A 69,885-nucleotide genomic window follows, 5' to 3' on the forward strand; every position below is an offset into this window, starting at 1 on the left:
CTTGGTGCTCCATTGGGCGGGGGGCAGGGAAGGCACCTCCCAGGGAGTCCAGGACAGTGTGTGTGGGGAGTCTCTTTGCTATGGACTCCTGAAGGAGTTGGGGGCTGACGACACTGAGGCTACTTGGAATCAAATACATTTGAGATACAAATACATAGCCCATATTCATAACTTCAAATACAAAAATGGTAGACACATACAGCTAGTATAATTATAACCAGCAAATCATAACCTTGTCATAGACACCTCACACGACAACCTTTGTACAATATATAACAACCTTTGCTGCAAATATATAACAGTGGTGGCAACAGTGATCTCTACGGTCCCAGTTCATATTAATAACGTCACAGACGGCTATAGAGAAGTGGGAGGGAGGCATCTTCCAGCCAGCGTGTCTCGTCCGTTTCCCCCTTGCCACTTGGGCCGAGGTGGGAAGGGAATGAAACGTGCCCGGCTGAAGGTTTTGCGCTCGGCCTTGAAGATTAAGCCCGAACTCTGGGCATGGCTAGGTTGGGGTTGTCCTGGGCTCTGGGGGCGGAGGGCTCAGCGGGGAGAAGGGGCAGACGTGGGGATTTTGTCTCTGATAGATAAGGGCTTTGTCAGCAGGAAGCTGTAGGTCACATGCTGGGGGTGACAGTGGGGTTTGAGCTGGGGTAGCAGTAGCAGGGGAGCAATGTGTGTGGGGTGGGGGAGGGAGGATTCACTTGCTAAAAATGAAACTGCCAAGCCGCTCCCTCTGCTGGAGCAAAAGCCTCTAATTTATCTCCTCAACTTCCCTCCATGAAAATCTCCACCCCTCCCCTGGTGCTGAGACCCCCTCACTCCCATGGAGATTTGTAATTGTTCTAACTCTTCCTTGGCCTTGTCCAAATAGTTTTTCCAGAAAAATTATCCAGAACATTTCAAATGAGAAAAACAAATCAAACTAAAGAAACCCCCCCACACACAGTTTGGGTCTGAATTTTTCTACTGAAATTTGGAGATAATAAAACTCATCCCTCTGTTGGCCAGAGACCAAAGCTAGACCTCCCTCGCTGTAGCTGTGACTTCTGCAACTGAACCACCAATGCGCTGACTCCTCTTGTGAGACATTTTGCTGCACAATACTGCTGCTATTCCACCTATTGACTCCAGGAAACAGTTTCCTTAGTCTGGTTCCGTGTATCACTGGTTTCTATAGCAAAGATCAGTCCCAGGCCCTGTGGTCCAGACATCCTCATTCACATCAGGCTTCAAGTTCAGAAACATTTCCCATTCCAGCTCTGTGGGAGGGGAGACTTCTAAAAGCGCTCTCTGTGCAACTGCACATGGCTAAGCAAAGAGAATGAACCCCAAATCCCCCCTGTGCTTTGGGAGCCAGGTTTGCTGTGAGAATTCTGTAGTTCAGATGGCTTCATGCCTGGGCATTGTGATTCTTTACCAGTTTCTCTGGCATTGGGGCAGTATTGTGGTCATGGCTGAGTGGTTAAGGCATTGGAGTTGAAATCCAATAGAGTTCTTCTGTGCAGGTTTGAATCCTGCTCACAACAAAGCCTGTGTTTTAGCCAGTCTCTCACCCGGGTAATACCTCTGTACAACCCCCTGAGATACTGTCAATTCTCTCCCCACCCCAAGTAAATCCTGGTCTGCTCCTTTCATAGAGATCCCGGGGGCACCACCTCATACTGTGTCCCTGAGGTGTCAGGCAAACTCTCAGCGCCTGAAGCCTCTGCCACTCACCTGGTGCCCCATAGATCAGTCATAGCCCTGGTTCTGCTCCTCTCTCTAGAGTGTGAAAGGAGCCAAGTCAACGACTCCATGGGTGCTCCAGGGCTGCAACACCAACAGAAAAAAAAGGTGCTCAGCTGTTCAGTGGGGTGCTGGAGGGGCGATGGGGAGAGGAATGGGGCAGGAACGTGCAAGGTGGGAAGAGACGGGACGGGGTGGGGGCTTGGGGGTGCAGTGGGGGAAGGACCTGGGGAGGAAAGGGGGGGATTTGTCCTGGATCCCGGACCCCTCTAGGGCCGGCCCTGAAGGGAAGTACTTACTATCACAGTGACAATAAAACTGACCAGCATTGCGGGGGAGACTGAGGGAGATCCACACTCATCAGGTCTCTTCTCTCCCCAAAAGTGAGCCAGACACTGCTCTCTCCTGGCTGTCACTCTAGCAGCTGGATGCCAAGGAGCCATTTCCCCACAGGAAGTGCATTGAGTGCCCTTGTGGTGCTGGGGGGGCTGGCGCTGCTGCTGCCTGCGGGGCTGGCAGAGGGGTTGACGTCTGCACAGACTCTCAACTGCCAAGTCAGAGGGGGCACCTACCAGCCTGGCTCAGTGAAGACAGGGGGTTGACAGAGCAATACAGACGCTCTCCAGAGCACGGAGCAGCATCCATCCTTGCAGCCAGGCAATGAGCATTTCCCACAGCCTGGAGCCAAGGGGGAGGCAGCAGCTGCTGTTCCAGCTCCTCCGGGACAGGCCCTGTCAGCCAACAGACATTTCTCACTCATCACAACTAAGGGTGCCGGGTTCCTCTGGTGGGAATGTGGCGCAGCCTTTCGTTTTCCTGTTCGCACGCCTCTTCGGTGTGAAAATCGGGGAGGGGAGGCAGAAGCCCCACTTCCCTCCCAAAATGACGTCCAGTGGAGGAAGCCAGGACAACAGGGTGGGGCGGCAAATGGTGGCCAGACTCTCGCTGCCAGGGTCTAGTCTAGCTCAGGGTCCAGCTCAACCTCCTCCCTGTGCTACTGGCCTCCAGTCGCCTTCAGCCACCAGGTCAACCCAGGCACTAAGGCAGGAACAAGGTGAGGCAGCAAGTCAAGCTGAGCAAGACATGCAAAAGTGAATCTTCTCTTCATGGACCGCTCACAATGATGTCCCTTTTGTGTGCAATTGCTGCAAAAACATCACAGGCAGAGAAGCAGTAGGCCAAAGTACTTCCAAGTAGCTCAGTTGGGAGAGTGTTAGACTGAAGATCTAAAGGTCCCTCGTTCAATCCCAGGCTTTGGCAGGCCCTGTCATCCCTCTTTGTATTGTGGTGGTTTGTTTTCTGGGAGCACAGCCATGTCTGCACCCAAGGTGAGTCCCTGAGCTTGGGCTCTGTGGTAGAAAAAGTTACTGTGGGCTTCTGCCCCTAGTTGGCTGGCCTGACCTTTAACAATGAAGGATGGGAGCTGTCTCTCCTACATGAGTTATTAGTGGTCCCAATATGGCAGGAAGAGGGTGAGACAGGGTGGCCCTCAGGAATGGTGTCAGAGGGGTTGCTGGGCAGTGACAGACTGGTATAGAGGATGAAAACTCCTCTGTGCAGCTGAGGGAGGGCAGTACCCTGGAAGGGGCAACTATGAAAATGGCTGTGTGGAAGCTGGAAGGGATTTGGGGGCCCAGGAGGAGAGGCTTGATGTTCAGTCCCTTGGAGCAGCTGGACTTGAATATGGTGGGTGTTCAGGAAATGCACATTAACAAGTCTAGGGTAGCCTGATGGGCAGAGGGTGATTGGTGGAAGGGCACATCTCTCTGGTCCTCCAGGCCAGGGAAGAATGATGGGGTTGGAGTCTTGTTCTTCACATTCATGATGTGAGTACAGAAGGGGCTGGAACTCCAACCAGGGAGGGCATTACTGGTGGGCTTTGTGCTCTGTGGCACCGGTTACAGCTATATTAGTGTGTATGGTCCCCAGTTAAGGCGTGAAAGGAAAGTTCTATGAAGGGAACTGGCTTCCTTCCTCTAGACAGTGTTTGGTGTTGAGGCGGGATTTCCATTGTTGCAGCTGACCTGAGGACTGCTGGTCCTGTTTCCCTGACCGTCAGAGGAAAGTCTTCTATGATGAGCATTACCTGGTGCAGGTCTGTAGCGAGGTTGGCTTAGAGGACGTGTTTCTCTGTAGTGGAACCAGTGGCAGGCAGGTGGTAGCCTCCTATTTCTCTGACCCAAGCTAACATCAGCCACAGAGGGGATACACATTTCTGCAGGGACAGGCCAGGAGTCGCATTGACCGGATTTATGTGAAGGAGAGCACATTGACAGCCCAGTGCAGGGTGGTGCCAATGGACTGTTCGGATCATGCAGCTCTCACCGTGTGCTCAATGTGGGCAATTCCCTGACCAACAGCAGAGGATATTGGAAGCTGAACATCCAGAGCTTGCAAGATAAAGGAGCAGGATGGCGAGGCCTGGCAGTGTTGGCAGAACGGGAAAGCACCAGAGGGTTCTATGGCAACCAGGGGTATTGGTGGGAGTCGGTGAGGGAAGAGCTGGCGGCTTTGTTCTGGTGGTCGGGAAAACAGCGCAACATTAAAGAAACCAATGGTGCCAAGTCCTGCAGCATCACCTGTGGGATTTCCACAAGGCCATCCAGGCTGGGGAGCCAATCAGCATGTGACTGTACGACTGGATCAAATGACAGCTGGCCGAGTTCCAGGAGATGAGGCTGCAGCTGGCCGATTTGAGTGGGAGCACCGAGTGAAGGGAGGGGCGGCCTCCCCTGACATTTTTGCAGCCCGCAGGGAATAGAGACAAAGCAGGGGGTTGCGGGGACTCAGGGCAGGACCTGCGGATCTGATAGTTCAGGACCACAGTCGCTGGAGGAGGAGAAAGAGTCCTGTGAGAGGAAGCCACTAGTGGGAAGCAATAAGTTCAGAGTGCAAACCAGCCAGCTGAGAGTCACAGGGGGTCTAGAAAATGAAATTGTAGCAGGTCCCATGGTGTAATAGGCAGGACTCAGGACTTTGAATCCTGGAGTCTGAGTTCAAATCTCAGTGAGACTTCCTAGAGGTACGTTGCTTTGCTACAAAGCCCTGGAGCAAAATGTGCTTGACTAGCCCTGCTCAAGGTGAACTAAAAGCAAGGCTTTTTCCCTCCTGCTTGGTGACTGATGCCCACTGGAGATAGGTCTTTGGTCCGGCTGGTTCAATGGGCTGGCTGCTATAGGTTGGGGCTGTAGAACTTAACAGTCTGGCTAGAGATTCCTGTTGGTTGATCATATGGTTGTTTCTCGCTGCTTCACCTGATGTCCACAACTTTGGTCCCTGCAGCTGCCACACTCTTTCTCTTGCCCACATGGCATTTAAAGGAAGGAGGGCCAGGGCCAGGCTTCATAGTCAGGGCTAGGCAGGAGGGAGGAAGAGTCCCAGGCTGGAGCCCAACACACCTTTCCTGCTCTGGGCACCTAGAGCAGAGGCAGCTGGTGCTGACAGCTCCAAGGGAAGGCTTAAAAGCCACAGAGCAACCAAGGGCAGGGCAAGAGGAGGGGAGAACCATGTCTTTGCATGGCCAGCAGACAGCCACAAAGACACCCGGACAGCCTGCTTCCTGCCATGCCAAACCCCCACTGAAGGCCACCCACAGACCAGCATTCGTTCTGTGGCCAGCATCCCAAGGTGGTTGGAAAGCAGGGCCAGCCCCCTGGTGGAGCCTCTGACCGTTCCCACTCAAGGGGCTCCTTTTGGTGGTGGGGCAGGAGATATTTCCCCAAGAGGCTTTTTCCCAGCTGCTGAGAAGCACAGAAGTACCCGGTGTTTGCTCTTGCAGTGAAAGGGGTTAATACGTTTAGGCGGCCTGGCTAGCTCAGCTGGCAGCACCTCTGGCTCTTACTCTGAAGGTTGAAGTTAAAATTCCCTGTTTGGGTGCTTGGGGCTCCTCTTCAACAATACAACACACAATCTGCTTACGCCCGCACCCAGTAACCTGGAGAAACTAACCCTGGCCACTGGGTGCCTCTAAGATGTGATACTTTCGGCACTCACACGCACTGAGTGTAGAAAAAAAACTTTAATAAAAAGGAGGAAAATCACTTGTATTAACTTGGGAAAACACCACAATCAGGATTCATAACACAACACTATGAGCAAAACACCCACCCATAGCGTGCTGTGCAGTGGCCTTCTGCCTCGGGCTCTTAAATCCAGACACCAAAAGCTCTTTGGATGTGCCCCTCCCTTCACTGCACCTCACTAACAGCTGCTGTCCTGGGTCAATGAAAACCCAGAGTTCACCTCTCACCTCCCAGGGGGAAAGCCCCTTTCTCCCTCTGCTGTCTGGCCACATTGCTGGTCACTTGCCGTTCCATCCTGTCACCGCTCTGCTGGCCACCCTCTCTCCTCTGGGACATCTTGTGGTCCCACCAGGAGCTGAGCAGGCTCCCTAAAAGCAGTGGCTACCAGAGCCCAAACAGTAGCCCCATCCCTTCCACTCCAGGCCACGCCCCTGCACCACCCTTTCTCCCCAAGGCCCCACTCCTACTCTGCCTCCTCCCCCAAGACCCCGCCTCCCGCTTACTGCTCTCTGCCCCCTCCCCACCCTCACTTGCCCTTACAGTCATCACAAAGTGGTAAGGCAGAGCCCTCCCATTTTTAAAAGTCCTGGGGTGTTGTTCCCCCCTGTTCAAGCACCCCTGGGGCCCTGCACTTCACACTGCTCTCCCTGATTTCAGCTGTTAGTGAGGGGGCCTCACTGCTAGTGCAGACTGGGCAGTTTCTTGTATGGGAGACACTGTCCCAAAGCAGGACTAATGCTTAGACCTGGTTATCAGTGATTGCAGATCTGTTGGTCTGCAGCAAGAGTCTACATTGAGTCTTAATCAGCTGTGTTATTACACAGAGAAGAACAAAAGGGTCAAATGGTGCCTGGAATCCTTAAGAAGAATCCACCCCACCAAGTACCAACACTTGTTGCTACTCGCGTTCAACTCCACTGAGAATGGTTTGGGGTCACTCCTTGCCTTTATCAACCTAGGGGTCTGGGAGAACAGCAATTAATAGGTGCTCCAGTGGTGCAATTGGTTAGCGCACAGTACTTATAGGACAGTGCTGAGAGGAGCTATGCTGAGGTTGTGACTTCAAACCTCACCTAGAGCCCTGGTTTCCATTAACCTAGTGGTCTCACCCCCTCATTTGGCCCTGTGGAATGTAGAATTCTAGCCCTGGGGACCCTGAGGAGGAGGAGAAGAGTCAAAAATGCCCCCTTCACTTATTCTCTCCTCTCCAGAGTGCAGGTCAGAATCTACAATCCTTTCTGCCCCACCAGCCTCAGGTCACTCCACTTCCTGCCACCTGGTAATTGCAGGGCAGGCCTGACCCCACACTCACAGCGTGGCGGGAAGTGGAGTGATCTGATCCCTGCACTCTGCTCCCAGCCTTGAAACTTGTGGGATGGGTGGGAAATGCCCCTCAACACTCACCAGCAGTGCAGCTGGGAGCTGGTGGAGCAGAGCAGGCTGGGTCCAGGTCATTCCACTTCTCACTGCCCGGTGCGTGCAGGGTGCGCCTAGATCCTCCTGCAGTCCATCAGGATGTAGCTCAGGGGAAGGAGTGGGGTGGAGCAGGGGTCAGGGCTTTGAGGAAGAGGCGGAGCAGGGGCACATTTCCTGGCCAGCTCAGCCAGACAGGAGATTGGGCTGGCTGCTGGAGCAGTAGGCAGCTGCGTAGGGCACCAGGAAAAATGGGCAATTTGGTGCCTCCACATCCCTTAATCAGGCAGTGTCCCTGTAGTGTGTGCTGTCTTCATAGGTCCTTTCTCAATCTTTCTCACCCTCTTGTCTTGAGTCTCCTGTGTCTTTCTTTTCAAGCGCAGACTAACTCGGGCTGTTCAGAGGAGGGAAGGACCATGCCTATGCGTGGCCAGCAGACAGCGACAAAGACCCCTAGCCAGCCTGCTCCCTGCCATGCCAAACACTCACTGAAGGCCACCCGCAGATCAGCATGCAGGGCGGCTGCTGATGCTCTGTGGCCAACATCAGAGGGTGGTAGGAAAGCAGGATCAGCCCCCCTGGTGGGGCTTCTAACTGTTCCCACTCAAGGTGCTCACTTTGGCAGTGGGGCAGACTTTACCCCATGAGGCTTTTCCCCAGCTGGCGAGAAGCAGAGAAACACCCAGGCTCCCAAGGCGCTATGTAGCAAACCCCCTCAAGCACAGGGACAGAGGGAAAATGCTCCACACTCTAGCCTGGGCAACCGCCCATTTTCTTTGGCAAGTCAGGAATGGCAAAGGCTAGACTGGGAGCACTTGGGGCTCATGCCCTGGCCTTTGTGACCCCCCCAACCCTCAACTCCTCCCTGGGGCTCTAGCTGAAGCCAGAGCATTGGCCAGAGTGGCCAAGAAGAGGGTCCAGCCCTGAAGGGAGCAGGACTTTCAGCACAATGGTAAAACTGCACAAGACCAACCATGAAGGGATTCAAACCCTCCATCACCTGATCCAAAGTCAGATGCCTTATCCATGAGGCCATGTAAGAAAAATCTCTCCAAGTACTTCTTTGGAGAAGACGAACACTGTGTTTCTCAGACTCAGGTCATCTACTGAGGGGGGCTGAGACTCTCTGGGCACAAGAAGTCGAGTTCCCAGTGACATGTGAGACAATTCTATGGGGCCAGATGCAGGACTTTGGCAGGGAGGCTTAGGCATGGGGGATTGAGGTGCAGCGGATGGACCGGCTGTCTAGCTGCAGAGATTTAGTCACACTGAGGCACAGGAGGGAGGAAGAGGAGGAATTCTGCTGATGGTTAGTGGCTGTGCAGAAAAAAGGGTGTTGATTCCCCCATCCTAAATGGGCTGGTTGGCTTGACCCTTCTCCCCTCTGCAGAACGTGGTGGGGACTGCAGCTCGCCCCTTGTGGGGCAGGAGGGCACAGGTGCAGGGCGCTGGGCTCCGATGCACCTGGAAAGCAGCTCTGGTGGGGTGGTGCAGGGCAGGGCCTGTGGTTTACATTCTGCATTGTCTGGTGCTAGGCCATTGCACAATCCCCAGTCACGCCGCACAGCACACCCCAAGAGGCTGTGGGGGGCCAAGCAGATGATCCAGCACAAGGGGGGAGAGGAAATGTGGTTGGGGGGAGGAAAGGTCTTCGGCTGCACTGGGGGAGTGCAGAGCAGGGGTGACACCCCAGAAACCTGCAGCAAAGGGATGGACAGGTGGGCTGGGTGGATAGATGAGGCAGTGAGCCTAAAAGAGAAGGGGGTCTAATGATCAGAGCAGGGTGGAGGTTGGGTTCTATCCCTGGCTCTGGGAGCAGAGGGGGGTCTAGAGGTGAGAGCAGGGGGACGGGGAGCCAGGACTCCTGGGTTCCATAGTGGCAACTGTTTTTTCCTGTCTCTGCCTCCCTAGAGATCCCAGCCCAGCCGCCTAGCAGAACCTGACTGGGGGAGGGAGTTGCCCAGCCACTCCAGACTTGTGATTAGAACCCCTCCTCCCACAGGCTCTGACATCAAGGAATCTCCCCCCCCCCACAAGTCAAAAAGTAGGAGCTGCTTCCCACATGTGGAGGAAGCTAGTGAGTTTCTTGGGGGTCTCTGGTGGAGGTGACAGCACCCACCAGACATCCACTTCATGTTTGCAAGAAAACCCCCCTACGCAGCCCCCTGCTACAAGGGGCTGGGGGTTCCCAGCCAGGGTCAGGAGGTGAGATGGTGTTGCAGTGCCAGGAAAGAGGCAGAGCTGGGGGTGGTGCCAGGTCAGTGTTGGCTACATAGGGAAAAAGCACACTGCTCCATTACATATTTCCCAAGGTTATCATAGAAAATCAGAGTTGGAAAGGACCTTAGGATATCATCTAGTCCAACCCCCTGCTCAAAGCAGGACCAATCCCCAAATTTTTACCCCAGTTCCCTAAATGGCCCCCTCAAGGATTGAGCTCACAACCCTGGGTTTAGGAGGCCAATGCTCAAACCACTAAGCTATCCCTCCCCCCTGTGTTATGGCTGAATACAGGGTTTGGAATGACTTCAGAGAAATATTTTGTTTCCAAACAGACTCCATATACCAAATGATGGTGCTAATATGCTCCCCCTGCACCCCTCCCCCATTACTCCAGGATCTGAGCATCTTCCTAATTTGCAGGGTAGTTCTCCTCCCAGGCTCATGTGAGGGCGGGAAGCACCACCAGCCCCATTTCCCGCACTGGAGAACTGAGGCCCAGAGAGGCTGAGTGATGTGCCCAAGGACACTTGGGAAGTCTGTGGCAGAGCAAAGCATGTTTCTGCCTCCCCCCTCCCGGGTCTGGCCTGCTCCTGGGTCATTGGTTGGTGCAGGGGCAGGAACTTAGGGGAAAGGGCAATGTGAGGGCAGGGGAGGGTCAATGCAGGAGTGGGGATTCGGGGGAAGGGGCAGACTGAGCGTGGGGTATTGGGGAAAAGGGGCAATGCGAGGGTGGTGCCTTGGAAGAAGAGGCGGGGTAGGGGCAGGACTTTAGAGAAAGGGGCGGGGATTAGGGGTAACAGGCAATGTGAGGGGGGGACCTTGAGGGTAGGGGCAGTGTGTGGGCAGGACCTCAGGGGAAGTGGGGCAGGGGCAGGGCTTTGGAGGAAGGAGCGGAGCAAGCGGGGGCTCAGGGAATGAGGAGGATTAATTCAGTTCAGTGGCAGGTTTGACTGTGGGTGACACTGTTACTGCAGTGGGTGTTTAAAGCTGAGCTCACCCGAGGAAGGGGCTGTATGGCTGGGGACAGCGGGAGTTAGGGGAGCTGACAAGTAGCCAGTTACAAGGTTCATCAGACACACACAGAAACTAGCTCACACCTGGGGGGGGGGGATTTAAAGCCCCAGCAAACAAGGGGCACTGGGAACATCCCCGCGGTGCAGACAAATGTATAAAGTCACCGGACAGAGACAGACCTGGCACTAAACTGCCCCACACACAGGGCTGGCTCCAGGCCCCAGCGCACCAAGCGCATGCTTGGGGCGCCATGCTGCTGGGAGCACTCTGCTGGTCCCCGGGAGGGCAGCAGGTGGCTCCGGTGGCCCTCCTGCAGATGTGCCTGCGGAGGGTCTGCTGGTCCCGCAGAGCGCCCCCCATGGCATGCCGCCATGCTTGGGGCGGCGAAATGGCTAGAGCCGGCCCTGACTGCAACCCAGAGCTCCCGAGCTCAAGTGATCTGCCAGCCTCAACCTCCCCAGGAGCTGGGATCACAGGCACCAGCCACGGTGCTCGGCTGGCTTTGCTGTCTGGCAGCTCAAGCTTTAAACTGTGCTTGTGAGCTCTGCGCCTTGGCCAGACGGGGACAGCCTGGAACTGGGTAATGCTCCTGCTTCCCCTGCCCCTGTCTCATGTCGGGCTGCAGGCACCGCTGTCCTCCTAGATAAGATCCCGGATGTTTCGGTGCCCCCACCCGCCGTCCAGGAACCCAGATGTCCAGATGCCTCTGCTCCCCACACAGAATCCTGGATGTGTGGGTGTCCGTCCTCTGCAGAGGATCCCGCAGTGTGGATGCCCTTGTCCCCCCCTACAAGATCCTGGGTCTGTGGGTGCCACTCTCTCTCCATAGAAGATTTCGGGTGTGTGGGTGGGCACCCCTATTTGCCCTTACAGCATCCCTGGTGCACGGGGGCCTCCCTCCACCCCAACTCAGGGTCCCCAGGGTGTGAGTGCTCCCATCCCCCGATACAGGTGGGGGTGGGGGGGTATAACTGGATCTTACTCTCCTGCCCTGGCGGTGCTACAGCAGCTGTTCACAGGGGCAGCAATCCCACTGTCAACCTGCAGCTTTAACCTGCTCCAGGGGTGACCTACTTCACCCCTCCTTTGGGAACCTGGGGACCCCGAACTTCCCAGAATCACCTTATTGACTCCAACCTTAGCACAGACACTGCTCAGCATGGCAGGGTGCAGCCTTGAATTCCATCAGATCGCCTCAGCCTCCTACTGCACAGCAAGGATTGTACGCAAGAGCCTTTGTGCCCCGCGTGTCCAGCCAGGTCCGTCCCAGCTCCAGCTTTCAACTCTGCTTGTGAGCTCCCCTCTCCGGACAGACGGAAGCAGCACTAAGGGTCTGTAAACTAAACGCTGTTTGCATTCGACCCTTCAGATTGCAGATTATAACCCACGGACAGTTCTCTGAGTGCAGCCAAATCCTTCCCCAAACTAAACATTTAAGTAGAAGCTGCCTTGGAAAGATCAGGATTTTTGCCTTTAAAAACAAGGAAAATGTGCATTGTTTTCAGGGCTGGCTCCAGGCCACAGCGCGCCAAGCATGTGCTTGGGGTGGCATGCCGCGAGGGGCGCTCTGTCAGTTGCCAGGAGGGCGGCAGGCGGCTCCAGTAGATCTCCCGCAGGTGTCCCTGCGGAGGGTCCGCTGGCCCCGCGGCTCTGGTGGAGCATCAGCAGGCATGCCTGCCGGAGGTCCACCAGAGCCGTGGGACCGGCGAGCGGCAGAGCGCCCCCCCGTGGAGTGCCACCGTGCTTGGGGCGGCGAAATTGCTAGAGCTGGCCCTGATTGTTGTTCTGTTTACAGTGAGAGACTGAAGAAGCTCCATTGATTTCATTGACTGGCAGTTAAGAGGCGATTTAATCACTGTTTTAAATACGTTTTACAAATTCCCAGAGGGGGGAATATGTGATTTTAAAGGGTCTTTAATTCATCAGAGGAAGATTGAACAAGACCCCATTGGCCTGCAGTCGATGTCACAAAATCCCAACTGGAAATGACCATTTTTGAACCATGAGGCTGATTATCTAGTGGAACAAGCTCTGCAAGGGAGGTGGTAAATTCCCCATCACTTGCAGTTTGTAAATCAACACTGCAGCTCTTGCTGCAAGATACCTGGCATGTGGGTGTCCCTGTTCCATGTTTCGGGATCCCTGGTACATGGTGCCTCCCTCCCACCAGTTCAGGATCCCCACAATGGGTGCTGCCATCCCCCTATACAGTCTCTGTGGGGGAGGGGAGGTGTATAAAAAGAGACCGTGTCTCACCATCTTGCCCAGGCTACACTGCAGAGGCTATTCACAGGCACGATCCCACTACTGATCAGCATGGGAGTTTTGACCTGCTCCATTTCTGACCTGGACTGGTTCACCCCTCCTTAGGTGACCTGGGGACCCCAAGCTTCCCAGGGATCACCGTATTGATGCCAAACTTAGTGTGGACACCCGATCAGCACAGCCCACTGCAGCCCAGAAATCCTGAGCTCAAGCGATCTGCTGGCCTCAGCCTCTCTGGGAGCTGGGATGACAGGCACCAGCCACAATGCCCAGCTGACTTTACCTACTACCAGCTCCAGTTTTAACCTCTGCTTGTGAATAATGTGGCCAGATGGGGGCAGCCTGGAACTGGGCTAATGTTCCTGCCCCTGTAGAGGATCTCAGATGTGTGGGCTTCGCTATCCTCCCAGATAAGATCCTGGATGTTTCGGTGCCCTCTTCCTCCTGTTCAGGAGCCCAGGTGTCTGGGTGTCCATATCCGTCCATACAGAGTCCTTATTGCCTGTGCCTCTGTAGAGCACCCTGGGTGTGCGGGTGCCTCTATCTCCCCCCCCCATACAGGATCCTGGCTGTGTGGGTGCCTGTGATATTATCTGATAAAATATGACTATGTAGATCATTGTTGCTACCACTGTTATATAATCACAACAAATATTGTCCAAAGTGTGGCATGTAAGATGTCTATTGGAAAGGTTATCATAGAATCGTAGAATATCAGGGCTGGAAGGGACCTCAGGAGATCATCTAGTCCAACCCCCTGCTCAAAGCAGGACCAGCACCAACTAAATCATTCCAGCCAGGGCTTTGTCAAGTTGAGTCTTAAAAATCTCTAAGGATGGAGATTCCACCACATCCCTAGGTAACCCATTCCAGTGCTTCACCACTCTCCTTGTGAAATAGTGTTTCCTAATATCCAACCCAGACCTCTCCCACTGCAACTTGAGACCATTACTCCTTGTTCTGTCATCAGGTACCATTGAGAACAGTCTCAATCCATCCTCTTTGGAACCCCCTTCAGGTAGTTGAAGGCTGCTGTCAAATCCATCCTCAGTCTTCTCTTCTGCAGACTAAATAAGCCCAGTTCCCTCAGCCTCCTCTCGTAAGTCATTTGCCCCAGCCCCCTGATAATTTTCGTTGCCCTCTGCAGGACTCTCTCCAATTTGTCCACATCCCTTCTGTAGCCGAGGGACCAAAACTGGATGCAATACTCCAGATGTGGCCTCACCAGTGCCGAATAGAGGGGAATCATCACTTCTCTCAATCTGCTGACGATGCTCCTACTAATACAGCCCAATTTGCCGTTGGCCTTCTTGGCAACAAGGGCACACTGCTGACTCATATCCAGCTTCTCATCCACTGTAATCCCCCAGGTCCTCTTTTGCACAACTGCCGCTTAGCCAGCAGGTCTCTAGCCTATAGCAGTGCATGGGATTCTTCCGTCCTAAATGCAGGACTTTGCAATTGTCCTTGTTGAACCTCATCAGATTTCTTTTGGCCCAATCCTCCAATTTGTCTAGGTCACTCTGGACTCTATCCCTTCCCTCCAGCATATCTACCACATCAGTGTCATCTGCGAACTTGCTGAGGGTGCAATTAATCCCATCATCCAGATCACTGATAAAGATGTTGAACAAAACTGGCCCCAGGACAGACCCCTGGGGCACTCTGCTTGATACCAGCTGCCAACTAGACATCAAGTCATTGATCACTACCCATTGAGTCTGACAATCTAGCCAGCTTTCTATCTACCTTATAGTCCATTCATCCAATCCATACTTTTTAAAACTTGCTGGGAAGAATACTGTGGGAGACCACATCAAAAGCTTTGCTAAAGTGAAGATATATCACATCCACTGCTTTCCCCATATCCACAAATCCAGTTATCTCCTCATAGAAGGCAGTCAGGTTGGTCAGGCATGACTTATCCTTGATGAATCCATGTTGACTGTTCCTGATCATCTTCCTCACCTCCAAGGGCTTCAAAATGGATTGCTTGAGGACCTGCTCCATGATTTTGCCAGGGACTGAAGTGAGGCTAACTGGTCTGTAGTTCCCCGGGTTGTCTTTCTTCTCTTTTTTAAATATGGCCACTATATTTGCCTTTTTCCAATAGTCCAAGACCTCCCCCGATCACCATAAATTTGATGATGTGCGGAATATGATTATGCTACTTGTATGCGTGTATCACGTTTGTATCTGAAGTTATGAATATTAACTCTGTACCTGTATTTCAAATGTTTGCTCCTGTGGTAACACCCAGAAGGTATTTAGCCTGCACATCTTGAAGGGACCGTTGAAGTTAAATGGCCCATTCAGGAATACTTAACTCACAATGGACCGTGGAAGATAACCATCCACACCTGCTGGACTTTCATATGAAGGTTCTATTGAGGGCCTTGTCTACACTGAGAAGTTTCTGTGTATAAAGCACCTAACCAGCCAATGGATTGTTACACAAAAGAGCTCAGATTTTGACCCTCTAGGACAGGGAGGAAGGGAAAAACTTTATCTTGCTAATGGAAGCCACAGGTTAACCGTTAAATGCCAAAACCTCAATGATATTGAGCCAAAGATGTGACATGACAAAAATACTTGTTAATATACACGTGATAGATTTGATGATAATATTATTGCTGTTAACTTTTGTGACTTTTGTTTCTGATACCAAAAACTATAAAAATGTACAATGTGCATGAGCTTTTGGGAAAACCCTTAAATATGTTGGGAACTCACTATGTGCTAGATACCGTTATGGTTATGCTGTGTCATTACCTGACAACACACTTTATGTTAAAAGACCTTGTGAGACTAATGTTTCACAGCTAGTGCCTGTAACCAGTCTTAAAACGCTGCAGAGCAGAGAAGACATTAGAGACCTAATGGGCAAAACACCCTGTTGCTTTCATGGCTAAATGCCAAGTTCCCTACACTCTGGAGAACAGTAATAGCTACATCAGTGGTCTGCAATGTTTTGAAGATCACTTTTTCAATTTAAGCACAGTCCAGGATCTACCTGAAAGACAATGTAGAAATAACAGTAATCACACAAACCAAACACCCTTGCCCCTCTCCTGCCCCAGCCCCAGCCCCGCTCACTCGATGAGGATCCTGAATTGTGGGGGAGGGATGCACCCATGCAACAGGGATCTTGAAAAGGGGAAACACAGACACCAACATAGCTGGAATCCTGTACTGGAGGCTGAAGTTGGAAGTGGGAGAGTGTGGAACCAGCTGGGCACTGGGGCTGGTGCCTGTGATCCCAGCTCCCAGGGAGGTTGAGGCCGGCAGATCGCTTGAGCTCAGGAGTTGTGGGCTGCAGTGGGCTGTGCCGATCGGGTGTCTGCACTAAGTTTGGCATCAATATGGTGATCCCTGGGGAGCTTGGGGTCCCCAGGTCGCCTAAGGAGGGGTGAACCGGCCCAGGTCAGAAATGGAGCCGGTCAAAACTCCCGTGCTGATCAGTAGTGGGATTGTGCCTGTGAATAGCCACTGCAGTGTAGCCTGGGCAAGACACAGTCTCTTTTTATACACGCAGAGCCTGGAGAGGGGGATGGGAGCACCCACACGATGGGGATCCTGACTTGGGGGAGGAATGCCTCCCTGCCATACAGATCTTGACAAGGGGAACAGTGACACCCACACACCACAGAGCCTGAGGGGGGCAGGGGAAGCACACACAGGAGCTAGTTCATGGGGTGGGGGACATACCCATATGCTCCATTGCACCATTCTTAATGAGAAGAACGGGGGCATCCACACAACAGGGATCCTTAACGGGCTGGGGGACACCCACACACTCCACTATTAACCAGGAGGGACAGGGGCACCAGGCACCCCCAGTAGCGTGGAGAACACCCACAGCCACCGGGGTTCCTCATGGGTAAGGCAGAGGCACCCAAACACCAGGGATTGTAATGGGGCCCAGCGCACCCACGCACCAGGGATTGTTAAGGGTTGAAGAGATAGGGACACCGACACACACTGAGATCACATCCTTGAAGGAATCTAAATACCCCACAGAAGGACCTGGTCTGTTCTATGATGGCAGCCCAGCCTGGGTGAGTCAAAGTCTCTTTTTATACTGCCACGCACCAGAGATCCTGACTAGGGGGAGAGAGACACCCACCCACCAGAGATCCTTAATGGTCTAGGGTGCACCCACACACCATGCATTCTTATGGATAGGAGGAATGGAGACAGCCATACACACTGAGATCACTTCCTCCCAGGAGCCTGGGCCAGACAGGGAGACACAGTCCCCCCTTTACATTTCTGCCAAACAACCTTCCTCTCACTCCCTCCACACACACTTCTTATTTGAAGGTAAAGGGAGGGAAATCACATGGAGGATTCTTATCTGGGAAACTTGGGCTACCCACTTACCAGCAGAGATTCTTAAGGGCAGGAGGAACAGGGACTCCCATCTCTGTAGCATGGGGGTGGGTTGCCTGCTGGGATCATCTGGGCATATTTCACCTCATCAGTTCCCTGCCATTGCCTTGGGGGACCCTTGTTCGCTGCCTCTGGTACCCAGTTTAGCCTCCTTCCTGAGGGCTGAAAGGCTTTGATCTATCTAAGGTCTTTGGGATCAATATGTGCATTGTCCTGTGTCATATGGGGGTCAGACTAGCTGAGCTAATGGCCCCTTTTGCCCTTAAACTCCATGAAAACATTTCCCTGGTTTCTCCTTGCGCCTGTCAGACACCACAGGGAGGGGCCCAAGAGAAGATCCCGGACACAGCGCTCTGGCTCTTACTTTACTTGGTGACGTCAGCGCTTTCCTAGCAAAACTGCTGCTAAAGCGCTGGATTTGGGGAACTGTTCACTTCGGTTCAGAGATCTGCCTGCGGGGTGTTAACCTCCCACGAGGAGTGGGAAATGCAACCAGCAGCGGGAGGCATTGGCTGAGCTCCAGGCTGCCCCCGTGTGGCCAAAGCTTAGAACTGAGCAGCGGAGTTTAAAACTGGCGCTGGGACGGACCTGGAGGCTCATGCATGTAATCCTGGCTATGCAGTAGGAGACTGAGCGTACCTGATGCCGGCGTTCAGGGCTGCACCCCGGGGTGCTGAGCAGGTGTCTGTGCTCAGGTTGGCCTCTCTACGGTGCTTTCTCGTAAGTTTGGGGTCGCCAGGTTCCCTAGGGAGCCAGGCAGGGAAGCTGTGAAAACTCTGGTACCAATTGACAGTGGGACTGCCCTGTGGAGAGCCGCTGTGGCCCAGCCAGGGAGAGCCGGTCTCTCTTTATGCAGCCCCTCCCCCATTCCTCAGGACGAGGGTTGTGCTCAAAGATCCGTGCCCCGTGTTTTCACCTCCCTGTGGAGCGCACAGTGCAAATAACCCTCAGCGCATCAGCTCAGTTCCAGGCTCCACTTCCACCCGCTCAGAGCGCAGAGCTCCCAGGCTGAGCCTGAAATTGTAAGTGCGAGAGGCTGAAGCCGGCGGATCGCTTGAGCTCAGGCGCTCTGGGCTGCAGTGGGCTGTGCCTATCGGGTGTCCGCACTAAATTCAGCATCAATATGGTGATCCCTGCAGAGCTTGGGGTCCCCAGGTTGCCTAAGGAGGGGTGAACCGGCCCAGGTCAGGAACGGAGCAGGTCAAAACTCCCGTGCCGATCACACCTGTGAATAGCCCCTGGGCAGACAGCGAGACACGGTCTCATTTTATACAGACACCCGCCGCAGAGGCTGGAGGGGGAGGGGGAATAGGAGCACCCAGACGATGGGGATTCTGACTGGGGGAAGGACGCACCCAAGCAACACGGATCTTGAAAAGGGGAACAGAGACAGACCTGCCCCTGGCCCAGGGCCGGCAGCGCCTCCGGCAGCGGGATCTTCGGCCGCCCCGGTTCTCCCGCCCCCGCCCCGATCAGCTGCTTTGTGCAGGGGGTGAAAGGGGCGAAGCGGCGCAGCACGATCCTACGCGGGGCAGTTTAATACACCGCGGGGGGGGGGGGCGGGGATGAGGAGTTGGGGGGGAGGAGTCAGGTTGACCCAGGAACCCGCCCTTCCCAGGGCTTCAGAGGACGGAAGCGCCCCGGGGCAGGCTGGGAGTTGTAGTTCCTGGCTCTTCTCAGAGCGGAAGTGACGGATTGATTGCTCAGACAACGCGCCCCTTCCCGGTGCACACTGGGAAGCGTAGTTCTCCCTCTCACACGCGGCCTTCTATTGGAGGAGGGGCCGTAGCTCGTCACTTCGCCGCTCCCCACCCCGCTCCCTGATTGGTGGAGAGAGCACGGGACAGAGACTCGGCGTGCGGGGTGAGGCCCCGGTTCCCTCGCCCCGAGGCTTCGCTGCCCCCCCCGCCAACCCCAGGCGCGCGCTGCCGCCGTTGGGATTCGAATCCCGCTCGCGGCCAGGGGCGGCCCCAGCCCTGGGGAGGCGGGGGCGGGGGGGGGTTGCGCGGTTCAGTCCTCGCGGGCGGCACCAGTGGGACCCGCCGTGGCGCTGCTGGGGGGCCCGGAGTGGGGGGCGGGGACGCGGGCTCGGGGGCGGCGGGGGCGGGGCTGGTCTGAGGAGCGCTGAGGCGGGACGGTGGGTGGCGGCTCCTCACGGGGGGGCCGGGAGCTCAGACACCCAGTTCCAGGCGCCGGGCCCAGCCCCGGGAGCAGCCCCGGGCCCGTGGGAGCCGGACTGGGGGCAGCCACAGCGCAGAGGCAGCGCGGAGTGAAAGGGCTTCACCCTCCTCTCAGCTGGGCCTTGGGGGGCAGCAGCAGCAGGTTGCAGGGGGACTGAGCTGCCTGGGAGCAGCTCCACAAGCGGCAGCCTGGGGCTGCGGGGCCGGGCGATGTCCCATCCCGCGTGCGCAGGGACCGAGGGGCAGAATCAATCTGTGAGTTGTCAGTAGTTTAGGGGCTGCAGCCTCTTCACACACAGTCACTTTGTGAACTTCAGAGCAGCCAAGGATCTACCAAGGCCCCGCCCCGCTCACACCTTGCCCCTTCCTCCGTCGCTCGCTCTCCCCGACCCTCGCTCACTTTCACCAGGTGGGAGGGGTGCAGGCTCTGGGCTGGATTAACATGGGGGCAAATAAAATCAGGACTTGTCCCTGTGGGGAGGGGGTTTCAGTTGTTCCTAAAGGTAGGGGGAGCCCTCAGTCTCTGTCTGATTGTCTGTCTCTCTCTCTCCTCAGGATATTGGGGTTGAGTTTCCTGGGTGAGATGCTGCTGATTCAGAAAAGGATTAAACATTTATATAGACAATATCATCCAAACTTTGCTGGTATACAAAATGTAGAAGAGATATAAATCCTCATGCTTCAGGATATAAGCCTACCACTAACTGATAGGGGTCAGGAAGAAACTTCTCCTATGGGCAGGTTAATCCATAATTGTTTGGTATGGGGTTTCTCAGACTTTCCTCTGAGGCAGTTGGGCCTGTGACTTACCCTGAAAAATAGATCATTGGTGGGCCTTTATATTATGGGGCTGATCCTTTTTTGTTTTACGGTAGTGTTCAGATGTCCCAAGCAAAATTCAGGGTCCCATTACAAAAACACAGTAAGAGATTGTATTTGAGGCACGGGACAATCTAAACAAATAGACAAGATAGGCAAACAGTAGGATAAAGTATTATTAACCTCCATTTATAGATGGGGAACTGAGGCAGAGATGAAGGACCAGATTTTCAAAGGTATTTAGGTGCTTAAGATGCAAACAGATGCTTAAAGGTGCTTTTGAAAATCGCACCACCAGGTTAGGTGCATAACACCCACTGATTTCAATAGGAGTTAGGTGCCAAACCTAACTTAAGCACTACTGGTCTATTTCCTATTCCAATTTTCACCAAAACCAGTACGGTTCTGCTCACTGATGCCTAGAATATTCCTGGAATTTTGGAATTGATTGGATGTGGTGTTCACAAGTTCATGTTACAAACAGAGAAATGCCATCAAGTAGAGTGAAGAGCTCACATAACTCAGTAAACAAGTTTTCACGTTTTCCTCTCACAGATCACTTCTTCAGATAAAGAATATTTCTTCTCCCAACCCGCCCTGCCTCATACCTACAGTACCCCGCAGCAACAAGGGAGTTCAGTGACATGAAAAGGTAATTTTAGGACAGGATTAAGGGCATGGGTGCAAACCAAGTGGTTTAAAAGTGATGGGTGCAGTCAGTCATTACATGATGATGTATACAGTCTTTGACATCACACTCCATTGCCAAGAAAACAATAGTGACATCTCGTGCAGAGAAGTGTAAACAAGAAGCGGGCAGCATTATCTTCTGCAAATATAAACAACTTGTTTGTCTGAGTGATTGGCTGAATAAGATATTATATTACACCCATAACAACACAGACCATAGATGGTCAAAACAGCTGACTTTATGGTCACTGCTGTGGTGAGGCACTTTCACATCACTGGTACCTGATGGCCATAGATGGTCAAACCTTTTGGGATTTTTCCTTATATGGACACTCAGAGCCACAAGTAACAGGTGACCCATCTCAGCCGAGTAATAGAGATTGTGTGACACGCCAGCCAGCCTCTACCTATAAAGGCTGGAGCTGCCAGCAGGGCCAGCTTTAGACCAATTCAATCAATTCCCCTGAATCGGACCCCGCCCCAAGAGGGCCCTATGGCCAAGCCCCAGTACGGCATACTGGCAAGAGCTGGTGCGCTGTACCGGGGTGGCTCAGCTTCCCCAGGGTGGGTATTTAAAGGGCCTGGGGCTCCCCTGCTTCTACCACCCCGGCCCTTTAAATAGCCAAGGGAGCCCTGGGGAAGCAGTGCAGCTTTGGCGGCTATTTAAAGGGCTGGGGCGGTAGAAGCAGGGGAGCCCTGGGCCCTTTAAATAGTCCCCGAACCCAGGCTGCTGCTGCTACCCTGGTGGGGGAGTGAGGAGGAGGGGGCACCCCCTGTATCTGAGCCCCCCTGTCTGCAGCCAGCCCCTGCTGCACCCCCTGCCTGCACCAGCCCCAACCCCCTGCCCTGCCTGACCAGCCCGTCTCCAGCCAGCCCCGCACTCCCTGCCCTGCCTCCAGCCCCACACCAGCCTGTCTCCAGCCAGCCCCGCACTCCCTGTTCGCAGTCAGCCTGTCTCCTGCCCGCCCCTGCCGCACCCCCTGTCTTGCCTGCACCAGCCCTGGACCCGTTGCCCTGCCTGCAGCCAGACCCTACCTCCAGCCAGCCCTTGCCCTGCCTCCAGCCAGCCACATATTCACTGGTGCACTGCAGTACCCTGGGCAGTAACCCTGCACACCTGCTTCAATGAGGGGCGCAGGGAGCAGCTGGGACCCACACGTGCACACCCTAGCGTGACCAGACAGCAAGTGTGAAAAATCAGGACAGCGCGTGGGGGGTAATAGGATCCTATATAAGAAAAAAACCCAAAAATCGGGACTGTCCCTGTAAAATCAGGACCTCTGGTCACCCTAGCACACCCGAAGGGAGTGGCAGGGACCCAGACATGTGAAACAGAGCTCATTTCTAGTTCAGGCCCATCTTTTTAAAAAAGAACTTTAGGTAGGGTTAACATCTGTATTTTCCTGGACATGTCAGGCTTTTTGGTTCTTAAATCGCCATCCAGGAGGAAAATACGGATTTACAGTAACCCTATTGGTATAAAAAGTACATAGTGTAGCACATCCCTTAAATCAGAACTTCTTATAGGGAACCAGTTGCTAAGAAATGAAAGGCTTTTTTTTTACATTCTTTTCTTTTTTTTTAGTTATCCCAGCCGGGGCCCCGCCGAAAATGTTCAAATTGGGCCCAGCACTTCCTAAAGCCGGCTCTGGCTGCCAGTTCAGCTCACAAGCTCCAGAAATCCCAACAAGAACAGGCTGGCTGCCTCCTGTAGGCAAGACTTGAAAGCCAGATGCCTAGTGTGATGGAAACAAATAGAAGGTGCAGAAGCTGACAGGTTAGATCACAGGGACCTCTGAAAGGGAGGGATGGAACTAGGGTGACCAGATAACAACTGTAAAAATTTGGGACAGTGATGGGGGGTAATAGGAGCCTATATAAGAAAAAGCCCCAAATATCGGGACTGTCCCTATAAAATGGGGACATCTGGTCACCCTAGATGGAACATTTTTACAGTTCTTGGTAATAGCAACGCATTAGTTACAAAAATTACCATTAGCAATAACAACAAATTCATTGCAAGGGTCCACCTACAATCATTTTTGTCATCATGCCACACCTTTGGCTCAATACTATTGGGGTTTGGGCCTTTTAGGCAGGGCCGTCCTTAGGCATAGGTAGAATAGGCAGCCGCGTAGGGCCTCACTCTCCCTGAGGGCACCACTCTCCAGGCAGCCCAGACAGTGTAGAAGCAGGGCTGCTGGGTCCTAGAGAGAGCCGAATGCAGCACAGTCTGAGGAATGGGATTGGCTGCTGGGGTCTCTGGGAAGGGGTGGGGGTAGGGTTGGGAAAGGAGCTCACCTGTGAGTGTGACTCTTTCCCCCCGGCTGAGGTCAGGTGAGGCAGGCTCTGTGGCTCTGGAACCAGTATCCTTTGTTGTCTCCCATAACATCCATTCTTCTCCCCCCTGCCCCACGGAGCACCCCCTCCTTTCTCCCTCCTCCCCAGGAGCACCCCTCTCTTTCTCCTCCCTCCCCTCCGTCAGGGCTGGGTTGGGTGAAGTGCTGGGGGTAGGTGGGGGGAGGGGAGGCTGGCTGGCTGCTGAGGAATGAAAGTGAAAGTAACTCACTTCCTTGGCAGGCAGCCTGAATTGGAATGTCACACAGGGCTTGGCTGGGGTTAGCCAGATGTGTGAAAAATCAGGATAAGAAATTGGAGTAGGGTGAGCAGATATCCCTATTTTATAGGGACAGTCTCAATTTTGGGGTCTTTTTCTTATATAGGCTCCTTTTACCCCCCCCACCCCCACCCATCCCTGTCCTGATTTTACACACTTTCTGTCTGGTCACTCTAGGTGGGGGTAATTGGTGCCTATATAAGACAAAGCCCCAAATAACAATCCTGAATCCAATTTCAATGTTTTTTTTTTAAATCAATATCTTAGCCAAAAACAGAAAATTAAGTTGTTGACAATTATTAGTGACAGGTTTGGTTTGAGGCAGGGAGTGGGTCAGTTTTCATCAGAGAAACAAAAAATGTTGACTGACTTTCCTATAGCCTGTTACTCCTGATAAGAGCCCTCCAATAACTGTAATATGCTCATCTCCTTACTAGTGTATAAAGCAGGGTTCGGCAACCTATGGCACACCTGTCAAAGGTGGCAGATGAGCTGATTTTTGATGGTATGCAGCAGCAGACTGAGCGGCTCAGCCCATCACTGCTCGGGGGTTCCGGCTGCTGCCCTATTGCCAGCTGGGATACCAGCCATCGGCCCCACTCAGCACCTGCTGCTGGCCTGGGGACCCCCAAGGAATCCCAGGCTGGCAGTGGGCTGAGCAGGCCAGTTGAGCCAATCAACCTGCTGTCAGCCTGGGGTTCCATTCACTCAGCCGGCAGCGGGCTGAGTGGGCTGGTGGCGGGCTGAGCAGGGCCGGTGGGGGGTTGAGTGGCTCAGTCTGCTGCCAGTCTGGGGTGCCAGCAGCACTCAGCCTACTGCTACTCCAGGGTTCCGGCTGCCGACCCCTTGCCAGTCAGGAGCTCAGCTGCCAGCCCCACTCTGCCTCCTGACACCCTGGGTGAGCAGAATCCCAGGCTGGTAGCGGGCTGAGGGGGAATTGGCGGCCGGGATCCTGGCTGGCAGGAGTTAGTGGTCAGAACCCCAGACCAGCAGCGGGCTGAGCAGGGCCTGGGATCCTTGTCTAGGGTTCCAGCCACCAGCCCGCTGCCGGTTTGGGGTTTCATTTACTCAGCTGGCAGTGGCCTGAGCAGGACCGATGGCCAAGACCTCAGATAATAACAATAGTTTGTTTATATAATATAGACATAGAGAGAAACCTTCTACAAACATTAAAATGTATCACTGGCATGAGAAACCTTAAAATACAGTGAACACCACTTCTGAAAGGTTGCCGACCCCTGGTATAGAGTGACCATATGTTCTCCTGCTTTTTTTTTTCCCTGTGAGTTAGTATAACTTTTGCCAGCCCAGAAGTTGGGCAGCCAATGTTTTACGTTTTCACAATGTTTTCTCCAACTTTCATAAAGTAAATACATAGTTAATATGAGTTAAAAAGGCCAGGGACACTTCTTTGTGAAGAATCTGTACAGCAGATCATGCCCATAGACGATCCAGAAAAGAAATTTGAGGTTGAATTTTTAATGTTGTGATGGATAAAGCAGTATCTGCTGTTGATGAAAGGTTTAATACCTTGCAAGTACACCATGAACAGTTTGGATTTTTGTATGACATAACTAAATTCAACAAAATAGGAAAACAAGAGCAACTAATGACAAAGTGCAAGAATCTAGAGAGCCTCCTGAAGCACGGTGATAGTTTTGATTTAAATGGACTTGAACTGTACGAAGAATTGACTACACTGTCATCAATGTTGCCACATGCAAAATCGGTGATGGACATTGTACAGTTTATTCATACCCGCAAATTTGTTGACATATATCCTAACGTGTACATTGCCACTCGTATTCTACTGACAATTCCTGTAACAGAAGCATCAGGAGAAAGGAGTTTCTCAAAACTAAAGCTCATTAAAAACTATCTCCGCTCTACAATGAGTCAGGAACGCTTGACTGGTCTTGCTATTCTTGCGATCAAACAAGACACGACTTTGTCTTTGTCATACGATGACATTATTACTGATTTTGCAGCCAAAAAAGCCAGAAAGATTGCTTTTAATTAAAAACAAATCTTTGTTTCAATACCTCTTCATATAAATTTCCAATAAAATTTTGATAAATTAAAAAAATATATATTATTTGCATCATTCTGTCATATCAGAATTTTTTCTATACTGCTGCTTCTTTAGTGCTAGTCCATCAGCATTACAGTGTGCTTAATTAAGTTAAACTGGTTTTAATAATGTGAATGTGGCAAGTTTTCCAATATTATAAGCTTATGTTTGTGTTGCTAAGAGCAGATCAGGCACAGGGGCACCAGTTTAATAATCTCACCTAGGGCACCATAAATCCTAAGGCTGGCCCTGCTTTTAGGGTTAACCTGTGGCTTCCCTTTGCAAACTTCCTCCTTGTTTTGAAGGATCAAACCCTGATTTTTCTTGCTTAACAGAATTCACTGGCTGATGGGGTGGGCTGTCTTTGCTAACAGCCATTAGCAAATCTTTCTTCTCCCTGCCAGGCAAGTAATTTGCATCTGCACAGAAGCACAGACTGCTCACTTAAAGAATCAGAATGGAGACATTCCTGTTCCAACACCTTTGTCTTCCCAACCAGCTGGCCAAACACAGCCACTTGATTATAGAGCTGCTCAATTTTCTTAACAGCTCTTACTCCATCTGAGACCTTTTCAAAGCTATCCACACTGGCTCTTTCAAAAGGAAAGTTAGTGGATTTTTACATATCTTCCTAACCAGTCTTTAAAAGGTTAAGTCAGTCTGTGAGTTAATTAACTCTTTTTGGCCCTGTCGCCTTCCAATGAGATATTATATTACACCCATAGCATCACAGGCCATATATGGTCAAAACAGCCGTGGCCAGGCTGGGACCGGGCTGGGCCTGGGCACTCAGCTGGGGCCAGGTAGGGGCCAACGAAGCCAGGCTGGAGGGAGCCGCTCAGTCGGGAATGGACTGGAGGGAGCCACTTGGCTGGGCTGGGCTGGGCTGGGCCTTGCCATGTCTCCCTGGATCCTTCACGCTCCTTTCCCCTGATACAGCCTTTGTTCCAGCTCAGGTGGTAGCTCGTGGATTTCTCATGATGGCTGCCCCATTTGTTCTCTTCCACCCAGATACAGATACAAAAGTGATACATTTATACAAATAGGATGACCACATTCAGTAGATTATAAGCGTTGTAATGATATCTTACAAGAGACCTTTTGCATGAAGCATATTGCAGTTACATTATATTCACACTCATTAGCATATTTTTATAAAATCATCTAGAATGGAACATGACAACAGCGAAGACGACAACAGCGGAGACACCTCCGAAGAAATGCCCTAGAGCCCTTGGGCTATCATGCTTCAGGAATGTGCGTGAGGTACTAGGAGACCTGGAAATGGGAGGGTGTCCTGCTGGCCATAGGTCAGTGTTGTGAACCCCCAGTTGCTAGGCTGAGTTTATCTATACCCTGGCAATAAAACATTGTCTTGTTTTCACAGCCACTTTCGATCTCCTGGCTTCTACCCCCCTACCCTGCTGGCAGGGCCATTGTGCAGCACCCTTTCCAGCCTACCAGGGTGCAGGAGATGGAGGAAGAGAGCATCTGCCATCCAGCTCCATCCCATCTAGAGCAAGTGAGTGGAGGTCTCCAGAGCCATCGCCAGTGTGGTGGGAATGGCCCAGCAATAGGGCTCCCAGCCCTTCCCTTGCAGGAGTTTGTTCCCAAAGTTGAGAGTCTTTGGGGAGGGCAGAACCTGCCAAGTGCTGAACACTCACAACTGCAAGCAGTGAAATCAGTGGGAACTGAGAGTGACTCCTCCCTCCTAGGATTGGCACCTTGTGAACGAACTTTCGTTGAGGACTATCTGGGTTCTGCTCTTTCTCTGGCCTGGGAGGGAGCGGGGCCTTCTGGGGTGGAGGGAGCTGCTTGTCCAAACTAACGGAGAGCCCCATTGCTCTGAAAGAACGAGACTCTCTCAGTTTCACAGGGCCTTATTGGTGAGGGGGAACATTGGGAGCAGCCTGTGCTGTGAGCTGCTGCCAGTGCTTGTGGACGGCAGCCCCCCTGCCGTGGGGTGGGGTGTGTGGTGAGGAGGAATTGCCTCAGCAGAGGGGACGTGGGCAGGGGAGCAGCCAGGCCCGTTAATGAGAGGCTGCCTTGAGCCCAGACTCATGGCTGCTCCCCACTCAGTTCCAGGATGGAGCGGTTGAAGCGGATGCTGAGGAGGAAGGCTGGGCAGGTGGCTCTGGAGCCAGTAGGGAGCAGCGTCCGTCTTGTCCAGGAGGAGAGTGGCCCCTCTGTCCCCGCAGGCGGGGAAGAGGCCAGTGGGCAGGCAAAGTGGAGAAGCTTCCTGACCTTCTGAAGGAAGAGAAAAACACCAGCTCCCTTAGCAGGCCCTGAGGCACCTTCTGGTCCCAAATGGAGGTGGCCTCGGATGATGCTATGTAGGAGGGACCCAGGAGAGGGCGGGATCCGGGCAAGGTGGCTCTGCGGCTTCCTTTCCAGGAAGCAGAGGAGCCAGAAGCCCAGTCCCAGGGCCCAGCAGGAGCCATCCACCAGCCTGGCCACTGAGGAGCCCTCAGCCAGCCCAGAGCAGGAGCTGGGCGGCTCCGGCACGGGGACCAGCAGCTCCTCTGTGCGGTCTGACAGCCCTGAGGCTGAAGGCTCCCTCTGTGCAGGTGAGGGGAGACTCGGGGGACAGGGGGAAGGACAGGGGCAGTGGGGGACTAGTAACACCCTGTGCCCATTGGGTCACCAAGGCGCCAGGACTGAGCCACGGGAGCCCCACTAACACCATGGGGGAGGCACAGTCACACCCTGTGGCAGGGGATGCTGGGCAGAGTCCGGGGAGCTCCAGCCTTCCCTGATGTTGCGGGGGAGGGAGGGGGCTGATGGCCACGGGGCCCTGAGGCTGACGGGCCTGAGGGTGTGTCTGGGAGGGGCAGGGTGGGGCCCTCTATGCCATGGGGTTTCTTGTTGAGGATGGGGGACATTGAGCCATTTCTCTACACTGCATCCCCCCAGTGGCAGCAGGGATTATCCTTTCTCCTTCTCTCCCTGGTGCAGAGACCCCCAGTGCCCAGCAGGAGTGGGCTGAGGAGGAGGAGGAGGAAGAAGAGGAGGAGGAGCATGTGTCCCCTGAACAAGACACCATCAGGGTCATCCAGGAGCACCTCCAGGGCAGAGTTAAAGTACAAAAATCTTACAGCTGCACTGTCCCTGAGTCTGCCCTGCCCCTTCTTCCATCCCCACCCACACAGGGGGGTCTTGTCCCAGAGAATCCATCATCCCCAGTGTGGGGAACTTCTCCCTTGTTACCTGGCACCCCAAAGTGGGAGCATGTGTCTCACGCAGGCCAAGGTGTCTGCTCCCTGCAGACACTGTCCCAGTTACAACCCCAGTCTGTGCAGGGTGACACTGGTTTCGGGAAGCGGGGTGGCTTTCCCTGTCCAACTCCATGGGGTTCCTGAGCCATGGAGCTGGTGTAGGTGGGTTGGGGAGGTCCCTATCTAACTGTCTCTCTCTCTCCCCCCACCCCACTCCTAGTTGGTGGCCAAACAGCTCCGCTTCCTCCATACTGTCCCACGTCTGTGCTTTTCAGCACAGCAGCAGGGGCTGAACACTCTGGAGCCCCACTTCTCCAAAGCGGCCCTCGTGGAAAGCATTGCGGTGAGTGGGACACCCGTGTCTGGCCCCTGGGGCGAGGGACCCAGAAATGGGAGGAAGAGTTGGTGGGGCCAGAGGGGAAGCAGAGGACAGTGGTTCCTGGGGCTTAGGGCTGGGGAGCAGGGAAGGAGAGCTTCTGACACTGATCGGGAGCTGGCAGTGGGGGAATTGTAAGGCCGGAGGGGAGGGGGAAGGAAGTTTGATGGATGGGAGGAATGGGAGGCCCAGTTGGTTGGGGTTGGGGGTGACACTGGCTGTTTCTGCAAAGCATTTTGGCCTCCTCCCTGGGAAGTGCCTGTGGGTCTGTGGGGCCTGAGTCTCACATGCAATTTTATCTTCTTGGGGTCTCTCAGGAGCTGATTGAAAATCTGCCCGTGGTGCCAGAGCCAGCCTCCATCATCTCCAGCTCCATGGCCACATTTGAAGCCTCAGGAACCAGGACCGTCCCATCTAGCTGCCCTAACCCTGGTGCTGATCGGGTCTGGAGCCGGGAGTCCCAGATCTTCTCTGGCCTAGATTACCCCCAGCTGTGGCTGTTCACATCCCCCCGCAGAGGAGGCGGGAATGTCCCCCTTCCTGGCTGGGGGGTGCTTCACTCAAGTAACGTTTGAGTGGCCGTAGGGAGGGGATCACTGCGGGGGAGAGGGTCATGTCCATGGCAGTGCCAGCGCCACTCCGGTGCTGCCAAGGATAACACGGGCTCCTCTCTCCCGCCAGCAAACTGAAGCCGCTGCTTGCCCTGGAGCTGGAATCACGCCTCCTGCGGGCTCTTCTTTACACCATCTTCACCATGGGCACTGGGCAGGATACCACCCACTTCCAGGTAGGTCATGATCCTACTTCTCTGACCCAGGAGCAGGAGCCGCCTCTGGTCCCTGCTCCCTCGGTTTGATGGAGCTGCTGAGAATAGGGGAGGGGTGAGCAGAGCTGGGAATAGGTCCAGGACAAACTGGCAGGGACGGCCCCTTCCCTCCAGGGGGGATTGTGTTACCCCCCTGTGGCTGATCCAAGCCTTCCCTCTCCTCATTCTGTGCTCTGCTGCCTGGACTCTCCCGGGGATCCTTCCTCCCACCCATTGCAGTTTGGCTGGTCCCTAGTCTGCTGGGTACCAGGCCCTGCACAGAGAACTGCTAAGAGCAAGGATTGAGGAGCCAGCAGGCATCCGGCCATGAACTCTTGCTAAATGTCCTTGGAGTGATGTGAATGGGAGAGGCCAGGATGTGCCTTTTGGGTCTGGCCAGGGCTCTCAGAGAAACCCCCCTGGTCCTGTGACTGGCGTAGCACCATGTCCCATGACTGACAGGTGTTCCCTCTTCTTGCAGGCTCTGCACAACACCTATTTACAGAGCCTGGACGCCATGCTCACTGAGACCCCCACTCCAGACAAGCTGCAGCACGTCTTGGAGGTGAGTAGAATGGGCTGGTCTGGGGTGGAATTTCCCCTTCACCCCATGAGAGGGCTGCAAAGGAGAGACTAGAAGAGTCCCATTTCCATTGTGTCCTCCTAGCTTGGACCCAAGTGGCCCCATGTTTCCAGAGCTGTCAGTGCAGTGCAATGTTGCGACCCTTACGCCTCCTGGGGCTGGAGAGTGGGGGAGCAGAGGGAAGGAGCTGGGACTGTCAGCCAGAGCTCTGCCTGGTGGCATTAAGCACTAACAGTGAAAACCAGGCCTGGCAGGGGCCTGAGAGACTGAAATCCACCCCTGTGAGATGCAGGACATGGGCCTCTGAGAAAAGTCACTGGCTCTTTTCTAGGGAGACCCTGAGATACAGGAGGAGCCTCAGGGAATCAGCTCTTCTGTCCTAGGGACACTGCAATTCCTGGAGGGATTGTCCTCATGGCCACTCCATCCATCCTACCAAGGCTTTTGCAGCTGGGGTCTGGGGTCCAGGGCATGTGCCTTAATCCTGATGTGGTGTTCATGGATCAGAGCACATGATCTGAGGGTTCAGAGCAAATAGACCAGCCCCAGGACTGACCATTGTCCCAAAACAATGACAGCTTGTGCCCAGTGGAGGACAGGGCCAAACCACTCGGCTTCCTCCATGCTGTCCCATGTCTGTGCTTCTTGGCACAGCACCAGGGGCTGGACACTCTGGAGCCCCACTTCTCCAAAGTGACCACACCATCAGGGGCTCATTCACCTGCACATCTACCAAAGTAATATATGCCATCATGTGCCAGCAATGCCCCTCTGCCATGTACATTGGCAAACCGGACAGTCTCTATGCAAAAGAATAAATGGACACATCTGACATCAGGAATCATAATATTAAAAAACCAGTAGGAGAACACTTCAACCTCTCTAACCACTCAGTGACAGACTTGAAGGTGGCAATTTTGCAACAAAAAAGCTTCAAAAACAGACTCCAAAGAGAGACTGCTGAACTTGAATATGCAAATTAGATACAATTAACTTAAGTTTTAAACAGAGACTGGGAATGGTTGGGTCATTACACTAATTGAATCTATTTCCCCATGTTAAGTATCCTCACATCTTCTATGGGTCATCTCGATTATCGCTTCAAAGGTTTTTTTCTCCTGTTGATGATAGCTCATCTCAATTGATTGGCTTCTTACAGTTGGTATGGCTACTTCCACCTTTTCATGGTCTCTGTATGTATAAATATCTTCTTTCTGTGTGTTCCATTCTATGCATCCGCTGAAGTGAGCTGTTAGCCAGTGAGTGGCCTATCGAACGGACACTTAATTCACAATGGACCATGGGAGGCGCCCATCTACACTGAACGGACTTTTCTGTGAACGTTCCATCTGACGTATCCTGCAAAGTATCCATCCTGCAATGACTGAGCAAAATCGGGCATGGACGGGGACTTGCCCATGTAACTCCAAGCTCCCATCTTTCAGCTGTGATTTTCCACTAGCTGTGCTGAGGACTTTGAAACAATGGGTTTCCCTCCACATGACAGAAGTTAAAAGAGGCCCTGGAAACATCTCCACTGTGCCTCTATCCTGCTCCAGCCTCTGGACTATGGACTTAGACTAATGGGAGCATCTAACCAAGGAAGAGGAACTTCCAGTGATTTGGAAACACCCAAAGACTTATCAAGCCAGCAGTTTATTCCATCACTGCTATAAGCCTGAACCAAGAACTTTGCAATTATTGTATTTGATTCCTTTAACCAATTTTAATTCTCACCTTTTTTTCTTTCTTTTTATAAATAAACCTTTAGCATTTAGATACTGAAGGATTGGCATCAACGTGATTTTGGGGAAATATCTAAGTTATCTATTGACCTGGGTGGGTGGCTGGTCCTGTGGGATCAGAATAGCCTCTTAGTTGAAGACATTGATTTTAAAGAACCACTCATTTCTCAATCTGGTGTTTTCAGTGGTAATACAAGGACTGGAATTCCCAACGAAATTGCTTTCGTGACTTCTTGTTAGCCAGTGTGGTGAAGCAGAAGTTTCCTTTGCAGGTTGAAGGGGAAAGGACAGACATTATTCATCTAATCGTAACCACATTGAGACGTTGAAGGGAGCAGAGCGAGGATTTGCTACTAGCAGTAATCCAGCCCAATAGGGAGGAGTTAAATATAAAGAAGAGAGTCATGGGGAGAACAGGGTTTGCTCTCAGAGCCTTGGAGAGAAAAGAAATCTGCCACTTTTTCTCTGTGAACTCAATTTGCTTTTTTTGTTCCTTTCCCTTACAGTAAAGATACAGAGAATAGAAGTGGTTAAACTTCTCCCGAGGCAATGAATCACTTGGCTTGGTTTCCTCTCACCCTTGCCAGTGCAGACCGGAGGGACAGTATTTGTTTTAAACGAGTCATGGACAGTGGATATTTTCATTGTTTTCTTTCTAAGCATTTAGCTCGGGGGTCAGGCTCACAGCCCAGTTAGTACTGAGGGAGAAGTATTAATTAAAGGGCAAAACCCTTCCTTAATGCAGAGTTAAGATTGGTTGGTGCAATATCAGCCCCTTGCAGAACCTCTGCAGCCGCAAAACTCAAATTTCTGAAAAGCAGGAGATGCAGTTACGGTTGCCTGCACCACCTTCACCCTGTCCTCTGTCAGCAGCATCCGTTTAACACACACACATTTACTCTGCCAACACCCTGCTGGCTGAAATCTACAAACTGTTCACTACCTTTTACAGCCCTTCCAACCAGAGCTCCATCCCCATCTTGGCCTGACGAAGCCCAACCCCTGGGCAAACCAGACTGGGGTAAGGATTGGGCAGGGCCATGAGAGTGACTGCAGAGCAAGATCCTTGACCCCTACTCAGATCAGCCCCACCTCACTGATCTCTCCTCACTCGGACACACTGCACTCCTCCCCAAATTCCTGAAAGCCTGGGTAAGAGAGCTTATTTTCCCTTGTGATGGTCTGAGCTCTTCCTCCTGACCCAGCCACAGCTGGAGCTAAGATAGATGCTCCCTCCATTGCTCCCCTTTGGGAAACACAGTGTTAATTTAGACAAATCTGATAAGGCTCAGACGTGGAGTGGCTGATCTCCGCTCACATTCTCCACAGTTCCAGCCCCTGTTGCTTATTGAAAGAAATGACTCAACATCCCAGTTTCATGTTTTATTAACATGAACAAATAAAACCAAGAACACACATTGCTAAGGCTAAACGACTATAAATACTACACAGCTAACGAAGGATTAAACAACACAGTGAAAGTTCAGGTCAAATCAGTAAATCAACGAGTTACCTAGGATATTGCGTTGGAATCAAGTCGTCAATTTAGTCAAACCATCAGATGAATACAGCAGAAAATCAACCCTTATAAATCCTAGATCAGCAACCCAAGGAGGCAGGTGCATATTTAGTGATGCCAAAATCCCAATCAGAGGTTTTCACCCAGGCAGTGCATCCCAGATTCAGCCAGCTGAATATTTCAATACTGAAATCAAATTATTGCTTATATTTAGCCCACAGCCTCAAAGCGAATTAGTTTTCTCCTTAGATTTCACTATTGCATCACTAATAATAAAAAAAGGAAAATAAATGGCAAAGATTACAAGGGGTTGGATCTCTGCAGCTCTTCGGCTTTGGAGTCACATGGAGCAGGACCTGTAGCTGCAGTTGAGGAACTAGGTACTGGATAGCTGGCCCACCACTTCGGGCTAGCAGGCTTTTCAGGTACAGGAGACTAGTGAAGGCTGCACAGCCTGTCACTGTTGTGCTTCGTTCCCCAGAGGGGATCAGTTCTGGGATCCTGGAAGTCAGTTTCTCTTAGATGATTTACATAAGAACACAAGACAGGTCATACTAGGTCAAACCAATGGGCCATCTAGTCCAGTGTGCTGCCTGAGAGTGACTAGTGCCAGATGCTTCAGAGGGAATGAACAGAACACGCTTGTTGATCTGAAAGCTGAAGGACTCCCACCTTTACCTTTTACTTTATTGTTGTAGATTCCAGCTTACCTCACCTTACCATACCTCTCGCGAGGTCTCTGGGCAAATCAGGTGGGAACTAATCCTTCGATACAGACATGTTCCACTCTAGATGAAGTGAGGCAGAGTTTGGGCCAACGTCAGGTTGGAATAGCCCGACTCAACCCGGCAGTTTTCTCAAAGTATCTGCTGTCGTAAACCACATGTAGTGTGGACATGTGAACCCCAAAAGGTAGCAAACATGAAAGAAACAAAGGCCAGTTACAGGGAGGTTTCCACGGCCAGGCCTGAGGGTTAAACAGCTGGGCTCTAACAGCTGGCCTCCTCAAAAGGAAAAGGGGTCTCAGCACCCATAAAAATAACTGGTTGCAAAAATCAATCATCATGCATCCATCATCATTTTAAATTCTGACCTCTCTTGCCCGATGTGTCTTTGTTTAGCAAACAAGCAAATTGGGAAACTCTGTGGCTGTTACTCAGTAGGTTACACATCTTGACTCAAGCAATTTTCCTCTTCACAGAATATTTATTTTAAAGTTTATCAAAATAAATTCCATTTGAAAGAGAAATAATTACAATCTACACTGGGGCTCTATTTTCACACATGCTATTTCTCTCACATGTTCCCCCGCTCTAATTCCTTTGGAGTGAGGTTTTACTTTTCAGGATTAGCCACCATTTCCAATATAGTAGGAGGGGCGGGGAGAGAACTAGAAGAAAACCTGAATTATATTGTAACACTTAAAAGTTATCACATAATCAGCCTCTTACTTTACACTAATTAACTTCATGTTTAATTTCATTGTCACTGGTAACAACTTATTCAAAGATTACAAAATATAAACCTATAGAATATCAGGGTTAGAAGGGACCTCAGGAGATCATCTAGTTCAACCCCCCTGCTCAAAGCACAACCAATCCCCAGTTTTTTGCCCCAAATCCCTAAATAGTCCCCTTAAGGACTGAACTCACAACCCTAGGTGTAGCAGGCCAATGCTCAAACCACTGAGTTATCCCTCCCTGTTCCTTCTCTTTGTTATAGTTCAATATATTTTAAGTGAGAAAAGTGGTAGTGAGAATTTGCTCTCCAGCACAACTTGAAGCAACATCAGAGCAACTGGGAACAAAACAATTTGTTGATGACTAACAATTGCTTTGAAATGGGGGAACAGTATAACTGTGATGCTCAGGGTTTGTTTAGACTAGGAAAGGTGATGGAGTTTAGGTCAGGTCAAGGGGAAAGCTAATACCAACCACTGCACCTGGGCTGCAGCTGCACTACAACTATAATTGTCTTTTTACACCAAGAGCACTAGCTTGAACAGCCAACGCCATGTACAGCCCTAGTGGATGGAAGGCCCAGGTAGTTTTTGTCTCAGTGTAGCTTGTTGGGATCAAGCCTCTCTTCCCCACCTGGAGCTGATGAACATTCCTAGCTGAAGGGACACATACTCCTATGACTCAAAAGAAAAGAGTTGATAGAAAAGATCACAGGATTGACCCCAAAGAAGGGTGAGTTGCAAAAGGCAGAAGCAGGCAACTCATCTGCGGGAGCTAAGAGACCATGGTGAAGATGGTGTGAAGATCACTATGTGGGGAATTAACAAATGTAATTAAATATATATATATATTTGGCCAACCCTAGTCAAGGCATTTATTACAGTTCTCTCTCATGTGGATTTTCTGAGGTCTAATAAGGCTTGAGCTCTGACTGAAGCTTTTCCCACACTCAGAGCACATGTAGAGTCTCTCCAGCATGGATTCTCTGATGTGTGAAAAGCTTTGGGCTTGTCTACATCAGAAAGTTGCAGCGCTGGTGAGGGAGTTACAGCGCTGCAACTTAGGAGGTGTACACATCTGCAGGGCACCACCAGCGCTGCAACTCCCTGTTTGCAGCGCTGGCCATACTCCCGTTTTGTCTTGGGTGTAGAGGATCCAGCGCTGGTGATCCAGCGCTGGTAATCAAGTATAGACACTTACCAGCGCTTTTCTTGACCTCCGTGGAATAAGCAGGTATCCCAGCATACCTGAGGAAGCCTCTGGTAATCAAACTGGTCTCCTTCCCCAGCTTGCTCTCGCGTTCCCCGAACCCCGAGCAAGCAGGTCTCCTTCCCTGAGGTTTGCTGAGTGGTTCCGGGAACGTGAGAGCAAACCGCGGCGAAGCTGGTCTTCTTCCCTGGTTTGCTATCGCGTTCCCCGAACAAGCAGATCTCCTTCCCTACGGTTTGCAGGGTGGTTCGGGGAACGCGAGAGCAAACCGCGGCGAAGCTGGTCTCCTTCCCCAGCTTGCTCTCTCGTTCCCCGAACCCCCGAGCAAGCAGGTCTCCTTCCCTGCGGTTTGCAGGGTGGTTCGGGGAACGCGAGAGCAAACCGCGGCGAAGCTGGTCTCCTTCCCCGGTTTGCTCTCGCGTTCCCCGAACCACCCTGCAAACCGTAGGGAAGGAGACCTGCTTGTTCGGGGAACGCGAGAGCAAACCGCGGCGAAGCTGGTCTCCTTTCCCGGTTTGCTCTCTCGTTCCCCGAACCCCCGAGCAAGCAGGTCTTCCCTGCGGTTTGCAGGGTGGTTCAGGGAACGCGAGAGCAAACCGGGAAAGGAGACCAGCTTCGCCGCGGTTTGCTCTCGCGTTCCCCGAACAAGCAGGTCTCCTTCCCTGCGGTTTGCAGGGTGGTTCGGGGAACGCGAGAGCAAACCGCGGCGAAGCTGGTCTCCTTTCCCGGTTTGCTCTCGCGTTCCCCGAACCCCCCTTGAAGCCGCCCAACAGCGCTGCAGTGTGGCCACATCTAACACCACTTGCAGCGCTGGTTGCTGTAAGTGTGGCCACTCTGCAGCGCTGGCCCTATACAGCTGTACTAATACAGCTGTAACAACCAGCGCTGCAAAATTTTAGATGTAGACATGGCCTTTGAGTTATAACTGAAGCTTTTTCCACACTAAGGGCTTGTCTACATCACAAAGTTGCAGCGCTGGTGAGGGGGTTACAGCGCTGCAACTTAGGAGGTGTACACATCTGCAGGGCATCACCAGTGCTGCAACTCCCTGTTTGCAGCGCTGGCCGTACTCCCGTTTTGTCTCTGGTGTAGAGGATCCAGCGCTGGTGATCCAGCGCTGGTAATCAAGTGTAGACACTTACCAGCGCTTTTCTTGACCTCCGTGGAATAAGCAGGTATCCCAGCATACCTGAGGAAGCCTCTCTGGTAATCAAGCAGGTCTCCTTCCCCGGTTTGCTCTCGCGTTCCCCGAACCCCCGTGCAAGCAGGTCTCCTTCCCTGCGGTTTGCAGGGGGGTTCGGGGAACACGAGAGCAAACCGCGGGGAAGCTGGTCTCCTTCCCCGGTTTGCTCTCGCGTTCCCCGAACCCCCGAGCAAGCAGGTCTCCTTCCCTGCGGTTTGCTCTCGCGTTCCCCGAACCCCCAAGCAAGCAGGTCTCCTTCCCTGTGGTTTGCTCTCGCGTTCCCCGAACCCCCGAGCAAGCAGGTCTCCTTCCCTGCGATTTGCAGGGGGATTCGGGGAACGCGAGAGCAAACCGCGGGGAAGCTGGTCTCCTTCCCCGGTTTGCTCTCGCGTTCCCCGAACCCCCCTTGAAGCCGCCCAACAGCGCTGCAGTGTGGCCACATCTAACACCACTTGCAGCGCTGGTTGCTGTAAGTGTGGCCACTCTGCAGCGCTGGCCCTATACAGCTGTACTAATACAGCTGTAACAACCAGCGCTGCAAAATTGTAGATGTGGACATACCCTCAGAGCATGTGTAGGGTGTCTCTCCCATGTGGATTTTCTGATGTCTAATAAGGCTTGAGCTCTGATTGAAGGTTTTCCTAGGCCTGGTCTACACTACGAGTTTATTTCAAATATAGCAGTGTTAAACCAAATTAACGCTGCACCCGTCCACACAATGAAGCCCTTTATTTTGGTATAAAGGGCTCTTAATATCGATATCTGCACTCCTCCCCGACAAGGGGAGTAGCTCTGAAATTGGTATTGCCATTTCGAATTAGGGTTAGTGTGGCTGCAATTCGACAGTATTGGCCTCCGGGAGCTATCCCACAGTGCACCGTTGTGACCGCTCTGGACAGCGATCTGAACTCGGGTGCACTGGACAGGTAGACAGGAAAAGCCCCAGGAACTTTTGAATTTAATTTCCTGTTTGCCCAGTGTGGAGCGCTGATCAGCACAGGTGACCATTCAGTCCCAGAATCAAAAAAGAGCTCTAGCATGGACCGTACGGGAGATACTGAAACTGATCTCTGTATGGGGAGATTAATCTATTCTATCAGAACTCCGTTTCAATAGATGAAATCCCAAAACATTTGAAAAAATCTCCAAGGCTATGATGGACAGAGGCCACAATAGGGACTCGACACAGTGCTGCGTGAAACTTAAGGAGCTGAGACAAGCATACCAGAAAGCCAAAGAATGAAATGGACACTCACGGAGGGAGGGGCAACTGACAACTGTAGCTATCCCACAGTTCTTGCATTCTCTGAAAACCATTTGAATTCTTGGCTGAGCTCCCAAAACCTGAAGTGTCAAAAACATTGTTGCGGGTGGTTCAGGGTATATGTCATCAGCCCTTGGATCCGCCCTCTGTGAAACCAAAGGGAAAAAAATTGTTTCCTGCCTTTTTTCAATGTCACTGTATCTCTACTGGATGCTGCTGGCAGATGAGGTGCTGCAGTGCTACACAGCAGCATCCCCTTCCCTTCCCTTGCAGACAGTGCAGTATGATTGATATCCATCATCGTCGTCCCATGACTGCTCCTGGCCGGCCTCGGTGAGGTCGGCCGGGGGCGCCTGGACAAAAGTGAGATGACTCCCCAGGTCATTCTCTTCTTTAAGTTTTGTCTCCTGGAGATTCACTCTTGCCTAGAATATCATAGCAGCTGGAGGCTGCTCTCCCCTCCCCCCTTTGATCTCTGCTTGCAGAGGCAATAAAGTCAGTGTTGTTTCAAATTCATGCACTCTTTATTACTTCATCACACAAATGGGGGGATAACTGCCACAGTAGCCCAGGAGACGTGGGGGAGGAGGGAAGCAATGGGTGGCATTGTTGCAGGGGCACCCCCTAGAATGGCATGCAGCTCATCATTTCTGCGGGATGTCTGGGGCTCTGACCCGGAGCGGCCGTTTGCCTCTCTGGTTCTTTAGTAGGCTTGCCTGATATCCTAGGCAGGACAGACTCTCCCTTTAGACAAAACTTGAAGAAGAGAATGACCTAGGGAGTCATTCCCATTTTTGTCCATGCGCCCCTGGCTGATCTCACCGAGGCCGGCCAGGAGCACCCATGACAACAGCAGATGGTACAGTATGACTGATAACCATCATTGTCAACTTGCAAGGCAGCAGACGGTACAGTAGAGCTGGTAACCCTCTTTGCTAATTTGCAAAAGGCAAGGGGATGATACTGTGTAGCGCTGCAGTACCGCATTCGTTAGCAACATCCAGTAGACATACAGTGACTGTGAAAAAAGGCTGAACGGGCTCCATGGTTGCTGTGCTATGGTGTCTGCCCGGGCAATCCAGGGAAAAGGGTGTGAAATAATTGTCTGCCATTGCTTTCACGGAGGGAGGATTGTCTGACGACATTTACCCAGAATCACCCGCGACACTGTTTTTGCCCCATCATTCATTGGTATCTCAACCCAGAATGCTTTCACAGAGGGAGGATTGTCTGATGACATTTACCCAGAATCACCCGCGACACTGTTTTTGCCCCATCATTCATTGGTATCTCAACCCAGAATTCCAATGGGCAGGGGAGACTACGGGAACTATAGAATAGCTACCCACATTGCAACACTCCAGAAGTCGACGCTAGCCTCGATACATGGACACACACTGCCAAATTAATGTGCTTAGTGTGGCCACGTGCACTTGACTTTATACAATCTGTTTTCAAAAACGGGTTTCTGTAAAAGCGGAATAATCCCATAGAGTAGACATACCCCTACATTGAGCTAATCCTTAGGGCATCTCCCATGTGGATTTTCTGATGTTTAATACGGTTTGAGCTCTGATTGAAGCTTTTCCCACACTCAGAGCATGTGTACGGTCTCTCTCTTGTGTGGATTCTCTGATGTGCAATCAGGGTAGAGTTCTGATTGAAGCTTTCCCCGCACTCCGAGCATATGTAGGGCTTCTCTCCTGTGTGGATTCTCCGATGTGAGATGAGGGCTGAACAATGAATGAAGCGTTTCCCACACTCAGAGCATCCATACGGTTTCTCACCTGTGTGGATTCTCTGATGTGTGGTAAGGGCTGAGCTATAATGGAAGCATTTTCCGCACTCAGAGCATGTGTAGCGTTTCTCTCCTGTGTGGATTCTACAATGTGAGATAAGTTGTGAGTGCTGACTAAAGCTTTTCCCACACTCAGAGCATGTGAAGGGCATCTCTCCTGTGTGGATTCTATGATGTTTGATAAGGTTTGAGCTCCGATTGAAGCTCTTCCTGCACTCGGAGCACGTGTAGGGTCTCTCTCCTGTGTGGATTCTATGATGTGTGATAAGGGCTGAGTGCCGACTAAAACTTTTCCCACACTCCAAGCATGTGTAGGGCGTCTCTCCTGTGTGAATTTGCTGATGTGAAATGAGGGCTGAACTATCACTGAAGCGTTTCCCACACAGAGCATCCATGAGGTTTCTCACCTGTGTGGATTCTCCTATGTTTGATAAGGTTTGAGCTCTGATTGAAGCTTTTCCCGCATTTGGCGCACGTGTAGGGCGTCTCTCCTGTGTGGATTCTATGATGTGTGATAAGGTGTGAGTGCTGATTAAAGCTTTTCCCGCACTCAGAGCATGTGTAGGGCATCTCTTCTGTGTGGATTCGCTGATGTGAGATGAGAGTTGAACTATCAATGAAGCGTTTCCCACACTCAGAGCATTCATAAGGTTTCTCGCTCGTGTGGATTGTCTGATGTGCGGTAAGGTGTGGCCTCTGACTGAAGTGTTTCCCACACTGAGAGCATCCATAAGGTTTCTCACCTGTGTGGATTCTCCGATGTGTGATCAGGGCAGAGCTCCGATTGAAGCTTTTCCCGCACTCAGAGCACGTGTAGGGTTTCTCTCCAGTGTGGGTTCTCCAATGTGTGAGAAGGGTTGAGCTCCGATTGAAGCTTTTCCCACACTTATGGCATCTGTAGCGTGTCTCGTCCAGGTTGATTCTCTTGCCTGTAATAAGGTCTGAGTGGCTACTGAAGTTTTCCCCTGGCCTGTGCTGAGTCTCACAGTCTTTTGCTTTTTCTGGGAGTGCACAACTCCCGGAAACATTCCCTTTGGATCTTCCTGCTAATGTTCCATGTGGTTCTACTTGTTCAGCATCTTCCTGCTGGGGTTTCTCCTCCTCATTCTCACTCGCCATCCCATCACCTGATGGGAGATAGAGAGAATCCAGACATAGGTCACCCCCTATGCCGGAGACAAAAGCATCTCAGAGACAGGAATGGAAAAGGGATGAACAAACCAAAATACGTGCAGGAGAGATCAAACCTATCAGGATCTGATTTTCCCCAAACCCTTCCCCAGAGGAGAGAGGAAGGGATCAGTTTTAGTCTGTATCTCATGAGATCATTCAGGAGAAAGCGAGATTGGGGAGGGACCTGCTTCCAGTTGTCAGTCAGAATAGGTGAGAAGCCATGAGTGACATCTGCCATAATGATTCCACATCTGCAGAGAACAATCCTGAACTTGGAGAGCTCAGGAGGTCTTTGTAGGGCATCCCAAATGTTTCCTGTATTCACAGACAGTTTTTGAGTTGGTTTAACCAATTCCTCACTGTAGTGAGGCCAAGTGGCCTCCCTCTGAACGGGAGAGCGAGGAACCACTACACTCCCCTTGGTGGGCGGAGCTTAGCCTGCCCCACCCCCTTTGCTGGAAATGCCGGGGCTAGGCCAGAAGTATAAGAGGCAGGCCCTGCAGCCCAGCTGGGGCAGAATCCCCGAAGGAGAAGGACACTCCAGCTGTGCTGCTGTGCCCAGGAGGGGAACTTACACCTGGCTGTCCCATAGCCACAGAAGTGGGAGACCTCAACAAGGACTAGCCCAGTCTACTGGCGACGGTGTACCGCAAGGAGCCTGAGGAGCCCTGGAAGAGAGAGGTACCAAACCCCGGGGAGGCAGGAAGTGGCCCAGGGGCAGCCACGGAGCAGCCGGCTGTGGAGCTGGGTGTAGCTCTGTTTGCATGTTGCGGCCGGATGTCCTCCGACGCAGGAGCAGCCAATCCTGCCTCTGCCAGGGCCCTGGGCTGAGACGTGGTGGAATAGAGTGGGCCCACATAACCCTGCCACCCCATCCTGGGGTAGCCGACTTCTTACACTATGCAGGGAAGCTCCTGATCTGAAGAAGGAGCCTCCCTTACCAGCTCCCTTATAGACTGTTGCTTTGCTGGCTGCCTGAGCCCCGCCCAGGCTAAAGCCAGCCGTAAGTCTGTTTAATTGTGGCAGCTTGAGCCTCCCCAAGCCCAGGCTAAAGCCTGGCCATGACTTTGTGGGGCTAGGAACGAGAGGACCTGGAGGGCCTTGCTCCACCTCGGGTGGAGACAGGGACCCTAGACTGTCCTGCAGCTTCGTGCCCGGGCCAGACGAGCTCAAAAGCAACTAGACTGAGTGTCCTCCTTCCGAGCGGGAGAACGAGGAACCACTACTCTCACCTGTGCAGGCAGCTCTCGGGAGCACTTCTTTCTCAGAGCCCTGGAGGTGTTGGACCCACGGCTCTTCCCCTCCTTCCAGCCATGAGGTTACATTCAGTTTGGAAACTGGAAACTACTCCAGGCAAAGAAAAGAAGGGAGGTCAGTGGAGTTTGTGGGATACTTGTCACAAGGAATAGTCTGTGGCTTTAAGCCCAGCTCATTTTTAAGCAGTAACATCCCAAGGCCATCTATTCATTACCGTAGTGCCTAAGGACCAACTAACAGTGGGTCCCCATTGTGCTAGGCAAAGTACAAACCCAGAATAGTAGCTGTCCCATGCCCTGAAGAATTTACAATCTAAATAGACAAAGACAGACACAGAATGGGGGAAGCGGTAGAACCCACTGTTAGAATAGAGATATTCAGGCCTGCCTGTGAAGCCTAGAATTTAAGAACTTAGGTGTATTTTTAGCATTTAGCTAGTGACGAGTATAAACCAAAGAACCAATATCCCAGTCTGCCTGTGTCTGGGCCTTCTCTCCCTAGAAGAGTCTGAGCCCTTGTTCATAGGCTAAGGCCTTTGGCTAAGCAGCAGGGGCAGCCATAAGCTGGGAAGCGAACGATCACATCCTCACCTCCCAAACCCGTCACACTGAAATAAGGTGGGGTTGGGCTGTTAGGAAGACGATCCTGTCCCAATAGTGCCCATCACCACCAGATAAAGAAACAGATCTTAAGAGAGCATCTGGTCTGGCAAGAAATCCCTTCTCAATGGTTGCGGTTGTAAAACCCTCATTTCTGTATGTTTTATCTTTATTGCCCTCACTTTTCCATTGTCAGTCTGTCTGGTTCTCTAATTGTTTCTGTCTGCTGTACAATTAATTTTGCTGGGTGTAAGTTAATTAGGGTATTGGAATATAATTGGCTAGATAATTATGTTACAATATGTTAGAATTGGTTAGTTAAATTTCAGTAAAACGATTGGTTACGGTATAGTTGAGAATATTACTGTATAAACTGGGGTCAGACAGGAGGGGGAAAGGAAATTGGAATCATATTTGTTAAGGGGGGGAACAGGGACACAGGCAAGGCTCTGCGGCATCAGAGCTGGGAAGGGGGACGCTGCGTAAACGCTCTGCGGCGTCAGAACTGAGAAGGCGGACACTGCGGAACAGACTCTATTGGCGTATAGAGATAAGCCCGACTAGTGTGAAGGGCTTCGGAATCTGCTTGCTTGGAAACTAACCCCAGTAAACATCACTTTGTCTGTGCTTCAGACTTCTGATCCTTTGCTGCTTGCTGTCTGTGTGATAAGAACCAGGAAAGTGGGCGGGGGAAGGGAAAGCCCTCTAACAAAACTGACATGACCTGATAACCAAGAGTAAGCCTTTAAGGAAGGCTTTAATACACTTTGGAATGGATCAGGGATTCCCACGAGTACTGATGAGGGGGCAATGGTAAATACACATTTAGATCCTTTTCTTGTTTTGTATCTTTCCCCCATAAAGCTTAACCTCTAGCGCACTGTCAAGGATCCACAGGATCTGTGCAATACCCTGGCTTTTAAACAGTCCTTGGGAGGTGCCCCTTGAGTGCGCTAGACCCCCAAGGGGTCCCACTCTTCCACAAGGATAGGTCATGTAGCTTCAACACCTACGACTGAGACTCTGGCTTCAACACTCCTATTTCAATCTGTGAGCTCTGCCCAGCAGGTCCAGCTGAACGACACTCCTGTGCAGAGACTGTTCCTCACTCATGCTTCAATGCACCTCAGCAAGTTTTTGCTGTGACACTGGGCAGACTTTTAAAACACAGCAGGGTTTATTAGTCAACTGAAACACAGCATTGGAAAGTCCTTAGATTAGCACAGAGATGCAAAGACGACAATATAGTCCATATTGGCCAATGCCCTTGAGCCATGCTGCTGTAGAAAACAGTTCGGCTTCCTTTCACTGTGCCTGTCCATTTGTCTTCATTTCAGTAGAGCTCCCTGCATCTGCACACCCAGTTCTTCCTGCTCCCAAAAACATAACAAGTCCATAAACATTTCATTTGGCCAAGCTGAGATCCTCCCATGGACAGGTGACAATTATTCCCTTGTCTCTGTCAGGTATTCCATTGATGTAGGTTGGCCCCAGCCAGTCCTTAATGACCCACCCATTCATATCACCCCATGACAACTATGTGACAAAACCTCTCATGTCTCCTGCTCTTTCTAATCATAGCAATACCAATCACAGAGGGAAACTGAGGTGTGTATTGGCATCATAGAAGTATTGCCAAAATTCCCACCTCTATCACACACACACAGCTCACAGCCCTTGGAGAGAAAGCAAAACACAGGAACTGGAACAGTGTAGAAGAAGCTGCAATCCTCAAACCTGGTCAAAAAGGAGAGGCATGTGGGTCCCTACCCACAGAGAGGGGCTGGCTAGAGGCCTGATACCTGAGAGGCCATTCCTTGAGCACCTCATGGAGGCAGGTCAGAGGCTTGGCTGTCCCAGAACTGTGATACTGCAAAAGCACATTCTGGGGAATTAGGAAATCTAGTGATTCAGGTGTAATGAGAGGGAGAATTAAACTCCCCCAGTGTGTGGAGAAGGCTGTGGAATTAAACACTGAAATTCAGGAGCAACAGCCTCTAATTCTTCCAGAAAAGGAGAATGTAAGAAACAAGAACTGGGCTATGCAACCTCAGGAGGGACAAGCTCGAAGATCCAAGGAGCTTGGAGAGAAGACAGCTTGTGGCTGTTGCAGATGGGGAGTGGGGGGCCAAGAGTCTCTCCAAACTCTCACCCCTGTTGACACCGACCTGATTTTATGATCTCTGATCTAGTCTCAAGTCTCGTGGGCAATTTTATGCTTGCTAGAGATAAAATGTCATTATCAGAAAATTGCTCATTAGCTTAGAACATGCATGGAGGGGCAAGGAGGTGAACATAGATAAATGGGCTATTAAGGGCAGGTCTACACTACAGCCAGGATCGACGCTCTGAGATCGAGCCACTGGTGGTCAATTTTGTAGGTCTAGTTCAGATCCGCCAAATCAACCGCAGATTGACTGCAGATGGCTGTCCAGTCAACCCCTGTACTCTACCCGACTCTACCCCGATGCTCTCCCATTGACACCCCGCAGCGCACACCCGGCAGTAACTCAATCTAAGTTATGTTCACTCTGGCTACATTATTCACGCAGCTGGAGTTGTGCAGCGTAGGTCAGCTGGCCACAGTAGTGTAAACACAGCCTGAGCTTGCTACAGTTAAGGGCCTTATATTAGGTTGAGGCTTTGTGGGAGTGATTCTGCTGAAGTCTGGGATTTACCTGAATAGGCCTCAGGATAAGGAGAGAATCCAGGTGAGAGATTTTGACTCCAGATTTTGAAAAACTAACAAGTAATCACCAAGAGGTGCAATACCCCACAGCATGCTGAACGAAGGGGTGGGCTTTAGCAGTTAAGTTGCTATGCAGTATCTCAGCAGTTGGGCCGCATTCATATATTAGAATTATTAATAAATAAGTGATGTAAATCATGAGTATTAATAATTGAGGCTTAATTATGGACTTCCGAAAGGTCACATACGGGTTGGGGCAGCTATAGACATTACTGTAATCAGAGTAAAGGAGCAGATATGGTATATAGCCATCCTATTACCATAAGGAAGTGGATAAAACACCTCTCTTAGTTACCATTTTTTCATTCTGTCAGGTCACCAACACAGTGTAAACTAAAGGAGGCCTTCTTCTGATGGGCTCCCTTGCCCCTCAATCTTTGTTTCCAGCGGTGTCCATAACTTGTAAGTATGCACAGTGCAAGACTCTGTTTACTATACTATGGTAACCAGACCACATGACACTGAATTCCATTTTGTTACCTGTATTTTTCCACAAACTGGACTGGGAATTGAGTTTGGAACAAAGGGTTCCTGCCATATTGAAAAGCTACGTAAGGTGGAGTGTGACATAATCTCTTGGCCTCATTCCCCACACAAGAGAACTGGAAACACCTAAGGAACAAAGACTGAACTGCGGGAAGTGTTGGTCCCAGGGTAAATGAATTTCTAGTTTGTGTATGGAAAGTTGGTGGACTGCTTGTATCATCAGTCAGGGTGAGAAATTACTAATTCAAATTCTATCCATCCACTATGTTAGGCTTAGTTTGAGGTTTTGATTACTCGCTAAGTAATCTGCTATGATCTGTTTGCTATCAGTTATAATCACTTAAAATCTATCTTTCTGTAGTTAATAAACTTCTTATGCTTTATCTTAACCAGTGTATTTTGAGTGAAGTGTCCAGGGAAAATCTCAGCTCGGTTAGCAGAAGCTTCTTGTGCATATCTTTCCCATATCAAGGGGAAGACGAACTATATTCATGATCTTACATTATACAGATCCCTGTGTACTATAAGATGGTATAATTCTGGATTTATAATACAGCAGACGTGTAAGGTTGGTTGGGGAGCTGGGAAATTGGCTGTTGTCTTCTCTCTCTCCTTTAGTGGCTTAGGTAAAGCATTCAGGTAGCTTAGTTGGGTGCATGGTGCCACGTGCTGTCATGTTGGTGATAAGAGGGTCCAGAGAAGCTGGGAGAATCTCCAGCAAAGCAGTGTGAGAAAGACCAGTCCAGCTTGAGGATTAGAGGGCACAGTGGTTCCCAGAATCACCCCCAGACTGCACCCCAGGGTGACAACCCATCAAACCCTCTATTACACAAGCCTGAGCAGGTTTGTCACATCCTTACCCCTTCCTTTCTTCACCCTAGATATTTCCTGCCTCTAGCAGCTCCCACCCTCCTATGCATTTACTGCTCCTCTCCCTCCAAGCAGAACCTACCACCAGCTCTCTGATAATTTCTTACCTGAGCCAGCTCCATTGCAGCCAGTTCCTTCCCCCTGGGAGGATGGGATGACCTGGAGCGAAATGTGGATGTTATTCTGTAACCTGCCAGGGCGAGAAGCGCAATGTGAGAGAATTCAAATGGGATTTTTGCAGTTGTGAGCTGGAGCCAGTTTGCACCGGCTCGCAAAAATTGATTGTTAAATTTAGAAACTACCGGTTGCTAAAGAGGCGGGTGGGTGGGCAAACTCTGGTCTGCAGGTCATATCTGGTCCGCGGGACTGTACTGTCTGGCCTGCCTGAGCTCCCAGAGGGGGAGGCTCCCCCCGTCGCAGAGCCACAGCGTGCCAAGCCACCAGCGCAACTCTTGCAGCTTTGAGCGGCATAGTAAAGGGTCCAGGCCAGGGCTGGAAGGAGAGGTTGGCAAGGCCCCCGGGGAGGGGAGAAAGTGGGGCTTCTGCAGCTCCCCCCCATCACTGACCCTGCCTCCACCTTCGCCCATCTAACCCCCCTGTTCCCCGTCTCCTGACCGCACCCCCAGAATCTTTGCCCCATCCAACCTCCCCCCCCGCTCCCTGTCCCCAGGACTCCCTGCCCCATATCCAACGCCCCCCGACCCCAGCCCCTTACCCCAGCCTCAGTGTACCGTGTCCAGGAGCCGCCCTGGACAGCGCTGCAGCAGTATGGCTCCAGCGGGGCCTGAGCTCCTCCAGCTCAGAGCCACGTGGTAAAGGGGAGGGGCCGCGAGCTCCGGGTCCAGCGGTGGGAGCTCAGGCCCTGCTGAAGATTCGCTGCTGCAGCACTTTCCAGGGACGTTCCTGGACGTGGCACACTGAGGCTCTGGGAGAGGCAGGAAAGCTGATAAAAACCCCATACAGAAGTAACCGATTAACTGTATGCTGCTTGGACTCTGGGAGGAAAAGTTTTTAGGCATAACCAAGAGATCCCCAGCTGATTAGCCTGTGTTAGTCCTAAGGAAGATATAGAGCTTGCTTATTATAGAAGCTTCTATTAAATTTCAAAAGATAAGACTGTAACTCGTCTGCATCTATATGATCACTTGCTTTAACTTTGTAAGTAACTCTCATTTCCTTTTATATAAATCTTAATACAGGTTATTACAGGACTGGCTACAAGCGTGTCTTTGCTGTGATATCTAAGATTCAATGGACTTAAGTAAGTGACTGGTCCTTTGGGACTGGCAGTAACCTGAACATTGCTGTGATTCATGGTGTAAGGCAATGGTTCTCAACCAGGGGTCTCTGGCCCCCTGGGGACTGCAAGCAGCTTTCAGAGGGGCTGCCAAGCAAGGCCGGCATTAGCCTCTCTGAGGCCCAGAGCAGAAAGTCTCAGCACACAGGGGTAATGAAGTGAATTGAGCCAGCGACTGAAAGATCCTTGTGCCTTCAGTTCCACACCAGTCACAGGAGTTTACTAGTACTCCCTCCCCAGACTCCTGGGGGCAGTCAGGGATAATTAGCGGGTTATGAGAAGTAGAAGAGGGAAATTCATTAAGAACAATGATATTTGTGTGTTTATATTAAATCTCCAGACATCCACCAATCCCGTCCGTCTTCCGATGAGCTATAAATATTTAAGGGACTCAGCAACCGATCCTGCAGTGAGTTTCTGCCCTTCCCCACTTTCTATAGCAGCACTTTTAAAAACAGGTCAGGGAAACATGTAAATTCTTTGAACCAAATTCTGGAAGCTGCTGAGCATGGACAAGTTAAAATTAAACCAAGATTCCGTCTTCCCAACCACCTGGACCCTAGTTCAAAATAATAGACACTCCCCAGAAATCTGAAATAGCCAGTTGATAACTGATAGAATGTTATTTATCTATTGACTTCTGGGAAGTACCAATAAAGGAAACAACCCAGTGAAGTTGATACCCTGAGAGAAAGATCTCATGTGTCTTTATAAATTGGTATACTCTAATCTGGGACTTTATACACTAAAATACCTTATTCGTAGCCCTATCGTGATTGCCTGGTGTCACTATAGGGCAGAATTAAGGTTGGGTGTCATAGCTGTGAATTTCCATTCCTTAGCATATTGCGATTGCTGTTAAGTGGGTTTGACAAAATTCATTTTGTCTTTCTTTTTTTCCATTTCAGTTGATGGTATCAATATTTATTTTTAAACCTTCTTTTTCAATGTTTACAATTTCAATGTTCAGAGCTGTGGGAAATTATGGGGGTGACCAGGCAACAATTATTTAATAACAGTAACTGTTGAGTGTCAGAAAGCCAATCCTTGACTAATTATATATAAATATCTTTCATCTCTGTGTGTACAGTGAAATCAATATTTACTGCAATTTATTAATAAAAATCCAGTCCTTTCAAGCGTACATTGAAGTAATGAAGTACTTTAATTCTTTCACTTCCTAGACTGTAATGCTTGCTTTGAGGATAATTACACCCTTCATGATATATTTTACTCTCAGTACTGAAACCTCATTGTGATGTAGCTCCTGTCTGGGAGTTCTGCTGAGGCCAGTGGCATTCTGATCAGAAGGTGACACTAACACATGAGCAGAGACCCATGGGGGAGGGTAGAGGGTGAGGTAACATGGAGGTTACCTGGGTTGAACATGGCCCTACAGAGTGTGGAGAGCAAACTCCCTGTGACCCTCTCCTCTCTCCCACCTCCCAGAGTCAGTAACTCTGATCATCCTTCCCTGAAATCTAAATAGCCCCAGTATGTGAGACAGTGATTAATGCAGGTGCCTTAGGGGCTGCAGTGCCAACCCCTGCCTGGAGGAGGGGGATGAAGAAGTGCAATAGAAATGGGTTAGGCTGGGAGAGGGCACAGCTGATGTGGGACTGGGAACTGAGTTGACCAAGAGGCCAGAACTCATAGGGGGTTGGGACAAGAAGTGAACAGGACTGGGTAGAGGCACTTCTGTGCATTTTCCCCCTGTTTACCATCCTGCCATGTATTTAATTTAGAAACTTTTCATTCACATTTAAATGCATTGGAACTAAGCGTTTTGATGCATTTCCAATGACAGTGGTATGGTTTTAATTAGGTGCTTAATCAGATGCTTATGCAACACAAAGCAGTCAATAATTGGTGTGCTTTCATGAATTAACTTGACTATGCACTGTGCATCGCTTTAAAAAAAAGATGGCATGAGCCAATGTCAAAATTTCAGGCATTAAGGAATTGAAATTAGGTGCCCGTTCATTTCTCATGCATTTATCTCAATTTTAATTTTTGCTTTGGATCAGTATTAACACTATGTTGTTTAAATATCATCAGAATCTATTTGTATAATTGTTTGCAAGATTTCACTGGATATTGTGAACCAGCCGTCTTAACCTTTTATTTTGAGATTACTAATACAACCCACCGCACCACTCCTGAAAAACTGCAAGCCCCGGCCAGTGACTTGTTCCCTAGAGAGCAAACACCTGATGAGCCCTTTTGCCCTAAAAGCGTTTTTGGCTCTCTGACATTGCTTTATGCACTCCACCAGAAAAGGCTGTAGGTAACCAGGTCATTACAGCAGACCTTCACTAGGTATCGTTCTACCAGCTATGTGCCAAAATTCAAATGGTTCTGTTTGTTTTATCTTTCATTCAGCTTTGCAATTCTTAGATCCCATTTAAAAACTGGAACTGAAATAACCAAAGCAAGTTAAGAAGAGAGTGACATCGGGCACAGGCGTAGGTAGAACAATAAAGGGAAAGAACTAACTATGCCAAAAGGAACATCGCAAACGATCAGAGCCCCAGACCCCCGTCCAACTGAACCCACCCCAGCCAGGCTTATCGAGCTGGGCCACTGAAAAAATCACCCATCCTGCCTGGTAGCGAATGCTGCGTGTTCCAGACGGAGTTACGGTGTGTGTATCTGCTCTGCTGACGTGCTGCTTTGGTACGGAAGGCACCACGGCCACAGGGAGCAGAGACATGGACTCCTACAAAACAAAATCCCTGATACACCTCCAGCATCCCATCCCCTCCCACACCTCCACGTGGCCATTCTCAGCCCATTGCTAACAGCTCCTTCCAGCCTTCAGCACTATAAATAAATAAATAAATAAAACATGGTGTTACAAAAAGTAGATCATGCCAGAGAAACCTGTTCTCCTTCTGTGAGAAGGTAACTAATTTTTTGCACAAAGGAAATGCAGTAGCTCTCATCTATGTGGATGCCAATAAGGCATTTGGTTCAGTTCCACATGGGAAACTGTTTGTTACATTGGAGAAGACGGAGATTAATATGAGAACCGAAAGGTCAATAAGGAATTGGTTACAGGGGAAACTACAAGAGGCCATACTGAACGGTGAGCTGTCAGGCTGGAGGGAGGTTACTAGTGGAGTTCCTCAGAGATCAGTCTTAGGACCAATCTTATTCATCCTTTTTATTAGTGACCTTGGCACAAAAAGTGACAAAAAACTGGGAGGTATTGCCAAGATGGAGGTCAGGAATATCATACAAGAAGATCTGCGTGACCATGAAAGCTGGAGTAATAGAAATGGGATGAAAACTAATAGTGCAAAGTTATGCACTTCGGGACAAAGGACAAGAATTTTTGCAAGAAGCTGGTGACTTATCAGTTGGAAGTAACAGAGGAGGAGAAAGATCTGGGTGTATTGGTTGATCACAAGATAATTATGAGCTGCCAATGTGCTGCAGCCGTGAAATAGGTTAATGCAGTCCTAGGATGAATGCAGTCCTAGGATGAATCAGACAAGGTATTTCCAGTAGATACAGGGAAGGGTTAATAATGTTATACAAGGCACTGGTGAGACCTCATCTGAAATACTGTGGGCAATTCTGGTCTCTCATGTTTAAGAAGGATGAATTCAAAGTGGAACAAGTGCAGAGAAGGGCTACTAGGTCAGGCTTGACAAAGCCCTGGCTGGGATGATTTATTTGGGGATTGGTCCTGCTTTGAGCCGGAGGTTGGACTAGATGACCTCCTGAGGTCCCTTCCAACCCTGATATTCTATGATTGTATGATACTAGAATGTTCTGAGGAATGGAAAATCTGCCTTATGAGAGGAGACTCAAAGAGTTTGGCTTGTTTAGCCTACCCAAAAGAAGGCTGAGGGGAGATATGATCGCTCTCTAGAAATACATCAGAAGGATGAATACCAGGGAAGGAGAGGAGTTATGTAGGTTAAGCACCAATGTTGGCACTAGAACAAATGAATATTGGCCATCAACACATGTTGGCTTGACATTAGGCAAAGGTTTCTAACCATCAAAGTGAAGTTTTGGAACAGCCTTTCAAGGAAAGCAGTGGGGGCAAAAAAATCTAACTGGCTTCAAGACTGAGCTCGATACCTTTATAGAGGGGGTGGTATGATGGGGCTTCCTACACAACATAGTGTCAGGCAATTCAGAAAAACATCAAAAAACAAAAAAACAACACTCCACAGCCTAAAATGACACAATACAAAGGAGAAGAAAGCAACACAATGCAAACTAACACACTCTAGGACAAAAGTACACAATGCACAAAAGCTCAGCTCAAACCAACACAACAGACACCAAACAAGCTAAGGCAAAACAATGCACCATAAAACTCTGCAGCACAACATGGGGCAATCCCAATTCCAAACGGCACCATGCAAAACAGCTTAGCATAGTACACAACAGCAGGAAAGAGAATGATTTCAATGTAGGCCTGGAAGGGAATTTGAGAGAGCGTCTACTCAAGCCTCCTGGGCTGAAGCAGGACCAAGTGTCCCTAGACATTCCCAGCCTGGTGTATCTCTAACCTGGTCTTGAAACCTTCAATGAAGGAAATGCCACAGCCTCCCTTGGAAACCAACGCAAGGCAAACACAGACCAAAACAAGCTGCACATGCACATGCTGGGCTTGGAGTTAAGGGGAGAGGAAAGAATTCAAACAATCTGGGTTCAGTTCCCGGTTTGGCCCCAAATTCTCCATGCAAACTAGCAAATTACTTCAGCTCTCGGAGCTTCAGTTTCCCCATCTGTAAAATGGAGAGTTGCCTCCCACCATCGGCCTATTTAGGCTTTGAGCTTTTTGTGACAAGGCCTTGGTGTCACTGTGGGCATGTCCACACTGCAGTCAGACACCGGCGGCTGGCCCGTGCCCGCCGACTTGGGCTCACACAGCTCAGGCTGCAGGGCTGTTTAATGGTGGTGTAGATGTTCTGGCTTGAGCTGGAGCTGAGTGTCTGGCACCCTACCACCTCGCAGGGTCCTATAGCCTGGCTCCAGCCCAAGCCCAGACATCTACACAGTAATTAACCATCCCCTTCACCAGAGCCCTGAGAGCCTGAGGTAGCTGCCATGGGCCAGCTGGGGGGTTTTAACGGCAGGGTAGAGATACCCTTGGTGTCTGTTCAGCACCTGTCAAAATAGGGACCCTGATCTTCGTCAGTATCTGTGCAGAGCCCTGCACAACAGGGGACACAACAGTCCTCTGATCTCAGTCAGGGACTGTGCAACTCCTAGCATTACAGGATCCCTGATTTTGTTTGGGGTCAGTGTAGTGCCAGGCCCAACGGGGACACAGATCTCAGTCGAGGCCTCTGAAGTGCCCAGCACTATGGAGGCAGCAGTTTGGGTCGCAGTCATGCACTGCCTGGCACAAGGGGGGCCATGATCTCAGTCCAGGTCTCAGTTTTACCTGGCACAACAGTGGGGTCTGATCTCACGTGGGGTCTCTTCAGTGCCTGGCAGAACAGGGCCCAGATCTCAGCTGGGGTCTCTGCAGCACCTGGCAGAACAGGGTCATGCTCAGTATGATAAGAGCCCTGATCTCAGTCACAAACCTGGAGAGAAAAGCAGGAAGATTTTTGAGAATTTGTTCAGTACTTCAGAACTGAGGAATAAATGGGGCACAAACTAAATATTTGCCAATATAAGGGACAAGCATTAACATGTGGGGAGATTTTATGTCATCATTCAACCACTCAAGAGAAAAGAGGGGAAATCTGAGGAGATTATACAAGGATATTGAATCAACAACAGAATGGGATGGATTCTTCTTGCCTCACATTCACATGGCCAGCAGGGAGCCCTGGGTGATGTGGCTTTCACAGGGGAAAGAAGTGGGGCTAGAGTCAGAAGGTAGCTGGCTGTGACTGTGAAAGTCACAGGCTGTGGGGTCTGGGAATGTGACTAGCAGGCGGTGGGGGGGGGCTGGGTAGGGCAGGGTGGGGGAGGGGGAAGTAGCTGGTACAGGGAGGCCTGGGGCTGGGCCATCTCCATGGGGGACGCTTGTTCCTCTTTTCCCTTCCTGGGCCTTCCCATGCCTTGTTGCCAGCAGAGAGTGCCATCCCCCGCCAGCCCAGCCCAGAGCTGTCTCTGTCTCAGGGCTCCCCCAGCCTCTGCCCATTAACCCTCTGCCCAGTTCAGCAATCACTCAGGGGAACGATTTCCCACCTAAACAAGGACAAATCACTGCAGGTAAAAATGGGGGAGAAACACCCCAAACCTGAGATTTGAACTGGACATTGGCGATGTGGAGAGAAAATGGGACACAAACGGGGGAGGAGAACAGGGCACTTCTCAGGGATTTGGGGTGGGGGGGTCACCCTGGATGTTGCTTGTCACTCCCTACAGAGAAAGGGGGCAGGACTGGAGGGGATGAGGGGTCCCCAGGGGAGGGGGGCAATGGTAAATCCGAGGGGATCTGAGCCCACCCTTTCTCTCCACGCTCCTCGGGGGGGTCACTGACTCTTCCCCCCCTTTCCCAGGTCTCCTCCCGGGACCCCGCCGCCTAGCCCCATGCTGGGACCCCAGTGGGGCCGGTCCCCCCCATGGGGCCCAAAGGCAGATCCTGGCGGAGCCCGGGGGGCGCTGGCCCCAGGGAGCAGATCCCGGCACTGCGAGATACAGGCTCCCCTCCGGACACTGGGGCAGAGTCACCACCTGGCTCCGCCCCTCGGGCTCGCTCCGGTACCTGGAGGCTGCAGCTCCGCAGCGGGGCGGGCAGAGCCCGTGGCGGCTCCAGCGGGAGCAGGGCCCGGGCCAGGCACGAGAGGGTTAATGGGTCTCACCAGCACAGACTCCGCTACTCCGCCCGGGCTCCCAGATCACAACGGGCAACGCAACCGGGAGAGTCAGGAACTCCATTTCCCAGCCAGCCCCAGGGCGCTTCCGCCCTCTCCAGCCCAGGTAAGGGAGGGGTTCAGCAGGTGAAGTTGCGCATGCTCCATGCGAGCCTCAGTGGGGGCTTTCTCCAGCTGGGACCCGCCCCGGGCAGTCCCGGGCTCTGCTCGCCCCAGCCCCGGCCCGGAGCCTCCCATGAGTCAGAAACCCTGGGGGGCGCTGGGGCCGGGTGGGAAAGTGACTTTCTGCCCCCGAGGAACCTGGGAGAGGCCTCGGAGCTGCCTCGGCCCCAGTGGAGCTGCAGCAGGATCCGCCCTGGCCCCACTGGGATGGGGGGGCAGAGCCTGGGGCCAGGCAGGAGGTCCGTGGGGGGAGGAGCCGGAGTTGCGGACCAGGGGTTGAGCTGTCAGTGCTTTTAAAAGGAGGGCAGAGGATGGGAACACTCCTGCCACTGGGGAATGGGGCCATTGATCCCACTGCCTCTCACATGCAAAGCGAGCACTCAACCACTTGAACTAATTCTACTGTACACAAGTAGATGTCCTCAGCCACCCATCTCATTCCAGAGGCCAAGAACGACCCTGCGGCTGTCCATGGCTCCTTTCCGAAAGGGCCGTTTGGCAGGCTGTTTTCTGTAGGCCGGCTAGCTCAGCGTGTGAGAGCGTGGTGCTAATAATGCCCAAGGACGGCAGGTTTGTAGAAATTTTGGTGATGTCCAGAACCTACCCCTCCAAATTCCCCCCCACCCCTCCACCCAGCTGCCTTTGGGTTTGGGTGGGGCTCTGGGGTGCAGGATCTGGGAGGGAGTTTGGGGGTGAGGGGTCAGGCTCTGGGTTTGGCAGAGGATTGGGGTCCAGGGGGGTGAGAGGAGGCTCTGGGTGGGAATTTAGGTGCTGGATGCAGGCTCTGGGCTGGGGCAAGAGGTGGGTGTGGGGGAGGGGTGAGGGATGTGGGCTCTGGGAGGGAGTATGGGGGCTAGACGGGGTGGGTGTGCAGCAGGGAATTTGGAGACAGGAGGGTGTGGGGGGTGTGAAGGTTCTGGAAGGGGATGGGGGTTCGGTGCTTACCTGGGGCACCCCTCCGGCAGTGGTTCCTAGGTGGGGCAGGCCAGGAGGTCTCCATGCGCTCCTGTCCCCATCGCCCCTGCAATGTCTCATTGGCCACAGGAGATTCGGAGCAGGGGCAGCGTGCGGAGACACAGCCCCCCACCCCCTCCACGCCACAGGGATGTGGCACCAGACACATGGGGCAAGTGCGCAGGAAGCCAATCAGGTCTGCTGTACTGCCAGTGGTGGCACTGGGGCCATTTTCAATTCCCCAGAAGCGGTTGGCAAGGCTGGGGGATGCACAGGGGCAGCAGGTGGAGCCAGGGGAGAGACCTGGCCCCAAAATTTGCTGGAGCCAGGCCCTTGGGCCAGGAATATCCCTGATGCCCAGCACTACGGGCGTATATAACTCACCACCTCTGGCTTAGGGCCTCGGGCTTTTGGAGCTGACAGACCACAGGTCTATTCCCCTCCCCTTAGGGATGTCTCTAGTCACTGGGTCTAGCAGTTGCAGCCCGTGAGTTTGTTCCCAGGGGAAGTCAAACTGCAGCACAATAAGGACAATGTGTCCTCACCCAATAAGCCCCTGGAAAAGGAGGGGGAGTCTGCTCCCTGACTTGTGGTGGCACTGAGCAAAGCCCACCCCCTTTCTGAGACTCCTACAAGCATCTGCTCAGGCAGTCGCTGGGTGTGTCCTGCCCGCTCACCAACCCACCAGCTCCCCTCTCAGACACTCCTGGGCTAGCCAGGGAGATAAGGACAGGAGCTAGGTCTCCAGAGACAAAATCCTGCAGTAACTCACCCACCTGGGGTGTCTTTTCATGCCCCGTAGCAGGGGATCCATAGAACACATGACCATTAGCAAGGCTCCAAGCCAGGACCTTGAAAGCCATCCTCTCGCACTGGATAAATGAGGAAGTCTGGAAGCTAACAATAAGGAGCAGGATCTTGGCCAGGCTCCAGGATGCAGCTTTCCATATTAACCAAACAACCAGTGCACACGGGTCCAGAAGCTGGTGATTTCTCCTGTGCCTGCTAGATGGCCCTGTTTGAGGCGCCCCACCACAGAAAGGATGGCCTGCCCTGCTCAAAGGCCATCAGGACTCTGTGGCCGGGAGGGGCTCTTGGGGACAGGAGCTCTTTGTTGCTGCAGGAAAAGGACACCCACAGCCTGTTAAACTCGCTAAGCTGTTAGGGAAGCTGAAGGTATAGAAAGGGGAAAACTTTAGCCGCCAGCTCAGCCAATCACTCTGAGACTCCGAGGGGTGGGAAACTGATATTTCTCCCCAGATGGCCCAGGAGTGGCTCAAGTCACCTGTGGGGATCACTCTCCAAGCAGTCTTCCTGCCCCATCTCTGTGTGAGGGCTTCCCACAACACAATGAGGGCTAGAGAGCAGTGGAGGGAGGGAAGAGGGAAACCAAAACTGATGAACCCCAATTTCCCCAGTAATTTTGAGGGACAATGGCCTAAGGTGTGTGTGAGGGGGGGAAATTCTTGCACCTTAACCTAGTGTTTTCCATGCCTTGAATTAGGCCAGCACCAGGTGGGTCATACTGCCTAGGTACCAAACATCTCTGGGGCTCTTACCTGCTCCACAGGATGTCTGTCTTCTCGCTCAATTAGCAGTGGGAAAGGGGAAAACCCCAAGGAGGCTCCTCCTCGTGCTCACAGGCATGACCCTGTATTCTCTCACATTCCTCAAGGGGAGACCTTGAGAAGGAGACTCCGTGCAGGAAAGCCATTTTCACCACCCTGTAGCCTCTTTTCCTGCCTGTTGCATAGACTCTCTGTGAGGTCACCGCTGCCCAACCACCTTTGACCAATCAGCTGAGATCCTGCAAAAGGCTTCTGTGATGTCACTGCCCTGGCCAGCCCCTTTGCATTTTTGAGCTGCTTTCACTGTGTCACACCCCCACCCCCACTCAATCAGGGTTAGTTCTGGAGATCAAGCAGGCGACACATGAAAACATCAAAGGCTTCTCAATGTGCCACACTTAGTTTTGCAGAGATATGTAGACGTTAAGGCGAGAAGAGACCTTTGGTCATCCAATCATAGGACCAGAAGGGACCCCCAAGTGTCATCGAGTCCAGTCGCTTGCACTCAAGGCAAGAATAAATACTGTATAGATCATCTCTGACAGGTGTTTGTCTAACCTGCTCTTAAAAATCTACAATGATTTAGATTCCACAGCCCCCCTAGGCAATTTATTCCAGTGCTGAACCACCCTTACAGTTAGGAAGTTTTTCCTAATATCCAACCTGAACTTTCCTTGCTACAATTTAAGCCCATTGCTTCTTGTCCTATCATCAGAGGTTGAGGAGAATAATTTTTATTCCTCCTCCTTGTACATACTTGAAAACTGTTATCATGTCCCCTCTCAGTCTTCTCTTCTCCAGACTAAACAAACCCAATTCTTTCCATCTTCTCCCATAGGTCATGTTTTCTAGACTTTAATCATATTTGTTTCTCTTCTCTGGACTTTCTCCAATTTGTCCGCATCTTTCCAGAAATGTGGTGCCCAGAACTGTACACAAGAATCCAGCTGAGGCCTAATCAGCATGGAGTAGAATGATGTTGGCTTCTTTTCAATGGCTTTACATTGTTGACTCTTATTTAACTTGTGGTCCACTATGACCCTTGAATCCTTTTCCGCAGTGCTCCTTCCTAGTCAGTCATTTCCCATTCTGCATGTGTGCAACTGATTGTTCCTTCCTAAGTGGATCACTTTGCATTTTTCCTTATTGAATTTCATCCTATTTCCCTCAGACCATTTCTCCAGTTTGTCCAGATCGTTTTGAATATTCATTCTATCCTCCAAAGCACTTGCAACCCCTCCCAACTTGCTATCATGTGAAACTGTGTAACTGTACTCTCTATGCCACAATCTAAATCATTGTTGAAGATATTGAACAGAACCGGACCCAGACGTGATCAAGGTAGGACCCCACTTATTATGCTCTTCCGTCCTGACTGTGAACCACTGATAACTACTCTCTGGGAACAGTTTTCCAACCAGTTATGCACCCATCTTAGAGTAGATCCATGTAGGTTGTATTTCCCTAGTTTGTTAATGAGAAGGTCATGTGAGACTGCATCGAAAGCCTTCCTAAAGTCTAGATATAGCATATCTGCCGCTTCCCCCTATCCACAAGGTTTGTTACCCAGTCAAAGAAAGCTATCGGGCTGGTTTGACATGATTTGTCCTTGATAAGTCCAAGCTGGCTATTGCTTATCACCTTATTATCTTCCAGATGTTTTCAGATGGATTCCTGAATTGTTTGCTGCATTATCTTTCGTGGTGCAGAAGTTAAGCTGATTGGTCTGTAACTGCCTGGCTTATCCTTATTTCCCTTTTTATATATGGGAACTACATTTGTCCTTTTCCAATCTGCTGGAATCTCTCCCATCTTCCATGACTTTTCAACTATAATCACCAAAGTAAACCTAGCCCATTGGGTCTGTGAGCAGGTAAATTGCCTCCCTCGCCCAGCAGCTCCCCCAAGGCAATGACCCAATGCCTCCCCCCATCACAGGGACAGAGGCTGAAAGTCCATCTGATGCGGGGTCAGGGGCTGGCGTGGAATGTGCTGGGTTCTCGGCCTGGGCCCTAGTGGAGTATGTGACCCCATCACACACAACCACATCCAGCAAGGCTTGCATCGATTTTCTCCATGTTTGTGAGTCCCAGCGGAGAGACCAGGGACTCACTGGTCCATGGAGAATGAGCTCCTCTCCCTGAGCTGGAGGCTGCAACCCAGTGGTCAAGGGCAGCGGGTGAGGGGAGCTTGCACTAGCGCTCCTGCAGGTTCCATGGTGTGGGATGAACAGAGAACTCCAGTGTCCAGGACTCTCAGGCCACGTGTCCATTCCACTGCAGGAGGGGATCTGGGAGCAGCCCTCGAAGGCCTGGGGCAGGAGTCGGGAAAGCAGCCATATGGTAGAAGGAGGGAATTCAGCTGTACTGGGGAAGCTGGGCTGAGTAGAGATGCTGCTGCAGATGCAGCTAGTTCCCTGCGTACGATGCTGCAGCCCTTTACATGGTTAATACAGAGGTTGCAGCTCAGCTGAGTAATGTGCTGCACCCGTTTTAATGATGTTAGGGGCTTTGCCAGGGTATAAAATTGAGGTGCAGCTTCATCCTGGTCACACCCCTCTATCTCTGCTCCACTCCCTCCCCCTCCACCTTGTCCATGCCCCCCTCCCCCGAACACTCCTTGTGCCGCAGCTGCTGGGGGAGGCACAAGTGGCACCTGTGTGGGAGGAATTTCCCAGGGTGGAGGAGGGATTTACACCTTCCCGACATCCCATTTGGCTCACGTTGGGCAGCATGGGAGGCAGAGCACAGTGGTGGGCTGGGGTCAGATTTCAAGAATGTCTCTTGATGTAGGGTCCAAATATGGGATCCGGCCTTAACGTGCGTAGAGGCTGGACACCTGCAGTGCCCACGGACTCCACATGCAGCTGTGGCTGCAGTTGCAACAAGTTCCCTGCAGTCCTGTAGCTCACAGAGAGAAACTGAGGTACCCAAAGTTAGGCCATTGTTGTAAATTGAGGCCTTTCCGCCTTGCCCGTTAACAACAGTCGGTGGGCTAAGGCTCATTGCAAGTCACTGTTTATACCTGATCACGGCTGACCTGGTCCTGGTCATAATCAGAGGCCTGTCAGTGAAAGGTCCTGATTCCATCCCCAGCCTCCAGAGGCAGATGGTCCCCCAGGGATGGAACAACCCTGGGGAATATTTTACACTCACGATATTTCCCACGGGCTGGGTAATTCCACAGTCTCATTCACCGGGCTGAGAACCTCAGAGTTAAGTTGCACAAAGTGAAACTAACTCAAATGTGCCGCCCTGGGGAGATGTGGCTTTAAGCTGCTGTCCCAGCCCCTTCCCGCTCTCAAGAAGGACTGGGCCGAAAGAGATTTGATGAGGTTCAACAAGTGTAAGGATTTTTATCTCTCTAGGCTGATCTGATCAGAAGATCTCGGGAGCCTTACAGTTTATCTCCCGCTGAGTCCCCCTTTTAAGGCCATCTATCAGAGCTGACTTTAATGAACTCCACACACACAAAACTATCAAATAAACAACAACACTTTATTTGCTAAGGGGAGAGGAAGGAATGGAAAGGGGAATGGATTAATGATTCTGGAGATTCGGAATAACACACAGGCACACACATGCACTTATAATACAAGATGTTCCTCTACCTTTACAGACATCAGTGATAAAGGTGTGCAGGATCCAGAAAACAGAAGCCAGTAGTGAACACTGACCATGGACGACAGATGAAATAGACAGGTTTTGATTTACAGAACTTATTTTAACTTTTATACAGAATAATTCGGCAAACATGTACACTGAAATTAACATTTCCTCTCCTTGTCAGTGTTACACCTGTTTTAAAAGGATGTAACTGCCGACACCTGTGGCTTTGCCAAATTGACCCACCCGATGAATAAATTGTCACATGGCAAAAATTTGCATTGAACCCAAATAATAAGTACAACCATAGTATTACAGAGGGGGTAGTGGTGATTAAAACATTCCTTATTGCAAACTGGGGATGTGTAAAACTGTTTGATTCGCTTCTTCCCTAATTACCACGGGACCAGTTAAACTAGGAACAGGAGAAGGAAGAACCAAAACAAATTGGTATACGCTTATTCCATACAGACCTACCACGGACTATTTACCAAAGTCTGCTGCTGTAACATTAATTTTGAACCTCCCTATACAGTTATAATTATTTATGGGAAAATTTAACCTTGATCTTACTGCAGTGGAAAGTTTTGTAATGAAAAGACTTCCTCTTTTCCAACCATTTCCCTGCATATACGAACTATCGCAGGAAGCTGTGGATACAACAGTACATTGAGAGCCGAGAAGGAAGGACTGTGCTGGAGTACTAATTCTGAACATGTCAGTAGGTCTTTCATGAACCCAGGGAGCTGATATATTTCCAGAAACCCACCCCATGGTACATACTCAGGTACTTCCAATTTAATGCAACCGCAAATCTGAGAACTGTCGGGCACCCTAACTTTGGTACAATTCCCAAAAGAGATTTTACTGTCTCCCACTTACATGACATTTCTGGTTTTTCTCTGCATCCCACGGGTGCAGCCTGATAGTTAGGGTAAATTTCTGAAATTACTGCTTGAAATATACCTGCTTTGTTCGATCTTTCTTTGACCCACTTGAGCACACAGCACGGTTCTTCCTTGGTCATTAAAACAGAAATGGAGTCATTTTGTTCCAAAGGATCCAGGGTGGCCATGGGATCCTCTGTGGTATAATGACTCCCTGTTATACAGAATAAATGGTCACCTTCAACCATATCAATAAACCAAACCTTAACAAATACAGTGCCACCTATATACATAGAGATTAGGATGATGGTGGTCATGTCGATCTAGGAATGGAAGAGAAAATACGATTAGCACAGTTAAATGGATTGATTTCCTTTCCATTCCTTTAACTGGCTGCTATGGAATCACTTTAATTTGGTCCCCTTCTTTGCTGGTATTTGAACTGATATACAGAGGCACTTGCTCTGTTTTTTATGATAACTGGACCCACCCAACGAGCACTAAGGACATGGCCTTTTTCCATATAATACCTAAACATTACCTTTGTACCAACTTCCCATCCTACATCTTTAACGTGGCCTAACCAAGCAGTAATGACTTGGTTATTAGCTTTTAGTTGGGGAGCTACTCGATGTTGAAGACTGCTGATGGTGTCTAGCAACTGTGGCATGTATAAGTCTATTTGCACCCTGGGCTGGTGTTCATCCGGTGGAACTCATGCACACCCCTGAACTTTGATGGGTGGGAGAATTCTCCCAGTTAGCATCTCGTGCGGTAAAAACCCATGCACAGTTCTCGTAGGCCACTAGGATATATGGGAGTTTGGTATCCCAATCCCCTCCTTGCATATCTATTATTTTTCTAAGAGCAGTTTTCATGGCTCTATTAGCCTCTCAACGATAACAGACTTTGTGGGTGAGCAGCTATGTGCAACCGCTGTTTGATGTTTAAGGCCGCACACAGCGCTTTTGTGACTTCACCCACAAAAAGTGTGGTCCTCTGTCGGAATCTATTTCTGATGGGATACCAAATCGAGAAAAGGCTTGTTCCAGTACAACACGAATGGTGGACAAAGCTGTTGCATTTCTCGTAGGATAGGCCTCCACTCACCGTGTTAAGACATCCACCACTACTAGACAATACAGGTTACCCTTTTTGGATCGAGGGAGTGGCTCTATGAAATCAATTTGAAGGCGAACTACTTGATGGTGATACATGGGACGCTTGATGGGCCTGGTATCATTGTTTTTCTCTGCACAGCAAAGACATAATTTAATATGATTAATTATTTCCTCCTTTATGTTAGGCAACCATGCCACTTTGAACACCCGTTCCAAGGTTTTGGACGCAGCATAGTGTCCCTGTCCAAGAGCTAAAGTTATTAGTTCTTTTCATAGAATTACTGGCATAACCAGTACAGGTAATTCACAGTTTGGCGATGTTGCTATAATCAGTCCCTTTTTGCCCTTACATATCCTTGATGTTTCCTTGCGGTTAAAAGGGCTTGGAGATCTTTATCCTGTTTTTGCAGGCTCAAGATGGCATGGCCTGCTGACACATCTGGAGATGGCATCTTAACTACAGCAGCTGCAATAGGGGTCTTTTCCCATGTATTTGCTGATCCTAACCTAGCAACTTGTTTTGCTATCTGATTGGCCTGATTGTCAAGCATGGCCAGAACCGACTCCCTTTGTATGGGCTTTTACTTTCAACAAGTAGGTATAACCCTCTCTTGATGAAGCCAACTGCCAAGCATGGTTTAAATAAGAGGCATATTTGACAGACTTTCCATCTGTGGTGTTCATTCCTCTTTTCTTCCAGATGGGAAGTCAGCTAGTAAGGGCTTGAATCACCCAACTAGAAGCAGAACACAGACAGATGTTTTCCTCATGTGCTACCCCAGACGATACTGCCAGGACCGCAATTGATTGTGCAGCTTGTGCTGACGGCGGCCTCACCATACCCTGCACCACTTGCTGTGTTCCCTCCTGGATTGCAGCAAACCCTGCAACAGGATGCCCTTCATGGTGACAAGCACTCCCATCAACTTCCCAGAGTGTTAACCCTTTTCCTGGTACTTCTTCCCAGGATGTTGCTAAGAAGAATGGAGATAGTAAGTCTAAATCAAGGTCTTGCAACGGACATTCATGCTCATCTCCTGTGGTAATCGGAGCATAGGGAAGGATTCTCGTATGGGGGATCTTCTCAGTACAAATATCCCGATTGACCAGACTTAGAGTCCATCCCGCCAGCCGGGGCAAGGATACCTGGCCTTCATTAATTCTTCCAGAGATGACATATTTTCCTGGAGTATGGCATGTCCTCACCATAATGAGAGCTGTGCCAGTTAGATACTCCCAACGTGTTAAGGATCATACCAGAGCGAATACCTCACGTTTGCAAGCTGAAAACCTCGCCTCCACCTCACTGAGAGTTTTGGAACCATAGGCCATGGGTCTCATCTGGCCAGCTTGTTTTTGCAGCAAAACAGCTCCAGTGCTTGCTGGAATAGTTGCCAGGTGCCAGTAAAAGGGCAGGCCTTGTTTAGGAGAGGATCGTGCTGGTGCAGCCACTAGAGCCTTTGTAAGATCATTAAAAAGGCACCTTTCAAAATTGGCAAGTTAAATCCTAGTGAGGAAAAGACAAAGAAGCGTAAACTCTGACAAGTCAAATGAAAAGTATAAGACAGAGGCCAAAAACAAATGTGAAGAGCAAGTAGCCAAGGCACAACAACTAACAGCAAAGGGTTGTTTAAGTACATGGGATGCAGGAAGTCTGCCAAAGGGTCAGCAAAGCCACTAGGAGATCGGTGCTAAAGGAGCATTCCAGGAAGACCAGGCCACTGCAGCAAAGCTACATAAATTCCTTGCTTCTGTCTTCACTGCACAGGATGCAGAGGAAATCCAGACACGCCAGCCCTTCCTTTTCGGTGACAGATGCTAGAATCAAATAATTATAGACCCATCAGGTTAGAAGGGATTGCAAAGTCCAGGGAGGGTGTTTGGGTGAAGAAGGAGGTTTGGGGTGTAGGCTCTGGGAGGGAGTTTGGGTTCTGGGTGCAGGGTCTGGGCTGGGACAGGGAGTTAGGGTTGGGGTGCAGAAGGGGGTACAAGCTCTGCTAGGGAGTTTGGGTGCTAGGTGCAGGCTCTGGTCTAGGACGGGGTGAAGGAGGGGGGTTGGGAGCTGGGTGTGAGAGGGGGTTTGAGTGCTGGGTGCAGGGTCTGGGCTGGGACAGGATGTTGGAGTGCAGGAGGGGATGCAAGGTGTGAGGCTGGGCCAGGGATGAGGAGTTTGGGGTGCAGCAGGAAGGCTGTCCTGGGGCTGGGGTGGGGAGCCAGAGAGGAGGATTCCCCTCAGGGACAAGATACTCACCCAGGCCCCATCAGGCTGCTGCTCAGGAGGTCCAGCCGGGATAAGCCCCCCCCACTCAGATTTGACTTGGAGTCACCTGGTGGGGGCAGGGAGGCTGCCATGAGGCTCCTACCTCTGCAGGCGCAGCAGCTGCCTCAGCCTGCCCCTAGCGCCGCTCCCCTGTAGCCCACAGTGGCAGTGGCCAGTGAGGGAGCACAGTGTGGAGATGCAGGGGCAGGCAGGGACGCTTGAGCGAGGTGCATGGGGGGAGACGCATGGCCGGGAGAGGTGCGCGGGGGTGGCAGGCAGGGCCAGGGGATGCTCTGTGGAAGGCACGTGGGGGCAGCAGGCAAGGCTGGAGTATGCTCTGGGGGAGGCACGTGAGAGTGGCAGGTCAGGCTGGGGGAGAAACCCTGCCCTGAACATTGATGGAGCCGGGCCCCTCGGAGCCCTGAATTTGCTGGACTCCGGGCACCACAGGCCCATATAACTTTCAGCCTCTGGCAAGGTTCATCTAGTCTAACCCCTGCCAAGATGCAGGACTTTGTGTGTCTAACCCACCCAGCTTCTCTCTTCCGGCTGGGGTCCCTTGACTGCAGCAGCTCCCCCGATGTCCTCACTCTCCTCTTTCCCTTGCATCCTTCACTTCTCTGCCCACTGGTTTGCTGGATCTCTGAGTCTATATGGGTTATATGCCCTGGTCCTGCAGCTAGTTACCCAGGCTATACTCCCATTGCCATCCGTGGGGGCAGCCTGGGCTGTGAGGGCTGCAGGTTTTGGTCCCTGGTCAATGCAGATGCTATGGCTGCTGCACATCTAAGTGGTGACTCCTGCATCCCATCACCAAACTGCTGGGCCATATACTGCAGGGTGGCCTCCCTGGCTGACATTCTGGGAGCAGAGAACCCCTGCGTCAGAGAAGGAAAATGGCCCCAACAGAACACTCTGTCAATGGCTCCCAGAGACGTCCCCGTGACACCCGACTGTGCAGCCCCGGGGTTCTCCTGCTACTTCATTGTCACCACGGGCAAGAGTCTGGCAGTGGGAATGGATTATGCATCTGGGCAAGGGGGAACTGGTCATGGAGGTGGAGGAGGTCTTGGCTTTGCCCTCCTCGTCATCCTCCTCTTCCAAGTCGTCCTCTTCTGCTTTCTTCTCCATGACCACGTGCTCCATTCTCATGGCCAGATCCTCCCCCTCCTCCACTTCCTCCTCTCTGGCCAGGTCCTCCCTCTCCTTCTCTGTGGCCAGGTTCTCCTCCTTCTCATCTTCCTCTCTGGCCAGGTCCTCTTGCTCCTCCTCTTCCATGGCCAGGTCCTCCACCTTCTCTTCTTCTTCCCCCTGCATGGCCGCATCCTCCTCCTCTGTGACCAGGTCCTCTTCCTCCTGCTCCTTCTCTGTGGCCTCTTCCTAATCCTCATTCTCTTCCTTCTCCTCCATAGCCAGTACCTCTTCCTTCTCCTGCATGGCCACATCCTCGTGCTCCTCCATTGCGAGGTCCTCTTCCTTCTCCTCCTCCTGACCCAGATCCTCCTTGTCCTCCTCTGTGGCCTGGTCCTTCTCCATGGCCAGGTCTTCCTCTTTCTCCTCTGGAGCCAGGTCCTCCTCCTCTTCCTCCTGCTCCATGGCCAGGTGTTCCACTCCTCTGGTCAGGTCCTCTTTCTCTTCCTCCACAGGCAGGTGCTCCTCTTCCTGCTCCAGGGCCAGGTCCTTCTCTTCTTCCTTTTGCTCCATGATCAGGTGTTCCTCCTCCAGGGCCACGTCCTTCGCTTCCTCTTCCTTTACCTTCTTCTTCCTCCTCCTTCTCAGCGGTCAAGTCCTCTTCCTCTTCTATGCAGAGGTCCTCCTCCTCCTCTTCTGCTGACAAGTTCTCTCCTTCCTCCTTTCCTCTTCTCCAGACACATTCTTCTGCTCCTCCTCCTCCTCCCCTTCTTCCTCTTCTGCAGACAGGTTCTCGTCCTCCCCCTTCTCCTCTGTGTCCAGGTCTTCCTCCTCCTCTGTGGTCATGTTCTCCTCCTCTTTTATCACTAGCTCCTCCACCTCCTCCTCTTTTTCAGTGATCAGGACTTGCTCTTCCTGCTTCTCCTCCTCCTCCTCTGTCTCTAGCTCTTCCTCCTCTTCCTCTCCTTCTGTGTCTGGGTCTTCATCCTCCTCTGCCTTTTCCTCAGGGGCAAGGTCCTTCTCTGACTGGTCTGTGGAGGTCTCTGCATCAGAGGGACAAGGGCAGAGGGTGACTCTTGCTGGGGCGGGGGGAAGAGGAAGGACAGGGGTGTGAAGGGATGGGAAGAGCAGATTTAATATTTTCCCCTCCCATGTAAGCATCCAAAGGCAGAGAGATCCCCACACTGCCCCTCCCACAGACCCCTCACCCCAGGCCCCATGGCAGAGAGATCCTCACACTGCCCCTCCCAGATACCGTCAGCCCCAGGGCCCCATTTCAGAGAGATCCTCACACTGCCCCTCCCACAGACCCCTCAGCCCTATGACCCCATGGCAGAGATCTCCACACTGCCCTTCCCACAGACCCCTCATCCCCATGGACCCATGGCAGAGAGATCCTCACACTGCCCCTCCCACAGACCCCTCAGCCCTATGACCCCATGGCAGAGATCTCCACACTGCCCTTCCCACAGATCCCTCACCCCAGGGCCCCATGGCAGATGGGGACCTTCACTGTCTCATCCTCTCTGCAAGTTGCCCCAAAGCATCAGGGACCCACTTCACAGCAGCTCCCCCCATGCCCCACTGCAGGGGGTGGCTCTCCAACTCCCGCTGATGTCATTGGGCTCACGTGGCTCAGGCCAGACCCCTGGGCTGGGATCCCCCCAATGACTGCGACAGAGTGACTGGGTGTTAATGGCCCCTTGCTCCTCTCCATGCCCAGGGGGTCTCCTCACCTGCACTGGAGGAGCACTCAGCCTCCTTGTGGCAGGAAGCCTCCAGAGAGTGGCTGCTCTGCCCTTTGGCACCAGTTGAGCTGCTGGGGCAGCAATCCCCCAGCTCCTGCCCTGGAGATGCCTCCTGCTGGCCCTCGTGGCTGGGCTGAGGGCTGGCCTTCCAGCAGAAGCAAACCCAGAGCTGCGTTGCCTGGCTTCTCCTGTGGGCTGAGTCCTGCCTGCCCAGATTGTACTTGGGCCACGTCCATCTCAGCCTGGATGTTGTCTCTCTCTGCTCAGTGCCAGCCCTGGGGGCTGGTTTCCTCTTGTTGAGCAAGGCCAAGCAGGACCATCTCCTGGGGTGGCCGGGGCCTGCTTCCCATGCCATGGGGATGGAGGGGCAGCTCTCTGGGGATACTGACAGCTGCCCCCCTCTGGCTCTGGGACCACCTGTGGAGCCTTCCTCCTAAGATACCTTCTCAGCACATCCATCCTGGAACTGAGCAGGGAGCAGCCGTGAGTCTGGGGCAACGCAGTGTCTCATCAATGGGGCTGTCTGCCCCCCAGCTGGGGTGACTCTCTCTCATCTCATGCCCCCTGGGGGACACCTGGACTGGGATCTGCACACACTAGCAGGGCTTACCATGCAAGCTGCTC

At 51.5% G+C, this 69,885-nt stretch overlaps 2 protein-coding genes, 1 long non-coding RNA gene and 1 other non-coding gene across 6 annotated transcripts; 2 read left to right on the forward strand and 2 right to left on the reverse strand.

Annotated features, from left to right (window-relative positions):
- Window positions 1-2,918: 2,918 nt before the first annotated feature.
- Window positions 2,919-2,991, forward strand: TRNAF-GAA. Its single transcript has one exon. It is a non-coding gene; the product is annotated as a tRNA-Phe (tRNA).
- A 16,334-nt stretch (window positions 2,992-19,325) lies between these two features.
- LOC115650672 (general transcription factor 3C polypeptide 3-like) lies at window positions 19,326-32,135 on the forward strand. Of its 3 annotated transcripts, XM_030560957.1 has the most exons (11): window positions 19,326-19,884; window positions 20,615-20,711; window positions 22,335-22,526; window positions 26,606-26,703; window positions 26,825-28,004; window positions 28,393-28,517; window positions 28,873-28,995; window positions 29,346-29,592; window positions 29,710-29,815; window positions 30,315-30,398; window positions 31,662-32,135. In XM_030560957.1, the coding sequence occupies exons 5-9, from the start codon at window positions 27,761-27,763 to the stop codon at window positions 29,715-29,717; spliced, it is 747 nt and encodes a 248-aa protein (XP_030416817.1). In that variant the 5' UTR covers window positions 19,326-19,884; window positions 20,615-20,711; window positions 22,335-22,526; window positions 26,606-26,703; window positions 26,825-27,760; the 3' UTR covers window positions 29,718-29,815; window positions 30,315-30,398; window positions 31,662-32,135. The 3 variants fall into 3 exon arrangements, with proteins under 3 accessions (XP_030416817.1, XP_030416815.1, XP_030416816.1); XM_030560955.1 differs by lacking the exon at window positions 22,335-22,526 and having other exon boundaries at window positions 29,346-29,815; XM_030560956.1 differs by lacking the exon at window positions 19,326-19,884 and having other exon boundaries at window positions 19,989-20,711; window positions 29,346-29,815.
- Window positions 32,136-40,181: 8,046 nt separating this feature from the next.
- LOC115650670 (zinc finger protein 239-like) lies at window positions 40,182-43,017 on the reverse strand. The gene is made up of 3 exons (XM_030560953.1): window positions 43,000-43,017; window positions 41,329-41,721; window positions 40,182-40,826 (listed from the first exon to the last, which is right to left on the reverse strand). Exons 2-3 carry the CDS (start codon window positions 41,711-41,713, stop codon window positions 40,303-40,305), a joined length of 909 nt encoding a protein of 302 aa, XP_030416813.1. The 5' UTR covers window positions 41,714-41,721; window positions 43,000-43,017; the 3' UTR covers window positions 40,182-40,302.
- Window positions 43,018-43,078: 61 nt separating this feature from the next.
- On the reverse strand, window positions 43,079-55,868 carry LOC115650685. Its single transcript, XR_004000194.1, has 4 exons — window positions 55,717-55,868; window positions 54,439-54,583; window positions 47,836-47,918; window positions 43,079-43,111 (listed from the first exon to the last, which is right to left on the reverse strand). It is a non-coding gene; the product is annotated as an uncharacterized LOC115650685 (long non-coding RNA).
- Window positions 55,869-69,885: the final 14,017 nt, after the last annotated feature.

This window comes from Gopherus evgoodei, chromosome 4 (genome assembly GCF_007399415.2).
Source record: "Gopherus evgoodei ecotype Sinaloan lineage chromosome 4, rGopEvg1_v1.p, whole genome shotgun sequence".
Taxonomy (NCBI): Eukaryota; Metazoa; Chordata; order Testudines; family Testudinidae; genus Gopherus; species Gopherus evgoodei.

Coding starts and splice junctions, on each gene's coding strand:
- LOC115650672 (XM_030560955.1), top strand. CDS start 27,761: ATGATGCTATGTAGGAGGGACCCAGGAGAGGGCGGGATCCGGGCAAGG. Junction 28,518..28,872: donor ACCTCCAGGGCAGAGTTAAA/GTACAAAAATCT, acceptor CCCCACTCCTAG/TTGGTGGCCAAACAGCTCCG. Junction 28,996..29,345: donor CCCTCGTGGAAAGCATTGCG/GTGAGTGGGACA, acceptor GGGGTCTCTCAG/GAGCTGATTGAAAATCTGCC.
- LOC115650670 (XM_030560953.1), bottom strand. CDS start 41,713: ATGGCGAGTGAGAATGAGGAGGAGAAACCCCAGCAGGAAGATGCTGAA. Junction 40,827..41,328: donor AATCCACACAGGTGAGAAAC/CTTATGGATGCT, acceptor CAGGAGAGAGAC/CCTACACGTGCTCCGAGTGC.